Source organism: Galleria mellonella, unplaced genomic scaffold (assembly GCF_026898425.1).
Source record: "Galleria mellonella isolate WM207_F2 unplaced genomic scaffold, CSIRO_AGI_GalMel_v1 utg213, whole genome shotgun sequence".
Lineage (NCBI taxonomy): Eukaryota > Metazoa > Arthropoda > Insecta > Lepidoptera > Pyralidae > Galleria > Galleria mellonella.
Window position 1 is genome coordinate 1,725,242 of NW_026442039.1, and position 72,089 is coordinate 1,797,330.

General features: G+C 29.9%; 1 protein-coding gene across 2 annotated transcripts; it reads right to left on the reverse strand.

The window, feature by feature from the left end:
• Nucleotides 1-8,968: 8,968 nt before the first annotated feature.
• On the reverse strand, nucleotides 8,969-60,268 carry LOC113511826 (uncharacterized). 2 transcript variants are annotated; one of them, XM_026895546.3, is made up of 5 exons: nucleotides 60,107-60,268; nucleotides 14,211-14,280; nucleotides 12,007-12,191; nucleotides 11,153-11,549; nucleotides 8,969-10,718 (listed from the first exon to the last, which is right to left on the reverse strand). In XM_026895546.3, exons 2-5 carry the CDS (start codon nucleotides 14,232-14,234, stop codon nucleotides 10,662-10,664), a joined length of 663 nt encoding a protein of 220 aa, XP_026751347.1. In that variant the 5' UTR covers nucleotides 14,235-14,280; nucleotides 60,107-60,268; the 3' UTR covers nucleotides 8,969-10,661. The 2 variants fall into 2 exon arrangements, with proteins under 2 accessions (XP_026751347.1, XP_026751346.1); XM_026895545.3 differs by having other exon boundaries at nucleotides 8,969-10,721; nucleotides 60,107-60,267.
• Nucleotides 60,269-72,089: the final 11,821 nt, after the last annotated feature.

Consider the following 72,089-nt stretch of genomic DNA (forward strand, 5'->3'; position numbering starts at 1 on the left):
AAACAGATATACTCATATGTTTGTATTGTGCAGGAGTCGAACTCGCGACCACTGCAAAATAAAGCAAAGTATTAAATCGCTACACTACAATCGTCTTCCATATGAATAGAAAATTTTACGCTACACGATTAGAAAGTAGTACAGTAGGTAATACGGTTTTAAAAGTTCACTGTCACTTTCGTTAAACACAGAGAGAGTGACGTCAATAGCATCATTGTATTGAGGCAGGTCATGGACTCACTTGCACTTTCAATGAAAGTGAATAAATGAAAGTGAGTGTGCGAAAGTATAGTAAAAATTTGGCTACGTCAAACGCAGCGTTTCGGTGCCGCGTCATAGCGCGTCATACTCATATAACGTTGCATGACGTAAAATGGTGTACATTTAAAATGATTTTTTTTTTATACAACTTAGAATGGCAAACAAGCTGACGGCCCATCTGATGGAAAGTGGTAACCGTCGCCTATAGACATGAACAGTACCATGGACAACGCATAGTATAGCATAGTATACTGTTTCGCCCATGATACCCCTCATGCGTTGCCATTCCTGAGAACTCAGGTGTTATTCCTCTGTACCCTGTAAATTCACGCTATATCCCACCCTTCAAATCGAAATACAGTCATGCAAATACAGCTACTTCACTCGTACATGTGGTTTTCAAAAATAGGAAAACCAATAACTGAACTAACTAACTTCAAACTGAAACACAGCCATGCAAATACAACTGCTTCACGGTAGAAACACGAATAGGACAGAGGTACCCAAGCAATCGAATTTTGTACAAAGTCTCCCTCTGGACTATTGTACAAAGTCTCGCAACAAGCATTATTTCTATATATTTTTTCATTAATATAATTTATTAGTAATTTTTTATTAATTATTACAGCTGTTTAAATTACTATTAAAGTTTTGATTAAAAAAAATGTTATGTTCCATTCTATAACAAACCTACTTCAAAAGTTTTTTTCTTTTTATATATATACTAAATAATAACTGCCATTCAATTCGAAAATATTTGCATCAATAAAATTAGTCAATGTTTACAAAATATTCATTAGCGCATAATAACGGACCTATGCATGAATGGAAAATTTCCTTTATTGCGTAGAGACGACAAAATACAACATACATTAGTATTGATTTACGATCATTTGCTGATCAAATTAAATATAAATTTTGTGTTATGTTTACAAAATGTATTCAATTTATCACTTCATTTTGCCAATTGTCACGCTTAGCAAACGTTTTGGAAACCGCGTTTAGTCTGTTAGTGATGTTTTAAAAGGGACACTACTGCCCATCCTTTTACCACTAAGTTTCTTTATTTCCCACACATCCACAGAAAAGGAAGAGGTGGCCTATTCTATGTCGGGACCACACGGGCAGAAGAAAAGTACATGCTTAACTTATATTGCGGTTTATTTATGTACATTTAAAACAAGGACGCTCAAACTAAAACATGTAAACAGTAACAATAAAGGAAGGAATCTCTCATGATAGAGTACATCTAAAATATTGTACATTAAATCAAACTTGTATATTAAACCGTAATAAACATGTTATATTTAAATTAATTTAAATATATATTTCACCTAAAACTATTAATAAAATTAACGTGGCCGTATCAAAACTTATTATTCTATAATGCTTTCTTAATCAATACATTAACTACATTTAGTTGTCTATGAATATATTTTAATATTTATAAGCGATCAATCAATCTACCGACTGTTGATACAGTTCATATAAAACGTGGAACTACTATTTATTAACAACTACCAATAATGAGTCATAGGATTATTTTTTCAATGAATGGAATAAACACGCCTACGTTAAAAATAAATTACGTAGCTTCCACTAAATAATCGTAGATACATTATTTGGTGATAATTATGATTGATTCAATTTTGTAATATAATAAAAGTCATATGGCGTTATGATTTTAATTTATGTGACCTTAAATGGGCTATATAAATTAAAATAATGGCGCTAGTGTTATAATGTTTCTTTTTTATTAATTTTAATATTTTTAATCAAAGAATTTTCAATTGGTCTGATAAAAAATTTACCGAAATTATGGAATTTTAAATATTTTAAATAATATATTGTAATGATCGTATGAGTATCGAAAAAATAGCATTAATGGTAGCAATATGTTTTCTCAAATAAGAAGATATATTGCATTAGTGCTATTTTTTAATGAATGAAATACAATGGTAAGCCCACCTGTGCGATGCGATAGTTTCTAGGACACCTGTATGGAAGTTTGACCTAATGAACTCTATCTAAAATTTTATAAATGAGTCTAATAAATTAATATCGTACCACCCGCTATAATCTATAATCCGAATCCTGCAGTACATTTAAAAAAAATGACGAATTAAAAGCGTTTGTAAAAAAAAAATAAGTCTGTTTGAATAAACATGGTTTGAATTTAAACTTATGTTTTAACCCGATCATCGAAACAAGTGGTGGTTTCCCATACTACGTTTCTCTAGGTACTTTCTTTCATGAAACTATTACATTATAGAACTTACTTCCAGCAGCAATATTTTCGAATAAATATAATAGTAAAATTTGGAAGCTTAATAAATAAAATTAATTTTGTCTCACAGAAAAAACGACTTGAATTGTGACAAGAAACCAGTTATTTTGATCTAAATACTTAACCACTGAACTGATTTTGATAAAATTTCTGTAAGTATGTATATTCTTCCAGTTAAAAAAATAATTATCTAAATTGGTTTAAAACTAAGCATGTTACGAAATAAAAAAATATAACCGAATCGAAAACCTCCTTCTTTTTTAAATCGGTTGAAATCTACCTAAAAAACCATCAATACACTTGCAATTGTATTCCTAGTGTTACATATAAGTAGCAGTATATGAGATGAACATGGGTTCGTTTGCCTCTTCTGTTAATAAAAAAAATCTCAACAATATTAACTAAGTGTAAAACATATTTTCACATAATTATAAAATTATGAAGAATGTCTTGATTAACAACGGAAAATGTAGGCCAATTATACACTAGCTTGTTTGGTGTTTAATAGCAAAAAGTTACCATAAAACGCGATGGACACTCCCAGATAACTTTGTAACATTTGTTCAAAAGCCTTAAATTCTTCATCTGTAAGTGAGTAATATATCTTGCAGAAATGTGGAGCTTATAACCCGTAATAACTGGCCGTAGAACACTAATGAAGAAACTTTAATGAGCATTTTGTTCTTAATCGTCGTTCCCCAAGTAAATCGCATTAAAGGTAATAAAGGCCTACAATTTATTGAGAGATAAGGATCGGACAGTATTCTTGGATTTCTTGAATAATAGTTTGTAAATACTAATATAACTTTAAAGTAATATTTGTAACTATACACTAGTTACAAATATTATTTTTAGCAAGCGAAAATTACCACTGCTCCATACATTAATACACACAAACATAGGTATGGGTAGATATGAACACAGAATATAAATATGTAATTAGGCAAAAATAATATCAGGGATGGGTAGCAGTGTCTCTCTTAAAATATCTCTAAAACTTTTTTTTTTTTTTAACGTTTGGAAAATGCTTTTTGCAGACCCATATCTGGCGTGTTCACCCTACCACTCGGGGGACGCGCCGGTATATTAGCATATCCCCCAGGACCATTGAGACAATACCTTCCCACAGGTATCACCCCGGCCCCAGTGGGGAAGAAGGAGGGGCGGAACTGGGCGATTGACGGTGCGAGAGCGGCACTCTCCTGCTCCCTTTCCGCCGCTTCCTTCTGCGAAAACATCTCTAAAACTCGACTGCGATTGCCAACCCACCTGCCAAGCGCGGCAACTACTAGCAAAAACCCCCAAGGGGGAGGTTTATGTTCAGCAGTAGACGGTTAAAGGCTGATATGATGATGATGATGTTGATGAGATAGGAACAAATTGTTATTTTTCCATTGCATCTTTAATTTATCCCAGTTTCTATTTTTTATACTGTAATATTCTAGTGTCATTAATTAAAAATATATACAAAATACTTCCTACTTTTGAGCTTAAATGTCGTAGGTTGCTTAAGCACGAAAATATTATGTTAAATTATTTTTGCCATTATGAACAGATTTATTATAAAACGAGATTAACATTCGCCATTGATGACATAAATGGGTTCTCATTTTTATAGTAGTGCCTCTTGTTGCATAAATGTGTGTCGAATGCTTCAAATCTGTTCGACTTTTTCATAATTTGTTATGGCAAATTATTATCTCAATACAACAGGAAAATTAATTTATATTATAAAATTCAATGTTGTTAAAACCGTGTGGTATTATGGGAGATGAAGTAGCGCCCTCGAGTATCAAGATTTTCTAAGTAGCCTTGATCTTATACGAAAGCCTTTGACGTATTGCGTATATGTATACACATATAGACATTTCAAACTTTTTTTTTTGCAGAAACGCCAATGTAAAATAATAGTATAATATAAATAAAAACATTTAATTGATAAAATCGTAAATGATTATTATAGATTTAGGTACGTTTTATCAATATTGTACGAGGCAACTTTTAATATTTTTACATTAAAAGTAATAATTATTAAAAGCATAAAACAATATATACTATTCATTGTATTGCAGTATAATTCACAAGTTATAGGTAGTAAGTCCTTAATTGTTTGTGATGATAAATAAATAAATAGATAAAAAAGAAACTGTTTTAAATAAAATATGGTAATCAGAATTACTATCTAATTGAAAGTGTTGACAAGTTACCACATAAAAATATATGTGATAATAACAAATGTCAGATGTACTTATGAATCAAGGTTGCAATTTAATCCACGTAGGATAAATTACTTTTATTTGTCGACTAAATGTCATCTTATTATGAATAATACACTTATTCATTACTTATTATTTCAGAAGCAATTTCAAGGTAACTGTAATGACATATTTATAATATTAGTAGGTAACTAGCGATCTGGTTCGGCTTTGTACGGATTGATAAAATTTTCGTAAATAATATTACTTACGAAAATTCTATTAGTTATATATATATACACTATGTTTTTTTTTTATGTATGATAATGGAATGGTAACCCCACCCGCGCTAACGGTATACACCGGCGGGGCACCAGTGAAGGATGATAGGTGAGGATGAAGCAGGTCAGTTAGCCCATCGTAACGAATTCAACAAAAATTGTTCACGATAGTTTCCAGGGGGAACCACGTGGAGGTCGACCTAATATATACACTATGTTACTTGCTGATAATGTAGTTGAGTAGTTTATGAGTTTATTCATTACAAACAAACAATCAAATTTTCCTCTTTATAATATTAGTATAGATAATGAACATTATTATGAATAAATTTTTTTTTATATGAAAACATCATAAAGGTTATAAACTCAAATATACTGACTGACCCATACACAAGATGGACATTTTATCCGCATACAAATTTTCCTTTTATATAAGCTAATTTTGCATAAAACTCTAATATATATAATAAATAGTAAATAAAAAAAATGCATGCGTACAACCCATGCATTTTTTTGATGCTCTGAATGAGATGAAATGAAGATGCTCTGATAGTAAGTGATTACAGCCGCCCATAAGCACTCGCAACGTTACTGAAATTGCAGGTGAGTTACCGGCCTTTTAGGAACTATTTTGCTCATTTCTTGATGGTTTCAATGTCGTATTTGTTCGGAAATACTGCTGCTGGGAGTTGGTTCCATATTTTGGTTGCGCGTAGAAGAAAGTGTCTACAGAAACTCATCCTAATCATAATTTAATCATGATGATCGGACTAGAACTTTAGCTTGCGGTGGGTTTTTTTTTTAATGGATCACAATGTAATGGTAACCCAGGATGCGCTAATAGTTTACGCTGGCAGGGTACCAGTGAGGGATGATAGGTTAGAATGAACAGACAGGTCAGTAGCCAATCGTGATGAATACGTTTAGAGTTCAGCACGATGGTTTCCAGGGGGAGCCATTGGAGGTCTATCTGATCCCATTACTCGCAATGGGACTGGTAGTTCGCATTATAAAAAATCACTCCCCCCTGCTTGTCGCAGATTGTACGGTGATGGAATTTAGCATTCGCTATGTCTCTAGGCAATGACAGTAGAGTTAATACCAATTGTAAGCAGTTTAACATGACCGGATTAAAAAAGACCGAGGATTGTCTCTCTTTATACTTAAAAGCGTGAGAAAAGGCAATTATATAGGATTGTTGTTTGTAAACGCAGCCACCCTCGTCTACGCACATTACAATAAATTTATAATTAATAAATATCGGCAACGCGTCGCTGGTATTGCAGGCGTTCATAGGGGGCTTACCATCATCTTCACCAGTGGTATAAAAAAAAAAAAAAAAAAAATTAATAAATATTTAAAGTAGATTAAAAATTCACTTAATCATGGACAAAAAAGGAATAACATCTAATAATGTTCAGCGATAGCAACGTATAAGGTATAATATGCCATTAACCTGATCTGTGGAGTTCGTAGGTCTTTTTATATAGATAGACGATATATTACTATTACTGGGTTCATCCTTTTAGTATTTTATATATTTAAATTATAAAGGAAAGCCATCCAGTTCTTTAAACCGACAGAAGAGACAAACAACAACCAAATAATGGCTCATCTGATGGAATTTGAATTAATTAGACATCAATAATAGATATCATAGAATAGACTATATCATCTACGGGACTTCTCGTGTGTTATATTTATTGTAAATTTAGACATGGATATCTTAACCGGTTTTATACTAATACGTTTGTTTTTATTATTAAATTCTAGAATAACAAGTGTCACGATACATATTTTATTTCCAGTGGCGGCACTATACTATCTGAGGCCCATAACAAATTTATCGGATATGATTCCCATATTAAAAAAAAAATTCAAAGAAATTTCTATGAACAGAATAGCCAAGTTGCTTAGCTTTTATCTTAATAATGTATTTGTATAAACAGTATTTGTTTTTGCGTTAATTCTGGAATTCTTGAAGTGAATAAATATTTTTTTACTAATTTATCTATAAAAAAATATTAGATTTATCCTATGCTCACGATTTCTCGGACCAGGGGCTCCATCAGGTCGGAGGCCCGTGGCATTTTGCACGCTCTGCTACGCTATTGTTTCGCCACTATTTATTTCGCACGTTCAGTATTCAAAAACAAAATTAACTAAATTTATTCAAATTATTACCACATTTAGTCCAGTTCAACGCTGCGTTTTTTTGTACGAGGTCGCCACTTGTGAATCATTTTTCGCAATCAGTTATCGGTTCTTCGTGATATATAGATGTCGTACTCCTATATATATATATATATATATATATATATATATATATATATATATATATATATATATATATATATATATATATATATATATATATATATATATATATATATATATTACTGGTAGTTAATAAATGCAGGTATCGTTATTTATGATAATCATTGGAAAAGGCCTACATTCAACAGTGAATTAATAGCTATTACTATAGCTCGTGTGTGTGTAAATTTTTATTGAAAAATTCGTATCTTAGTTTCGATGTACAGGAATGCCTTTGACATGACTTACAGGACAGCAACTTTACAAGCCCCCCGTAGTACGAAGAGTGACTATCAACAATATAACTTGTAGTTTAAAAAATGAATTAAAACTGCATTCACTAGGCTTGTGATTTGTAATATACTTTTAAAATTTGTAATAATGAAATATGCACGCTGCTGTTATGGTGGTTAATTGAAAACCATTCTGTAAGTCACTTACGCCATTTAATGCTTGCAATATCTGTAGGTACAGAACTAGTATAAACATAATTAAATACTACATTTAAACCATCGAAACAAACCATATCGCATTTTAAATTGTCAGTGACGACATCTAGTATATAAGATATACATTATATAGAAATGAGACTGAACAGAAATGTTACAATTTAATATTTTTTTATACAATTGTAGACATAACTACCCTATAATTCAATCAATTAAAACAATTTCGGACAATAAGGAAATATTAATGCATTTAAACACAGCTGTTATTTTCAACGCATTATTTCACTTGTGAGTTGATTGACATATAAATAATATTTTAAACTAATATTTTATCTTACAAATATAATAAAATTGTAACTAGATGATGTCTGAATATGGTATATATTTAAAAAAAAAAATATGAAATGTCTAAAAAAAAAAAATATAAAAACAATAATTTTTAGATATTTTTTTCTATTTGTCTGTCTGTATGTTTGTTTTAATATCACACGAAAACTACTGCACCGAATTAAATGCGTTTTTTACAGTTATATTCTTAAAGGTTTAGCTGTAAACCTTGTTTGTGTTTTATCTTGATATCTTTTATTTATTTTATATATATATATCAAGTTAATTTGAAACTTACTTTCAAATCATGTTTAACATCCTTTGTGTTTATTTTATAGGAATACTACTTAAGAAATACCCAACAACCTAATTATACAAATGACTACTAACATTGTTTTTATGTTGTAATTGTATAAACATGCAAGCCTTCTATGTGCATGTTAATATATGTAATACCTGCTTTTAAATTACTAGAGGAATCGTAATGCTTATAAAAACTGGCGTATGGAAAATTTTCTTTGTTTCTTTATCGTCTCGCTAGTATTATTCTGATTTTCTAATCAGATCATAGTATCATCAGCATCATAGAAATATGAAAGTTTAAATCTTATTTTTTTAAAAACTCGTATTAATTCCGCTAGTTTAAATAAATATATTATTTTTTTAAGTCGGGTATCAATTTTAATAATATTGTTTTAACGTTAACCATGACTGCAACAGTTGACAGATGCCTTTGGATCTTTCATTAGAGTTTATAGTCGTGAGCATCGTTATATATCGACAAGGTATTACCATCAACATTAGATTTGTAATATGTTTTGGGAACGTTAGATGAGAACAACAAAAGACATATTAATTATAAATTTTATTTATTTTACATATTTACAAGCATTAAACTAATATATAAACAACGTTGTACGACTACCAAATTTGTAGAGAACAATATATAAAACAATATAAACGTTCATATTATGATAATATTTATACAGAGTACTGTAATAATATTAATGTCAAGCAATCATTTTTCACTTTGTGTTTGTTATCAATCGTAATTCATAATTAAAAAAAAATACTACCTAACAATACTTAATACTGTAATTATATCAATCAACATTAATACCAAACAACTAGGATCACCTAGAGATATTTATAGCAAAACCTAGTTGAAGAAGAAAAAGTAATTCAAGTAAATTACGCTACATATCAGTTTAATCATGTATGTATATAAATTTACTAATTACTTATCAAGTATATAAATTGTTAATATTGCATATAATGAACGAGATCTCTTTCCTATAATTTTTTTTCGCTCATAATATTTTATAAACCTCCTATTTCCTCCTGTTTCAAAAAACTTCTATAACTTCAGATATCTACTTAGAGAAAATGAACAAAAACAGGAAAATTCAGTTACAGTATTTGAACAATGAGAAGACACAATTCGTTATTTTATAACCGTTCAAAAAGCTATTAACATAATGACTCTCTCTATACATTTTGCTAGACGAAACGATTGCTTGACTAATGACAGAAAAATATACAGAATAACTCAAAATAACCGAACAATAGACTTATATAATATGATATTAGGGACGCCATGTCTTTAGATCCGTATCATGACATAACAAGTATATTTTCTAATCACAAAGTGTGATAATATCAATTTTATAAATATTTAGAATTCGAAAGGAACTAAATGTTCTTAATTTAATTATATATAAAGTGTCGTATTCGAAAATATGGATATCGTGTCATTTTATTTCATTTTAATGCAACAGTACAATGAATACGTTTAATAAATTTTCAGTCTGTTAATTTTGGGCCTAAGTTTTGTGTAGTCGAAAATATATATTTAAATTTATAACATATTTATCATGTGGCACTTTTAACTTATTCTACGCTACTACCTAATGACATCACAATTATAATTATCTTATAAGTTTTGTATTTTATGTATACATAATGTATGTGATGTTAATTGAATGGTATGCGTTTTATTATTCCTAAAAACATCTGGGAGTCTACTTTGAAAACTTATTTATGAAAACCTAAAATATGTAGTAAATGATTTTGTAATCTACTAAAAATATTCGAAGTAAATATACATATATATACTGTGTAATACAGAATGGTAAAGCTGACAGTCCACTTGATGAAAAAGTGGTAATCCATCATCTATAGACATGAACAGTGCATACTGTATATAACAGAGTATACTGTATATCACCCACGATACTCTTCATACGTTGTCATTCCAGAGGACTAAAGTGTTATGAAAAAAGTGTTTAAAGATAAAGGTTTTGACTGTCTGATGAATTTAAATCACAAATACGTAGGTTTGAATCCCTTAGGCAGCCCCAAGATTAATTATCAGCCATTTATTAATATATATTAATAAAATAATAATTTATTAGGAAAGGTTAAGATTTTACGTTTTCATAAATAAGTTGTAATTTTCATATATCAAGGTGCTCTACGAAGTTATTGACAGGCTCACTTTTAAGTATAATAAATCGCTACCAGTCTAAAATACATCTGTAGATAACTATTGGTAATGATGTCGAGGTACATAGATGGACCACGAATGTACTGGTACACCCGACTGCTGGAAGAAAATAAAAAATCATATAAGTACAAAAATTTAAGGTAATTGGGATTTTAAATTTTATCTTTTTAATAAAAGTCATGCAAATTTATACATATGAGACACAAAAATTTGTATTTTGATTAAAGAAACTAGGTATAGTATCAGTCAATAAAGTTCTTAATAATAATAAAAGTTAATAATCTTCACACCAGATCCTTTACGGAGTTGCAATAAAAATTGAACGTTAAAGACCTCTGCTTTTAGAAATTATCTCATGCTTCATTATATCTAATTAATTCGTCTTAATTATAAATGCCTGTTCCGGAAACTCCTATCATGTAATGTAATGGAACTCTAGCCTTTTATTTAAGTAATTTTGAATATAGAATTTGATTACTATTGTATACTACAGTATTTATTATATTTGTCCAATGAAAAATTATACTTACTTCTTGTGTAGTCCTAGCAACCCGTTTGGCTGCATCCTTCTCATATTTCCACTGTAGATCGCTAGGACCATCTGTATTTTCATCATTAACGTTATTACTGGCTACGTGATTGTACTGAGCATCCTCTTTAATTTTATTATTCTCTTGTGCATCTTTCGCGTAAACAGGCACGAAGTATCTTAACCCGAAACCAGGCAAACTCTGAGAACTAAGAACTTGAGATGGGGTGAAGTAGTTGCGTACTGGTTGAACTTGCACCGGTTGAGGTGCTGGCGATTGTGTTGGTAGGTACGAGTTAGCGAATCTTTGAGCATTGTTCAGAGGTATAGGCGCGGGTAGTTGAGGGTTGAACACTATATTTGTGTATCTCGGCTGTGGTATGAAGAACTGCGGTCTCCTATTGAAAAAAAAAAAACATGAAAACAGTAAATTATCCTAATAAAGTTTACATACATATATTTTGAATAGGTTCTAATTTAATTAACAAGTTTTTATATTATTTGATTTTAAGAGACATTAAATATTCATTAATAAAAAGGTAGCACATTAATATAATATTATTTACAAATAATTAAATTGTTTTGTAAAAAAATATAACAAAATCATCAAGGTGAGCAATGATGATTCAATAATAATTATCAACCTATTGATATTACAAACTCTCACAGTTTCAAAATAAAGATCATTACTGATAATTTATTAGTAAAGTATATACATTAGTATATTATTATTTTTTAGTACTTGAAATAAAGAAGAATATAGGCTATACTTTTTATCTCGGTCAATCAATATACGCCATGGAAGAAATCACTAATAAAACCTGGTTCTAAATATATGAATAAGTAAGTGATTACCATTGAGCATTAGGGTCGGGTGAGTCATTAGATCGTTCCTCCCATACCGGCGCGGGGACCCGATAAGGCTGCTGCGGGGGCAGCACGGGCTCCGGTGTCGGCGGCACTATGGGACCTCCACTCGTGCCGTACTTGACCATGATTGCGTGTGCGCATGGTGCGTACACCATCAGGCAAGCCAGCAACTGCAAGTATTAAATAAACATATTGGAGGCTTAGCTTAATCTTATTAGAATTAGAATAATAATTATAAATATTTTTATGCAAATCAAATTAATAACTTCGTTTTCAACCTGTATAGTTCACAGTTAGTATTTTACATTAGTTAGAAAATATGGAACTGAACGAAACCTACACAATGTAGGATCATAGATAAATAGGTGTATTAATATGGCTAAAAAACAAACTGCATAATATATTTTTCATAATTATGGTCGCCATATTTGTTTTATACTGTCATATTGCTCATAGTACTAACTACCATAATTAAGATAGATGTAACCCATCCCTTATTTGATAGGAGTGTGTTTAATCACAAACAAACAAATATTACCTCTATTAAAAAAGTAATACGTATTAGCTGATGATAATTTTAATTATAGCTTATATCCAAGGTCAATGTTAGGATTTATTATTCCGGGAAAATGCCAGGGTCCCTTAACTTGAAACCTACGCAAATAAAGTCATAAACTCGCGTAGGCCTCAGATTACGACAGTCAGTTATTAATATTAATATGCATTATGCAAGGTTCACATTTTTAAAGAATATTTTGTTTCGATCATCAACAAATCATTAAAACAAATTGTTCACGGCCGCTGAACCTAAAATATTTACATATTGCGTACTATAAAATGATATAATTACTATGTTTGAGATACAAATTCCCCTTGAAATATTTAATTCCCATATAAAAACATCCGCTTTCCGCCGAGCGATTTCAACTTGATTTACATTCAATCAAGACGACGCATCTCCATCTCACGGCCTTGACTGAATTCTTTATTTTATTCTTTTATTTCCCATGTGAACTTACACTAAGTAATTTATCACAAACAAGTGCCACTATTCTGTGTAAAACTTATCTAATAAGTGGCTTGCAAATTGCGCAGTATTAGCACAGAGCACCTAAGTACAGAGTGCAAATTTTTGCAAGTTTCTGCAAAGAATCTGGGACCTAATTGTCCGCTATATACTTGACAAACACGAACAAACAGAGTGATTTGGTGTTGACCAGTACATTGTTTCTGTTACCTTTTAATATTTATAGACGACGCTTACCGAATTTCAAATTGACCACAGTTTAAAAAGCTTATACTCTGTACATAGTTACTCTGTAGTACTGATCTCCATTGTTTATGTGAAGTTAGCACATCTGCTTTTGTAACGACTCTATAGCTACGAATTCGTTTGACTCAACCCGTTATCAGTTGATCTTGATGATTTTATTTAGCATGTCTAGGTATTCAAAATTGCTTCAGTCGAATTAATGTAGCATAATTCATTGTGTGGTAATTCAATTTAATTTTTATTAGACATCATTAATTTGTTTGTACATTATTATTTTTGAAGGATTCCTCGGTACGATAAGCTCTATAGGCACTTGTCGCACTGGTGAGGAATAGCGAATCGAATAAATAAAGTGTTGATAGTTAATAGTAAATAGAAAAATCGAATACTGTAAAGAAACAATTATTGTTTAAAAATAAATAAGTCAACTAAAAATTATTTATTGTAATTGAAATAATAACAAAAAAAAATCATATATGTATTTACTTCTTCGATTCTAATTTTACGTGGCTATAAAAGAAAAGAGATAATGTTCATTAAGTGTACGTAGGTAAGTATCTATGTAAATCTGAATATTTAGATGCATTAAGTACAATATTTTAGGATGGACATATATAAATAACGTGAGAATGACCATTAAAATTGAATACTAGAAAAATATTTACTAAAGTTTCAACTTCAATCCTATCATGATATTCCCACGATACAATGTACGTCGAGACGTCGCCAATAAAATTTACTATTTACATCAATCACATCATATTATGTTCCGAAAATATATTTAAACATTAATTGTAGTGTCTTGTTGCGTCCACTTGTAAAGCCAGTATCTGTCATTATATACTGGTATTACCACAATTTAAAAAGTGCACTTCTCATTTGCTTACGGTACTGAAAAAGGAACAACCCATTTTACCTGTAATCCAGCCGAAGATCTCATGTTGACTTATATGTTTGTTGATTACTCTATCATTGAGTGCAAATATCTGTAACAATACAATAAAATATATGATATAAATTTATTAGGTATGCCTATTGTTCAATTACAGGTGAGATAATTGTTATATTATATTATTTAATTTTAAGTTAAAACACGTGCTTTATATTATCTCTTCGTTGTATTCAATTACCTTTCGATTTATTTTTAAAATTAAGGTTTAATAATATATTTATATAATTTGCTGTATGATATCGGCATAGAATATGCTATCCCTTTCTTTCCCGTGGGTGTCTTAAGAGGCGACTAAGGGAACATAATGGTCAAGGAACGGGCAGTAGTGTTTATCTTAAAACATCGCCAAAAGCTGTAAAGGCCACTCACGGCCAACAGCAAACACATTCAGAAAAAAAAAACCTAACTGCAGTTGCCAATTCGCCTGTCAAGCGTAGCTACTACTGACAAAGCCCCCTAAATTTTTACCAGTGTATAAATAACGCCTAATGTAATAATAAAAAATAAAATATTTAAATGTCTAATTATTTAAGATACATTTATCCATTACTTTAAATGTAAAAATACTGTAAGCACTTCATTTCCTTTAAGTGCATTATCATGATAAGATAAATGCGCTGTTACTCAAATAGATACCATGTACGAGGTCTGTCCGGAAAGTTCGTATAAAAGTGTTCTGGAATGCGAGAAAGAGGAGTGGGGAGGCCAGGTAAGCGCAGGACCCCTTCCTTATGTCCCTAACAATGCTTCAGTTCTGGTCTGACCGCCGTGCGGGGCGAACTGGCTTGTCACGCCATCTGTGAAGTTACCTCTTAACGAAACCCCGTCGGCATGGAGCCCGCTTCCGTTGAAGAGCAGCGCGGCGTAATCAAGTTTCTCTCGAAACTCGGCAAGTAGGGCCGGGAAAGCAAAGAGTGGAAGACATCCGGGGAACCACGAACAAAAAAATCAAGAAAATCCCGCTCAAATGTCAAGACAATGTTGATTGTTTTTTTCGATGTTCGGGGGATTGTCCATCAAGAATTCGTCCCTTCAGGCCAGACAGTTGATGGAAAATTCTACGTCGATGTGCTCAGACGCCTCAAAGCTCGTGTGGCACGAGTTCGTCCATGGCGCCGTTGGATTCTTCACCACGACAATTCCCCTGCCCAAACCTCTCTTGTTGTCCGTGAGTTTTTGAGTAAAAATTCCAATACGGTGACCGAACACCCCCCTATTCGCCGGATTTGGCCCCGTGTGACTTCTTCTTGTTCCCAAAAACCAAATTGGTACTTCGGGGGCGGCATTTGGGGGACATAAATGAGATAAAAAAAGCTACGACGGGATGAGAAACCTACAACCAGAGGACTTTCAAGGAGCCTTTCACAGTGGAAACGGCGTTGGCACAAGTGCATTATGTCACAGGGGGAGTACTTTGAAGGGGATAAAATTGATTTACCTGAATAATTGTAAAATAAAATTTTTAAAAAAAAGACAAACCTCGTACATTCTAAATTATAAAAGAACATTGCTTAAAATTCAAATAAGAAATGTACATTTCTCATTTGATAAGAGGTTTAATAATTTGCATTTTTAATACATTTATTGTAGTCATTATAATACATTATATTTTTGAAAGGTAGTAGCAAAAATTTTTTGAAGTGTAGAAACAATGTGAACATTTGAACATATACGTGTATTATAGAGCTTTATTTTTTTAGAAACTAAATTCATTTTACATTGAGAATTTTGCAAAAATTGTTGCCAATTACTTTCTTACTAATTTAACCGCCATAATTATTTTAACGTCCTTTTTATTTTAAATTACATCACTTTATTTTGCTTACTTTAATATAAGTTAATTAGATTTAGAATATGTCGTTAGGAGACGAGTTGTGAAAGAGTTGATGAAAGGTAAGGTAAACGAGTTAGCAATCTGTGCACGCATCACAATAGTAAGTAAATAGAGCTTGACATTTTATTACAACAAACGCTACTTGTATGTGATAACATAGCTTGTTTCGCGGACCATTTTGTAACACATAATTACATTGGAGATGACATGGCTGGTAAGGAGATCAATTGAACTGATAGCATACAGGTTGGCGCTCCAAAAATATCTACTAAAAATAAATATTTTCACGAATATAATCCCTGGCGGGGTAGTCACTGACGTTTGCTGATTTTTACTTTTGTGGTAAACATAATAAACAAACATTTATATATACACACACACACACACACACACACACACACACATATATATATATATATATATATATATAATACAATCGTCAGGGGGAAAGGGATTGTTAAAAATGGGTGTTATACCTGATTACTAGCAATATGTTATCAGATTATTTCACGTGGTTCTCATCCATCGTGATTAATTGAATAATGACTCGTAATTAATAAAAATAATGAGGCATTTTAATTTAATAGCAAAAAAATATACTAAATATCAGGTAGTTTTAATCATGTCAGTCATGTATAAAACCATTATCACCCATTAAAAAAATACAATCGTCATCATCATCATCATCGTATCAGCCGTTAACTGTCCTCTGCTGAACATAAGTTTCACTCACAAGAGGTTGACAATCACAGTTAGGATTTTGGTGATGTTTTAAAAGGGACGCTGCTATAAATCTCAGTTCTCTTAATCGCCTCTTACGATACCCACGGGAAAGGAACGGGGGAGCTTATTCTATGCCGGGACTACACAATGATATATTTAATAATAGTACTATATAGTATGTACAGTATATTTAATAATAGTAGTAATAATAGCACGGTAATATAATTTGTATAATGTTAATTTTATGTATTGTATGTATCCTTCATTTAATCTCTGCTAGTGACAAAGTTCATTAAAATTTATAAATATCTTCGATCTCTTAATACTCCATCAGTGTAAATTGATAATATCACCGCAGTTAAGAACTGTCAACATTCTTGAATGCAATTAAAAATAAATTATAAGAACAGCATTCTTTTATTTTAAAGAAAACGTTCAACTTGTTAAAAGAAAATAATACTTATTAAAATGGCATACAATTTATTTTAGTGACACTAATTATTTCGATCAAGAATTACACTCATAAATCAGCTATCAGAAAATTATTACTATCAGTGTAAAAAGATCCCATAAATAGAAATAATATTTATAGTGTAAAACGTCAATCTTAAAGGTTGAGTAACTTTATTTCAATCTTTAAAATTACTTGATATTTATGTCAATTAACTGCTTTTGTTACTTAAGTTAAAAAAAGAGTATGTTCGAATATTTAGCTTAATATATCACATTTAGTATTACATTAGCTAAATTAAATTAAATTAGTGTAACATTTGAATTAGTAACTTAAGTTTCATTTTATATAATTCCGCTTTTTTTAATCAATGAAGTTAATGTAAAATTTTAACTACCTATATTATTTTAACCATATTTATATTTTTTTTAACATGTAATGAGCATCACTTTTCAGTATATAGTAAGAAAAAATTGATAATATATTTCATTATTGTTTTGTATAAAGACAACCAGAATTCTAGAATTGAAAAGCTTTGGAATCTCATATGAAAATTTCTCAAATATTAATATTGTATTCTATTTCAAATAAAAAAAGCAAAAAATATAAATGGCTGATTTTTTCATTAGACTTTCAAACTACACACACCAACAAATACAATAACCTGTTATATGATGATACATTATATTATGACAAATCAGATAATCAACCTTTAGGTTATATTACAGTGTCCAACTATAGACAATTTACAAATAATCATTTCTTAGATGACCGAGAATTCATTCTTGTACTTATTTACTTTCTTAAATATATTGTAAATCCATATCGGTCACTATAATAACGAGTATAACCTGTTACTAGATACTGTGAACCAGCGTCCCAAATTTCTATATTTATTATTCTGCAACTACGAAGTAATGCTCTAAAAATCATCTAAAGATCTTTGATCTAAAAGTATTTAAGTTGCTATATACAAGGAGATTTAGCAAATATTTTTATAAAAATTTAAAACTGTTATCAAACTAAACTAATTCTTATTACGGTCTATAAATAACTCTGTCGTAAAAAAAGAAATTACAACATGATGACCATAAAAAATTACTCTCGTAAAAAACTGTTTCGGGTCGTTGGTCTATCAAATACGCAGCGCCTATTAACAAATCAAAACAGCTATGAAATTTGAACTGACAGTTTTAATAAAAACCTACTACTCGTATGTATAGGAAAATATGGATTTTCGCAAACAAAGGGTCATATTGTAATGCATTATACATTATGACGTTGCTTTTTAGTTGCGAAAACTTTTTTTTACACATGAAACGCATTTTTAATTCATCACTACGACATATCGAATTATAGTAACCATAGAGGTTCCATTTAATGTTGCTATTACTATAAAATTATTATATAAAATATCTATCATTTATGACTTTTTTAAATAACTTCAAAAGCCTCTTATTTCTCTTTTAATTATCAATACGGTTGTATTTTTTATGTATGTTTACGAAATACTTTTAACAATTGTAAATGGATTTTTAACATTATTTTTAAAAAATATTTATCATTATTATATCTTGCATATATATTTCATTGTGTTTCAATTGACTAAATTTAATTAAACTACTTTCTTTTTAGTGAAACAAAATTTTTAATAATTTCTATTCTTCAAAGAAACAGGACGGACTACAAACTTGTTTAGGCAATCATAGCGTGGAATTATATTCTAGAGGAAATGATAATAGACCTACCTTCGTCTATATTTTTAATAATTTTTAAAAAAGAAGAAGATTTTCGATTCGGTTGTATGTTTTTTTGTTTTTGCGGTTGTATGTTTGTTACCTCATAACTCAGTTGTAAACTGTTATAATTTTTTTTTATCTGAAAGGATATACGTACTTATAGATTAGTTCCATAGAAATTTTATCAAACACAGTTTTTAAATCGAAATAACAGATTGAACCACAAACGAAGTCGGTCTTTTATGGATCATAATTAACTTATAGTAAACATTAAGTTAGTCGAGGCATTTGACTACGGCACGCAGAGACGCTGTTTACCATCCCTCGACTATTAAGTTCTGTTAGTCGTCTCTTACGACAATCACGGTAAAGGAAGGAGCCATTCTAAGCCGGGACAATACGGCAATTGTGTTCATATATTATAATAATTATGTTAATTTTAATTGTATACTATGTAATGTACCATAACACTTGATTCGCTGGTATTCATCGGTCTTGTGCGGCAAATTATAGTCAGGTCATTAAAATTTATGTCCACTGCACCTAATTTCAAGAATTTAGTATCAACATTGAGCTCAATTTGCGCTCAGTTACTTTGCTATTTGATGTCAGATGTCATTCGTGCAACAAGATGTAATAAATTAAATTAACCGTCTAAATACGGTGGTTTCTTTCCAAACTGGATGTATTATAGCCGAATGCGTGCTGTGAGAATTTGTAGCTCGACGCATGTTTGTATGCGCGGCGTCTCTGGGTGGTAATTCAGGAATTCCACGTTGTAAAGACGGTTGCGGAATCCTTTTTTGCTGCCAACCTGTTGCATACATCACTGCATATGTTTAGTGTTTGATGCTTATCCTACAAAGGTTATCCTTAGTACACTTTATAAAAAGGTGTGTCGTTCCTATATGAGAACGCATAAGGGAGTGAATGAGTTATAATAAAACTAGATAAATAAGTAAATCATATTCTAAATTGAAACTTTTCATTTCAAAGCATGCGGGCAGAGCCTTGGAATATAGTTAGCATGTAATATATTCCATATCTAACTAAGATATGTCTAACATGTGTAGGTCTGCAATAATATCACCTAGATTTACAATAATAAAATATTTGGAATTTGAAAGTATTATATTATTGTCTCATACTATTGTAGTATGAGACTATTATTAAAACAATTATGAAAATCGATCGCAATTATTTCAAAGGTATCATGAAACTTATAAAATATACAGTCGAATTGAGAACTCTTCATTTTAGAAATCGATTTAATAACATTGGTAACCTTATATCTGTCAATTGAACTAATAACAAAGACAGATCATAATTGTACTAGCCATACTCGCAATACGACCATAATTACAATGTATTTTTCCACTATGACTTACCTAATATAACGTTTCGTTACATCACGTAACTTTTCATTCTTAAAGGCGCAATTAAATTTAATTTGACTAAATCTTCCACTTCATAACACAGCGCAGTGCAATTATCGATATGCACAACAAATAGATTGTTTCTATTATACTCTCGGTATTTTTTAACTATAAAGTATTTTTCCTAAGTTATAATCTTATATCTAGGAAGTAAGTAAGTCATATTATTATATCTAGAAAGGACATTAAAAGCAGTCAGCTAAAAAAGGAAAACGAATATTTGTTTCCTTTATTCAGTTATCTCGTTATATATTCATGAGAGACGATAAAATTTGTTAATTTTCAAAACATCATCCTTTCAGCCGTAAACTATCCATTACTGAACGTAAACCTTCCCCATACCCCTTATGGGTATTAAGTTTTGCATGTAGTTGCCATGCTTGGTTGGCGGGTATGTAACCGCAGTTAGGTTTTTAGAGATGTTTTAAGAGAGACGCTACTCATGCGCATGCCTATCCCTCTGTCATTAGGTTCCTTAGTCGCCTTCTGCGATAGCTATAGAAAAGGATGGTGAATTTTCAAATATTGTAGTCGATTAAAATCATCGTATTGGTTTTTAAACGCCTTACGTTGAAGTCGCCTAAGTCACACACCCACACACGATGTGTTTATGGTGACTTACGCGACATGACACGAGTATCGTTACGCATTCTGAACCAATTTTGATAAAGATCTGTTATCTAACTTTAGCCATTATGAACGTACCGAATTGAATAACAATATTTTTTTAATATCAATAAATTCAATGCTAAAATCGTTTCGCGGTGAGTTCAACTACTTGTTATTTTGCGTTTTTGTTACAATATAAAAAAACCTACGTAGGTACAGACAGTATGGTGACACTCTACGCAGTATATGAATAACTATGTTTCCATTTAAGTCTAGTTTTGATTAATAGAGCATCAGAAATATTATCCCGGTCTGTTTTACAATGTAAGGTTGACATATTAGTTCATTTGTAAGCGGGTAAAGTAACAATAAACTGAAACTGACTGAGTGACAAAAAGTGATTAACTATATATATATACACATATATATAAAACGGTAATTTTCTTAAGAACAATTATAGAATGGTAAACTCGCCTGTGCTAACGGTATGCGATGGCGGGGCATCAGTAAAGAATAATAAGTAAGACTGAATGGGCAGGTCAGTTAGCCCATCGTGATGAATACACCTACAATTCAGCACGATGGTTTCCAAAGGGACCACAGGGTAGTCGACCTGATAGAGTATATTGTTAGCAATGGGATTAGTAGTCCTCATTACTTACCCCGAACAGACATATTTTACTTAAAATCAATGACGTCTGTCATTAACCTGTACCTCCCTTTATGACTATTCCGATGATTTATTGTTACTTTATAATATAATCAAGTATTTTATTATTGATAAATTATACATTAAAGTACTAATTAAACATGTTAATTACCATACTAAAGATAGATTTATATAATAAATCATTGCTGGGAACGGCTATTCTAATAGAAGGAATATATTAATAATCACGCTGACCGAGAGGACTAAAGATAGGTTACGAGTATACTTTAACTAAATTAACTAAAGGAAAGATACTTTGACTGAAAGAACCAAATTTTATAATGCGTCTTCTCCTGCAAGTACATATTAATTCAGGATAATAAGATTTATATAAAAATATTAAAAATATGTTCTATTACCTAGAAAGAGTTATTAATAATAAAAATAACTATAATTCCTAATGGTATGATTAAATACTTTAAGTCAACTATTTCCATTGTAATAACATAGTTACGATTTACCTATATACCAAATTTTATCCGTTCACCTGTAAATGCCAAACATCTATGCAGCTTTAGATCCTTTTTATGCACATCATTATATAAACTGTTAACTATCCACTGCTAAACATAAGCCTCCCTCATAAGGGGGGTTTTGCCAGCAATTATCACGCTTGGCAGGAGGGTTAGCAACCGCAGTTAAGTTTCGATAATGTTTTAAGAAAAACACTGCTGCTAATTCCTCGACCATTTAGGTCCTTTAGTCACTTCTTACGATATCCATGGGAATGGAAGGGGTGGCTCATTCTATGCACAATATTAATGAAATTATAAATATTACAACTGCAGAAATCTTATAGACTTTATATACCAACCATACGAATGCATTAGCGCGAGGAAGCCTATATTAATTGGCGTGTCGTGGTCGCCTTGGCTCGCCGCCTTGACAATGTGTCAAGCAACAAAGAGCTTGAAAGATCTAGCATTACTCAGAACAGGTAATGTAAATGGGTCCTACCCACTTGCGGCTTACCCAAGAAGACTAACCGCAGTTGCATTATAATAGAATTTAAATAATCACATAAACTAGTCATGATTTCATGATATAAGAAAAAGGGTCATTGTATGTATATGAATCCATTTCTAAGAATGTAAACATAGCTTACTCATTCCATGTATTTTTTACCTGTTACTGTTAGTAAAAATCTTATTGAAATGTATGAAAATATAAAGTAATATATATATAAATATAAAATATAAAGTAATACATATATTCAATGTGTCACTAGATCTTTTTTCTACCACCAGGATATTATATAAAATAACTAAGGGAACAACAAGGAAATCAAACGTACCTCTATACCAAGCTTTATGGATAGAATATATTTATAACGTTTTACACTTTTCTTATAGAAAAAGGACTGTGATGTCACAATATGTGCTGAGAAATAAAAATCAAATTGTTATTCTGAAATTTTAAAATTCGAATTTATATGTGACCACCAAGGAGTTACCATTATAGGTGCAATTTGCGCTACATATCTTTGGATTAACAGTAATGTACCAACTAGCAAATTTATTTTATTAACTACAAATAAAGGTCATGTATACAAATATCTTATGTTTATTATTAGACTGGATGTCCAATAAAACGTTTAAGAGTAGCACTTGAACGACATAAACTGTATATTTAATAACATTGAATATAAAATTAATTTGTATTTGCGTTTGAAATTATTATTATTTTAAATAATTATATTAGAGATAAATTAATAGAAAGATATGTTTACTTGGTTTAAATGCGAATACTTACTATTATAAATGTAAAAGTTTGTAAAAAATATTTTGACATTTTATATATATATATATTTCCAATTCCGGCATAGAAATTGCAATTTTGTTGATTTTATATTACATACTCGTATCTAATCTCTTATTTTAAAAGTTACTCTAAATTCCTAATCTGTTAGTAAAAGTAATCGTGTCCGTTAATGGTTTATGACTATACATAAGCTGTACAGCAATGAATATTGCTACTTAATCAAATAACAGTAAGTCTCTATTGCAGTGAAATGCGTAACATACTCAAGCATATGTACCAAATATATGCGACACATACGTAACCCAGCGTAATCGACAGGTTGCACCAGGAAGGGCAGACTGTCTATCCGATATACGCCCTTTCTCTGTCCCCATTTCAACTTTCGTAATAGTAATATGACTTATAGATCTTACATTAATCATAGAGCAGATCATCGTGTATTGCATAAAATGTAAAGGAAGATCCGGGAGTGTTTTGTAGTACTCGAATCGACAGAGACTCGGCGCTAATTTAAAATATATGTTTATAACCTATGAACTAACAAGTTGGTACATTTTGCTCTACAACTTTAATTAAAATATATTAAAATATATCGTTGTAAAACGAGATATTATATTAGATTTAAAATGTTTAAATTTATAACGCGAAATCATGTCTAAAGATTCGATAAACGTTTAAAAAAGATTTTACTTCTCAACAAACAAAATTTTGGTCTATGGAGTTAAAAGGTAGCTTAAATCATTACAAAATTATTATAAAATCAACACGGAAGGAAACCCTATCGATTGTAACAGAATTATCTAAATCGGTTCAAAATCGGCTAAAATATGGACATAACAACGATAAGACAATTAACTCTATAAAAAATACAAACGAACTGAGAATTTAAGAGCATTATGTTAAAGTTTTTTAAGGGAGTAATACAGACCTCTCAAACAAGTGGCAAACGAAATATCTTTATGGTATTTTATGCTGTATTCAAAATGTGATGAAAAAACTCCCAAACTTTTTACAGTAACTGACGAGACGATGAAACTTTAAATATTTTATGAACAAAATATCTCAGTATATTGTTCAAATTTAAACTGTAGGTATATTATGCTGATGTACGTAAGATAATAAGATAGCAATATTTTATATTTTTCTTTCTTATACGCATAGAAATGAAAATGTACTCATATTGACTGACAGATACATTTGCCATTTGTTTACAGAGACATGACACTTGAAACAGTGTCGAAATATCTCGCATATAGCTTACAAATATCAGATGTAAATATATATCTAATTATTGGTAATATCATATTCGTCAAATGTTTAAGTTGTAAACAACGGTGATGTAATTTTTAGACAAAGGTAACAAGATTCCACGTTCAACGTTATATTCGTAATAAGTGAAGCACCTGAAGTACATGATAATGTCAATGTGCGGGTCATTGACATACTCGTATGTAAGTCGATTGGCCAATGCACAGCATTGAGGTAATTTTGGGTTAAAAATACATCACGCATGAATTTGATTGTGATACGATCCCTGCTTCCTTTCAACTCAAAAAGATGAGAATTTATTTTTTTGAAGAAATTTCTTGTTGTCACCAGTAATTGGATAATTCTCTATTTGAGCGAATATATTTTAAATACATAGGCGCCTACTTAACGAAATATTCTTATTTGAAAATTTTTAATACTCGTAATATTAAGAAATAAACATTTGATAAACATCCAAGTGTTGTTACTGAATCATACTAAAATGACTTAATGTATTTAAATAATATTTGATATAATCATAGACAATATAGAATACTTTTTTCCTAACTCACAAGGGCAGCGCTACAGGATATAACTAGTATTGCACGAAAATAAAGTTTTCACTCTATAAAGGTAAAATGAACCAAACTATAATGGCAAACTCGAGCTAGATTTCATATACCTAATATCCATAATCTTTAATGATCTTTGTCCAACAAAGCTTGCAAGTAGGTAGGCAAATTGATTTAATCTTCACTTAACCGTAATTACTTTATCTATTAAAATGACCAAGTTTTATAAGCAATAAATGTTTATAATCTTGAAATTGGTACTTAATATTGAGTGTTTTGTGAAAATAATTTGACCATCAGTGAAAACTGAATATAAATAACTAGGTCAGCTTATTAAGAATTTATACTGAAATTGTACTGCCTCTTCTATTTTATTTAACATAAAAAAGACACGTATAATATTATTCGAATGTATGTACCGAAGATATACATACTTGCATGTATGAATATCTATTTTTAACACAATTTGTGGTCAAAAGGATTTGACGGATGTCAATAAATACGAATGTAGTGGTATTAAATAAGTATTGTATATAAGAAGTACTGATAGTTCATAATAAATATTGCAGCCATAAAATCCTAAAATTTTCGGACAGATTTTTGTAATAATTTCACATCCATTTATTTTTAAGTTTATGTAAATTTTATATCAAATTAGCTGGCTCGATAGACTTTTTCTTGCCCCAAAAACCTTAATTAATTAATTACGAACATTTAAAAATGTAGTTAAATTGATCCAGTCGTTATCAAGTAATGCATATGTATTAGCAACAAATAGAATTTAATATATATTCATGTAGTTGTGGATGCGTTTGACCACAATCTCACCTGATGTTAAGTGACAATGTGGTCTAAGGTATTAACCACAAAAAAAAAGGAAAATCCAATTATAATATTTGTAAGTTTGGTTGCGTAAGTTTTTATTACAAATAACACAACTTAAAACCCTAGAAAAGTTCTCAAGTTGACTCTGAGATCAATATAGTTCTTATATACATACTATGACTTGATAGAGTGTTTTGAATCCAATCTTAACATTAGAATATTGATGTTTTTGAAAGGTTTCAATTTAGGTTTATGACTTTTATCTAAGATTATCATTAGAAATGAGAACCCACATGAAACCCAGAAATTATCGATTATTACTTATCCAATGAACGACCGCTAATAATGTTGAGTTAAGCTGCGCGTTCTCCAAAACATAAAATTACATAATCTCATTAGAATTTTTGAATAAATTTCAATAAAAAAGGAAATGCTATGTTGACAGTAAAAAACGACTTTGCTTCTATTAAATATTACTCGATATGATGGGTTCCTACCACGGTTTTTTTTTATTTGAGCATGCCGATATTTCGATCCTGTTGCAAGAGTCATGGTCATAATGTAACGGATGAAATGCGAGTATGACTTAATATTTAATATGTATAACTCGTCAGTTAAACATATGCAATATTATAACCGCAAAAATCTAAAAAGTTTTGTTACTCATACAAGTACAATGCAGTTTTAGAGGTTTTTCCTCCTACGAACATTAAGGATTTGGAATGAATTTCCTACTGAGGTTTTCCTAGAGACTAAAGCATAGGATTCTTAAAAAAAGGCGTAATATTTTTTTTATATTGGCACCATGCATGTTCATAGACAACAACGGTAGCCGTTTGCCATTAGACGAGCCGTATGCTTTTGTGCCACCACAATAGTATAAAAAACTCAGTGTTAAGAAAATAAATTGATTCTTATAATTCGTTTTGAGCTACTTTTGCCTTTTCATAAAATACAAATTCATACTTTGTATATTTTAATATAGTTTATGTTATACCTTGCTTACATTTTAACAGTAACTATCATAATTTCAAACAGGTCTTTAGCTGCTATTAAATACTGTGCAAGTATAGTGTCAGATAATTGATATAATACCTAACGCCTGTAATTTTATTTTATGTAATACCCGTGGCATATCAAACCAAATATGATTCTATTACCTAACACAAACAGGTTGTTTTAGATGAAAAGGGATTGACGTAGCGTTGGTTTTGAATCAACATATTCGGTCTATCAAATGACATCATAAAATTCATAGGACAAGGTTGGTTTATTTATATTCTATATTACATAAGCCTCAAGCAGATGGTAAATTAAAACAAAAATAAACTGGTTGAAGCTTATGTAATTAATGAGCTCTTAATCGTAATATGTTATAGTTTTGTGCACATCATTTTTATGACAGTTAACTTACTGAACTTGAATTATTCATATTTTTGGTTTAAGGTCACTCACACTTTGATTGCTGGTTGCTACAAAGATAAATATAATAATATAAAACGATGTACAGCCCTTGTAAAAATATATTTTACATAATATTTCTATGACCCTTTGTATATGTCACCGTAAGATTGTAAATACCGTTAGATTACAATTTATCTCGCAAGATTGTAAACTGTCGAAAGATTGTGAACCGTCGCATACTGCTTACAAAATATAATATACAAAATAATTACAAAATAAAAAATAATACGTCAAATTGTAAGCAGTATGCGACGGTTCACAATCTTTCGACAGTTTACAATCTAACGAGATAGATTGTAATCTAACAGTATTTACTATCTTACGGTGACATATATATTAGGTATATAACTTATGAGTCAACTATTTACCTATAACCATTTTCAATATTTTTCATCGCATAATTACAATTCTGTTCTTCTAAAGGATAACTGGGAGAGAATGCTATATAGTATTAAATTCGCTTCTTGCACTAAAAAATTGTTTTAATAATGTGATCAATAAGAAATAAATATTTGAATACATAAATACATAAATAGATGTCTCTTTTCACAAATTCGTCCACGTGTTCAAATAAAAAGTAGCCTAACTCCTTCATTATAGCAAATACTGTGTGTACTAAATAAAAAAATACTATAAATTATGGCGATAAGACGTAGGGAGATAACAAAGCCATTTTCACTTTTACTGTAATACTCATGAGAAAGTATACACAATAGTTATTTTTAACTCATATAATGGACAACAATTATCATATTTACTTTGTAAAGTAGAACAGTTACCGTACCGATGTCATTACTTCATATGCGTTGAACTAGTCACTAACGACTTGGCGCCGTTGTATGTGGGTTGGTCTCAATTTAAATCATACGCTGTGCATATAATTCATCGATATAACAAAACAAGTGGAAATATAATTAAAATATGAAAATCATATTCCAGCAGAATAATTGAACAAATTCGAAGTGGGCAAGTTTTTGGGTGCAGAAAGACAAAGGCTATTTTTTATCTTGACAAATCAATATATCCCGGTCATGCAAAGATATTATTATAATTATACATACGCATAATATTTCCACTATGTATATGTATAATTTTATGTTATTAAGACTACATGAGACAACAAACAAATCCAATTTATCTCATTTCATATTGGCATAAAAATAACTTCACCACGTAATAATAAGAAGTTATTTGTACTGTTACATTAATAAAATTGAATATATCTTGCAATAAAGTTCAGATCTCTTATTACTTACTGTCTATAGATATATTCTAATAATAGTATCAACATTCCATAAGAAATAGAACCTTATTTAAAGCTGAATACACATTAATATTTAACATCTCCATTTGAACGTAATCTCGTATGTTGCTGTTTTTCCTTATTCTCTTCACTGTCTTTCCAATTATGGACAGAACTGAATCCTAACATAATTTTCAAATGTCCCATTCAAAATTATTTTACTTTATAAGGATAATTTGAATTATGTATTTATGAATTTTTTTACTGAATGAATTCTAAATGTGTTTACTCTGTTAAACAGCAATCACAAGTATATTTTAGAATAATATAATAATCAATCAGCATATTAGAAATGATAGTATTTTTAACACGAAAACTCATATTGTCATCTTAGTTGGATAGTAGGATCCTAATAAGGAATCATAATTAACTCATTATTATAATTAAGTTCAGTTGCTCCTTCCTTTCCAGTAAGTGTCGAAACAGGCGATTAAGGGAAATTAATGGTCGAGGGATGAGCAACAACGTACCTTCTAAAACATCATCAAATCCTAACTGCGGTTGCCAACCCACCACCAAGCGTGGCACTACTAGCAAAACCCCTTATGGGGGAGGCTTATATTCGGCAGTGGACAGATAACGGTTGATATAATGATACAAAAGTTAGTTGAAACAAAAATGTTTTTATTTCTGTTCTTAAAATATAAATCTGCTAAATTCACATTTAACTTTTTATATTACTATTTATGTATTACTATTTACGTATTACTAAATTATAAATTCGCGACTTTAACAACTCATGATATACATAAATTTGTCGATTGTTACTGTTATACTTAATTTTATTTTGCTAAAAATAGCTTTTGGATTAAAATCAGCTTCGATATTTTTGCCACTAAGTTCCTTATTTTCATATGTTCATACGAAACTTCATATTTGAGAGTGTAAATATTTACGCATTTTTAAGATTCCATAACGTAATAGACAATTTTTTTTATAAAAGTAACTGATAACGTTATATATAAACGGATGATTATCATATGTACGTTATTTTTAAATTATTTTATTATTGTTTTTCTGTTTACTGGTTCATCATGTTGCACCGTCAATTATATTTTCTGACATTCCTGTCTACGGTCGATTGGTATATAACACCGTATGGTATTAAGTCCGCCATTTATTCTATCTAGGTCTATTAATGTTTAATAAATAAATAAATATTATTTTCAACCAGTAATCCTTAATTGTATTTTTATGTGTATACTGTATTTTTCAAATTCTCAACAGATTGATATTTTTTTTAATATAAAGAATTTAAACCTGTGTTAATTCCATACAAATTTTTCCATCACATAGCAATCGGATTTTCTTTAGAAAAAAGTATCTTATATATTTAAGGTATTTTTTTCTTGTTATAACTTGAGCTCCAGAAACATTTACATACAAAGTCACTGGAATAGCTAGTATCAAATATATCACTGATTGTATTGAGATTTTATTGTTATTTGCAGAAATTACTTTCCATATTTGGTAGTAGAATCATGATGTGACTATTTAAAGTGCTTGTAAAGAAGTATACTTATACTTAATAATGATTATGGGGTACCAAACATGGAAAATATAATTTCGTAATGTTAACTTTAATTATGTCATTAAATAATAAAATGTTAATTAAAAATTTGAACTTTATAATCAGACATATCTCACCTTATGAAACGTTTACAATTTTTTTTATAAACGTTCCGTAAGGAGGAAGGTACATTTATACTTACATTTATAATTTTTTAAAGTTATTTATTTAGCCATTCTTGAAATATTAATTCGTACTGAATCGTTATTACATAATTACAAAATTAAAAGAGCGGTTGAGGAACGGTACAGATTTACCGTATAATAAAAATTTTATATATCATTTTTATATATTATTTTCTATAATATAACCTAATAAGCCACTTAGATTAATTTTATTAGAATTAATTTTTTTTATGAAACGCGCAAATGATCGATCGATCGATTGTATCAATGACGGAAGAACATAATTTTGCACAATACTTTTTGTTAACATTATTAACATTTTGCGAATATTAGATCTGACCTTCAATGTTTCCTTTATTGCTCTAATTGTGTTGACTTAATGAATGTAAACAATTGGCGTAATAATGTAAATGTAAAATTACATAAAAAAAATTGAATCGCAATGTTTGTTACCAATTTGTTTTCACTTCGCTAATACAAATTAATATACGTGAATAAGGCATAAAATGCTTATAGTCCATTAATTCATGCAATAATTCTGTAATCCAAGAAAATCATGTAAGATATTGTTTCAACCAATAATGTGGTGGGATATAACATGAATTTAGAGGGTACAGAGGAATAACAAGTCCTCAGGAATGGCAACGCATGGGGGGTATCATATATTGTCCTATATATACGGTTACCACTTTCCATCAGGTATTAAGGTGGGCCGTCAGCTTGTTTACCATTCTAATTATATTTATAAATTTTTATTGTTATAATATTTTTATTTTTTAAAATCAAAATATAGAGTAAAATTAAATTTATTATCATTCTTTTAACTTTATTACAAATAAATATGAGTCTAAATACGGCCAAAAATTTAAATTTTCCCATATTAACTTTAGTTGGACGCACCGTGTTCATATCCAACTTTTACACTATACATACAGATATGTAGCTCCCAATATTTTTGGCCTATTTCAGTTCTATCCAATAAACAATGAATCCCTTTCAAGCTATGTAAATTATAATCAATTTCCGCCATTTTTTAACTATTTGTATTTAACTATAACACCTACAAAATTGTATATATGCTAAAATTCATGAAAACTAGGACGTTGTTAAAGGTGCAAAGAAGTAACAATCTAAGAAAGTCACTAACACAATTATATATATTAGGATTACTTACCTAAGTTTAATGGCACAGATAAGTACATTTCTTTTTGCACAACTATGATAGATCTTGTTGCTTTTTAACATTCTACGAATATCTTTGCAAAAAAATACGTCTCCGTCAATCCGGTTATTATTTTTGCAATAAAATATCTTTGCAAAAGTTTGAATGACTACGCGTACACTTCATATCAGGAATGCGTTACTAATTACCGGCTACTGATCTAGGTATAACAAACAATACATTCCAAATAAAAAATATCATTCCTAAATTAATAATAATAATGGTGATATCAACAAATACAATTGAATCGTTATTGTTTTTCTAACAAGCTATTGTATATGGACTCATAAAAACAACAAGGAAACAATTACGCTCTATGGTCATCACATAAGAGTTTGTCTTCCTGCGGATTATACCTAAACGATTCGTTTTAATTGTATTCAACATGCTAACCATATATTAAGATGGTAGATAGTGTCAATCAGATTTTTAATGAATGGAAACTAGGGCCGTTTTGGTTCAGTAATATTTGCCAAGTTACAAACAAAGCTACATTTGTATTTGTACTGTATCTTTACTTATACGTATCTTTTATACAATTATTTATAAATGTATTATTTAACAAAGGAATTCATCGGTTTATATTATATTTATTATTTATATTTATAAAAACTGACAAACATGCTTGATGTGCTTTTATTTCAACCGATCATTAATTCCGCATTTGGGATGGAGTAGCATATAAGCTTCTTTAATGCAATCTTACAAAAAAAAGTTGCTGTCATAGCTAGTCTACCGGTAAATAAAAAATAATAAGATATTTTTTAGTGAGTTTTACTAAAAAAATATCTCTCAAGTTTTAGTAATAATGCGCTCTTAACATTCAAATGTATTTACAAACTTTCACATTTATATATTATTAGTAGGTTTAATAAGTTTATCAGGATAGTTATGATTATAGCGAGTGTAGGCGTGTAATAGAGAATATTGCTTTTATTATATAAATAATAAGTGAAGTAAGTTACATTATTTAATTTTCTATTATTGATTATTTTTCATATGAACAATATGAATTTTAGAATAAATTTTCACTCATGATAACAATTCAAGCAACGGGTACCTACGTTTTTTGTTATAAGTGTGCCTATTACAAAAATCGATTAGTTTAATATTCCTTTTACCTGTCAGGACATAAGAATTCGTCTTTTATTAATTCTAGTAAATAAATTAATTAAAGATCCTATGTAGTATTTTGTAAATATAATTAAGTTTAAAATATAAAACATTATGCGTAACGAAAATATTGATTAAGCTATATTCTTATAAAATAATATTTTCAAACATTAATTACTTTATTACAAATTACTTAATTAATTGTTATAAAACTGATAAATATATAATTTTTAATTAATAAAATTGACAGAATGAAAGTTACAGCATGGATAATATATTTACAATTAATTTTAATACATACTAATTTGTTTAATTATATAAATTTTGTTTGTTATAAAATTACATCGGAACAACTACGGGAAGGCAATTTATTAACAGGCCGCTAACATGCGCCGAGTTCACGGTCAAACCGCTCTTGCGTAACTTGTTCTACGTTTGAGAGAAAACATGATGTTAGCTATATAATCTTTTTTTATACTTGGAATACAGAGTCTTGGCATATCTTTTCGTAGAAATAATAGTAATAAACATTAATTCATTTTTAATTACCAGGACAGTACAAAAGTTATTTTTCTCTGTCCCATTTGTCTTTCACCGTGATGTACTTGTATCTACATGAATGTGTTTTGGTTTAAAGGATGGGATATGGCGGTGAAATTACGCGGTACAGATGCATAAAACCTTAATCCTCAGGAATAGCAACGCATGAGGGGTGTTACAATCAACACAGTATACCCTGTTATGTCCATGGTACTGTCCATTAGCTTATTTGAATTTGTGTTATTTGTTTATAAATAAATTTATTTCCTAGTACATCTTATTTTTAAATAGTTATTTTAAATTTGAATCCAAAATTACTATATTATTTACTACATTATTATTACTAAAATGTAAAGTAAAAGTTATTTAATTAAATTTACTAAAATATTAAATTCATATTTTATACAAATATATGAAAAAGAGATATATTTAAATATATATAAAGTAATATAATAAAATATAAAGTATACTATTGTAATCTTTTGGAGGAAACAATAAAGAATATTCATCTATTTATCAGTACTAAATACAACGAGGACATATGACGTGTACGCCCATATAGTAAATCTATGTATGACTTTGAAACTATTTCAATGTCAATTTGCATTAAACTCGGTAGAATAGCCATGAAAACAAAAACAGATGGACTGGAACAGGCCGACTTGATGTTATCTAAGAAAGACTAGTCTTGCTTAGATAATATCAAGTAAGTACATAATGTTTAGGTATTAAAAAAGTTAATGAAATTAAATATCGAATTTTTGTGCCAATGATTATAAAACCATGCGGTAGTAATAAGTTGTTTAATTCGAATGTCATAATAAATCTATAGTTATTAAATATTTTAGTATTCTTATATAAAAGATATGAAAATGAAATTATCATCTTAAACGTATTTATTGCTGCTTAACATCTGATTAAGTTAAAATATTCAATTATTAAAATTGTTTAACGTTTTACAAGCATTATTCTTTTTAATATTCCCAGTTTTGCTGATAAAATACTACCTTAAAAGGATATTAATAACTTTAATAATATAAAAAATAATAATATTATTTATTATCTCTTTTAAATATATTTTTTCCTGACAGAGCTAGCTGAAGCAATTAATATAATACTAGGTATATAAAAACTATCAGTTTTTTGCTATTATATAAAACATTTATATACTGTGTCCATGGCTGTCATGGGAATATCCTTCTTATAGTGAACATATTACACAACAATAATAAAGGTCAAAAGTATATGTTACGTGGCTCGCGGTCACGAATGTTTATTATTAAACCTGTGACAAGTAAGCACGTACAATACCTAATTACGGCGCGTCGGCTCATCTCATTTCACTGACCATAATTAGACGAGGGTTACTGAGCGCATACGTTGGGCAAGCAGTTTGTGTAATAAATAAGCCGTGTGAATTCCTATGTCCGTAATTAATGCTGTTAAAGTTTTACTTGATGATTAAAGGAAAGTTCTATTAGGGGAACTGAATATTGTTTCCCAAAAAACACAGGTGGTAAAGTAACTATTATAGGTTTAAGCCTCAATAGTTGCTTTTTATCTGTTACAATTAAACTAGATAACAGAATGCGTATTATAAATATGGAAAGTTTAAAGATTTTACTTAAAAATTTTAACATAACATAGGAATATTAGAAATAGAAAGTCACATAACATATTTTGCCATTTATGAGATACTTTAATTATAGAATAAATGTTGTTTATTTATTTAGTAAAATCAATTTATCGACCAAAAGACAATGTAATACAAAAGAGTATGCCATGTGTATTGTGATATGCTAAAAATAAATGTAATACGAGATATGAGAGAAATTTTGTACAGAAGTTGTTTGCTTGGGTACTTCTGTCCCATTCGTGTTTCTACTGTGAAGCAGTTGTGTTTGCACAACTGTGTTTTAGTTTGAAGGGTAAGGTATGGCATTGAATTTACAGGGTACAGAGGAATAACACCTGAGTCCTCAGCAATGAGAACGCATGGGAGGTATCATGGTTGAGTTATATCCATTGTACTGCTCATGTCTATAGGCGACGTTTACTACTTTCCATCAGGTGGGCCGTCAGCTTGTTGGCCATTCTACGTTGCATAAAAAAAATATGAATTGAATTCAAATACTTGGTTGTTTATTATTTAAGCATATACTCATGAACAATAATTATATTCGAATTTCCAACGATTACAAAATATTTTGTTTATATAACGGGGATGTGGTCCCGGCATAGAATAGTCTATCCCTTTCTATCCTGTGGGTATCGTAAGAGACAACTAAGGGAACTTAATGGTAGATGGATGGCTAAAAGCCTAACTGCGGTTACTAATCCGCCTGCCTAGCGTAGCAACTTCTAGCAAAACTCCTCTTATGGGGAAGGCAATGTTTCAACAGTGAACCGTTAACACCTAAAATGAAAAAAGATAAAATATTTTGTTTTCTGTAAAGTAACTTAAGTACAATTAAAGCTTAAGCAGACATAGACAAAAGCTATATAGAAATTCCTACATTTTGAAATAACATATAATTACACTTTAATGCTTGATGGTAAAGTTTTGCAATTTGAAATGAAACGAAAGATTTCGAAATACAATAAAATGTTCTAAGGGTAACCAGTTCCTGTACTTAAATGACATTATATAACAAACCACAGCTCATCTCGAATCTATTTCGCGTTGTATTACCAAAACAAGAATGTGCGAAACCGCGAACCTAAATTGCGTTATTATATTATATTAAGCGTACTTTCACATCGTGTTACAATAGGTTCGTTAATCCTGAACAATATTAAATTTTTAAATAAGGAACCGAAGTATTCTTTATACAAAAAGGTTCACGTATTACAAGCGTAACGAATTTTAGCATGCACCCCTCGTCCATTTGTCATTTTAGCTCTTGCTCAACTACGTCTTTTGTAAGCATGTTCTCGATTTTGGTAAGACCGCACAAGTTTTATTCTTTAGCCTATGACATTATGCTTTATTGATGCAATAATTTTCAAACTAAGTGCACGCGACACGAAAGCTCACAAGTTACGCAAATCTGTAGTAACATCGCCAATTGTTCCTTGTAACTCTAGTTCTGACACAATATTGTTATCAACATTTGAGTGGCCAATTATTGTAATGCCGGAAACGACTTTTTCATTTTTGGCTGCATTGCGTTGCAAAGCGAAGCTGCAGTGCATTTTTTTTACTTTCTAACATTGCAATTTTATAGGTCTCTCAATTAGCATATAATGAGTATGCGAACACAATGCGCAACGTTAGAATTTAGAACAAGCAAAATATAACTCGTTAAGTAATTCACTGTTACTTAAATTCCAACTCTGTCACGTCATGACTTACGAGTTGCACTTACGTGCTTAAAAAATTAATAGGGGTTTTATAACCGTTTATCATAAAGATATTAGCTGTCAACATCAATTTTAATCATAATATTTTACATAAATAACACGTGTAAATACAATTATAATTTAACATATAATAATTTGCCTGCAGGCAATTTCTTGATAGTAGTAATAATAACTTCTTAATATCACCCCAGTTAGCGACTTCCGAAAGAGGTTGTAACAATTTTGATTCGTTTTTTGCAATTGTTAATTTATACTTATGTTGGTTCCATATTAATTTTAAAATAAATTTCAAATTATAATTAAATTTTTTTCATAGAATATAATCTTAAATTGCTAAAAACTCAAAATTCTTTAATAATCTTATTCATAATTCTGATCATCCTGACTCGTGAATTATTTGCTAAACAAAACCAATATCAGCAACTACATCTTGCACGTTGCAATATACCTTTATTTAGATATTTATTAGTTGATGAATCATTTAGTTAAATGATTGTAATTATACAGTAAATATTAACACATCAATAAAATGTATGAGGTACTCACATAAAAATAATATTTATTCTCACTGTACTCAAAGAGGATCGTTACAAAATAATACATCTCTTCAAATAAGTTGCAAAAAATAATAATCTAGCTAGAGCATTACAAGTCATCATGGCGTCTGCCGAGTCACAGATCCAATTATGATAAACACCCAAACTACATAATAATAATGACACTGTGAATTTAAATCGCACCTCGGAAACGTTGTAGTATTATGTGCTATTATGTCGGCAACGAGAACGCCTATTAGTACAGACAAACGTGTATGTAATTATTGTATCCTCAATCTTGTATTCTTGATAACTAGGTGTATTTATACTGATTTTACTAAACGGTTGATTCTATGAACTACTAGTCACGAACAACCTGGAGCGATGTATAGTTTTATAGTATTCACCTATTTCTATTTTGTAAATGACATTAATGTCAAGTTTCTTGGAACGCATTGATTTCGCCTTCTAAATTCCAATTGTATCATTATAATGTAAGCTGGTGTTATCTAGGTGTGCAATATCTATCATTATCATGACAATTTCAACTAATCTTTCCTGGTGCCAAGTTACATTTTTCACAATGTTGATCAAAGAATAAATATTAAAATATTCTTACTATAAAAGTATATTGCATCAATTTAATTAATTTCTATACAAATTAATTAAAACTAACTGATAAAAATTCAGACAATATCCTACTATTGTTGTCGATATCTATTTAAATTTGACGATAAGTTTAATACAATATTAATTATATAAATCATAATAAAATATATAACTTATTTATACTATATAAACTTATATATATGTACATAATACATGCTTGTAAAAATTTCTTGATAAATATTGTAAAATAACGATTATTAAAAATGAATACAACAAGTATTCAAAAATATTCATAAATTGATAATAATTTAAGACAAAAAATATATAAAACTATAATAATAACGGACAAAATTGATAGACATTTTTCTATACAAACGCTAGATGAGGTTACTGGTTATTTGATTAAAATTATTTTATTTAATTCCGATTTGATTAAAATATATTTATTTAATAAACATTACTATGTGTGCGTCTACCAATATTCGAAGATTGACTGCTATTATGATTACCAAAAGTTCTACAACCTTCCATATTATTGATAGCTAATCAATCTGCGAGTGCTATTTCGTCCAAGCATTGCCACACGTATTTTACCTCTATACGAGGCATCTTCAGACAAATTTTAAAATTTCTAGTTCAATAAAAAATGTGGTTTTCTTAAAACGTAACCATGAACTAAATGAATATCTTTGAAATTCATTTAGAAGGTCCTACTTTGTAACTATTAGAATGTTGCAGATGTTAAATCTGCCATATATGTTTATTTCCTTAATAGGTATCACAATGTGCATACAACGCACATAAAAAAGTCTAAACGGATTTGAGTGCCATTGAATACACAGAAGAACCATGAACTAGAATTTAATTTTTTCCCATTCGTGTTTCAACCGTGAAGCAGTTGTGTTTGTATGGCTGTGTTTCGGTTTGAAGGGTGGGATATGGCGTGAATTTACAGGGTACAGAGGAGTAACACCTGAGTCCTAAGGAATGGCAACGCATGCGGGGTATCATGGGCGAAACAGTATACTCTGTTATGTCCATGGTACTGCTTATGTCTATAGGCGACGGTTACCACTTTCCATCAGGTGGGCCGTCAGATTGTTTATTATAAGTTGTATAAAAAAAATGCCACATGGAATATTCATTTATCTTAATGAATCTAAAAAATACGAGTACAATTTTCATTAATCCTATATCCTATAACTTTACAGGCACTAAGTCTCTTATAGGTGTAAATATTAAATTCAAATCGATTATAACAGTAACTCTATACTTATTGATTCATTTTATAAAGAGAGATTATAAAGTTAACAAGTTGCAATCATCAATAAATAATGCGGAAATGTAAAAGTATGACAGATTGTAAATCAAAAATAATCAGTGACACATTGTCAGGACGCACTTTGTCTTTCTTAGTTTAGAATTAAATTTTAATTATAATGGCTACTGAATACTATTCAGATCATATGAAATATTATCTCTATTAATTATAATCAAGGAAATAAAGACAATTAATGCAGTGATACTTGATTAGAAATTTTAATAAATAGTTCAGAACGGACATATCACGAGGCACAATCTAATAGCAAAGCGAGTAGAGCTTGTATACTTGATTTTTAGCAAGACCTATTTTTGTCTAACTTCAGTGAACCTATTTAGTTTCAAGTCCTTAAAAAAATTGATGATCTCAGAAAGCATTTCATAAATCGGTTCCTTTTATATTTTGGGGACATCTATAATATTAGTAAGGTACTGTAAAGTGCACTTGCACATTTATAATATTACTAAGGATGAATATCTCAAGTTTGTTTTATGATTTATTGGATAATTAATATGAAATAACCATAAATTGTCGGGTCTTTAGGCAATATTGGCATATTGGGTTATGGCAATTATGAATATAGATTTGTAAAGTTATTTGTACAGTTAGATGTTTATTATTCAGTTTCATATAAACGGCTGAACAAATATAAATGAAATTTGAGATTCAGACGGATTGTAAACTAAATAGGATACTTTTATGGTAATGCAATTTTGGTTCATATAAACAGAATTGTATGATACAGTTATTTATCTTGATGTTTGTACATTATATTTTATGAATTAATATGAAAAAAAAAATACGCTAGAATATACAATTCAATTAGACAATAAATCAAATAAAATCTAAGCGAGACGTACCGCAAAAAATATGATGTTATAATTACGAATTACCCAGTTTAATGTAGGTTCCTTAATGAGAATTTAAAAATTAATTACGACGTGTAAACAACTACACATTAATATTAACAACACGAAAATAATATGTTATGTACATTCTTTACGAAATAAACATGTCGGTATATTTGACATAGTTGATGTAACAAAATCTTATTTTATTTTTGTAACATGTATTCCTTATTCATCCGAGCAAAACGATTCATAGAAAATTTTAAGGATTTTATAAGAGTATAGACAATTACCATAGACATTGTAATAAACATAAATGCTAATGCATAGGTATGAGAGCGATGGTCCGCCATATTTGTATTGTTTGAAAAACATTGTATTTCATCGGACATTGTCATTCGTTACTATAATCCTTCAAATGTTTTCAACGTGAATGTTTGTTCTTTAGATATTTGTTACTTACAGATACACCGAAATAGGTTTCGCCAAGTCGGTCCAATTGTTTAAATATATTTAAATTTCATTTATATAAAAGAACTATATAATCTAAGAAAAAAACCTAATATTCTTTGACTAGACATTTAAACGATAAATACCATATTGAATTTCAAATGAGTAAAAATTAAAATTGCACATATAAAACTTTAAAAAAAAATTACACAATACTGCACAATTAAAATGTACTTGTATAATGTATTTATTGACTAGTATAAAATACTATAAAAAGATTTAATTAAAACTGTCATGAGTCTATAAATAATGCCTTCATGTAATAACTATACCCTTGCTCTTTTTTCCTTATACTGCTATTGTACTTACATATCTAAAATTGCTTGAATATTGTCGGAATGTGTATTATTACCAACACAGTGTACAATTTATGCAATAGTATTCTGTGGAAGGATACAGTCATTAGAAGAAACTCAAACACATCTATCGTTTATTTATATAAATAACTTTATTGCCCAAATAAAAATGTGATACAAAAGACGGTCTTAATCTTAATGCCATTATTCCTAACAAATCAACTATCTTCAATAAAAAGATCAAACCGAAATATCGAACTGTGTCATAATTTAATGTTTGCTTACTAATTAGTCGTTCACAGTAAAATTTTTAGTTCGAAGTTCTCGGGACGATATACTGACCTAGTACGTAGTAGTATAAGATGAGACTTATTTTATACAGAAAATAAAGTACCTACTGGAGAATGGACGGGGCGTTTAGGAGAACTGAGTGTTGATTTATTTAAATAACTTTCTTGACCTATTAAAAACATGGTACAAAAAGCAAACCTAAAGCTAGTAACACGAACGCGGTATTTATTTTATTATTAGAATAGAAAATGATAATAACAGGTCTATTTTATAAATGTAATATAAAAAACTTATTACATAAAATGGATGAAGACGTACATATGTACGTATGTACGTTATAGCTTGAAATAAAGATTGACATGTATATTATCGATCTTGGTCGAAAAATATAATGGAGAAAAAGAAATATTCGTGGTTTATATATTTGAGCTAAGAAGGGCGATAATTAATAATAGCGTCTAGTAGCCTCAACTCTACACGCATTTCCTTGGAAATCTTCATAGTTGATTCCTGGAGAAATAGTCACAATAAGCCAACTAGCCTTACTTCATCCTTATCTGTCTTCCCTCATCATAAGTATAAACTAACATACAGCCTGGGGAACCATTTCATTTACACGCATATACAAAAGTTATTAAATAATTTCAAAGTTAAGATACACAACTGCCAAGTAATGGAGCAAATTTAATGGGTATGATTATGATTTATATTAATAGGCATTTGAGAGAACCTAGTTTAAAAAAAGATTCTCCATTAGTATACGATACCCTAATCTCTGCGCTTTCCCTAACTTACTTCCTATTGCTCTGGGATTCCCAGTACTATTGTCCTACTTGTTGTACGTGACAAACATATCACGTCATTTACATGCAGCTAGAAACAACATATAATACTTGACAGTATTTCACTATTGAGCTACGAGAAAAGTTGAAAGTATGTCGAAATATCTAACAATAGCAATATATAATACAAAATGTAAATAAAATCTAAGTCTATTAATTATTCAAGTTTTAAAATACAGGTATATACAAACATTGGTTCGTATTAAAAAACTAAAGTAGGAAGACTTGCAATAATTAGTATTGTTGTGATAGGTATTGGTGTAAGACATGTCATTAGCATATTCTTGGCCTTATCCTATAATTAGGAACCGACACAATACGAGTGTGTACTCGTATAGATGACCCCTGCGGAATTAATGCAATGCGTTCACCATTGCTATTGGCAAATTGCTAAAATCTTAAATTAGCTATATATGATAATTATGAGATAACAAAACAAGTTTGATTATGTTTTGGATTATCATACAAACTTTCATAACTCTATTTACTTCAGTGACATTTATTAACAATATACCAGTTCATATTAATAGTGTATAACACAAAAGTTTTTTAGTTACCTCTAGGTTATTAATAATTTGTTTTAATTTTGATGAAATGATGAACTAGTGGTTTAATCCGCTCTCCGTTCCGTTAAAGTATGTATAATACTACCTATACAATAGTCATGACAAAACACCGATGAGCAACAAGACGATTTGTAGACACATTAGATACAGGATTCCGTGTTTTAAATGTCAATATTTAATTCTATTTATCGTATATCTATTAAATTATATTTATTTACAATAAGCATTTTTCAAATCTTCAAAAAAGCAACAGATTTTAATAGTCACAAAATTAATATGATACCAAGGTCAGAGGAAATAATTAATTTTCGAGTTACATAGCCACAAAAAAATTAAGACGAATAGTTCTTAAAAATAATAGAATTAAAATCATAAAAATGTTATATAATTTTTAAAACTTATGTTCATTTTTAATGATGTATATATATATATATATATATATATATATATATATATATATATATATATATATATATATATATATATATATATATATATATATATATATATATATATATATATATATATACTTCCGGATGAAGTCAAATCAATTGCCGGCAATGACAAATATAATAAGTTTATAAAATTCTCATTATACAAGTATTTTCGAACAGATATGATATCACAACCTTCAAGAAAAGAGCATATTCCTTTTTAAAAGGCCGGCAGAATACCTGCAATGACTCTGGTGTTGCGAGTAACCACGGGCAGCGGTAGCCACTTACCATCAGGTGAGCCGCATGCTCATTTGCTCACTGTGTTATAAAAAAAAATTTACATTATAGCTAATATAATATTTATACAAAATCTATCCATTCATATTGCATTTGTATTTCATGTTATTCAAATCACGTAATAACTGCATAATTACTCTTAATATCTTTTTTCCTGTTGAATATATTAAAGTATGGGAAGATATAAACTATAATATAATAATAGTAATGATACAATAATTTATCGTAGGTACACAAACAAGCAAAAGGATCGTGCAGATCCAAATCACATTTAGAAACCTGCTAACTTAAAGTATTCGCGTTTGAAACAAACTCAGATATTCACTGATCAACAATTTACGATTTAATATACAATATTTAATATCTTCATAAATCTTTACTGAATGAAAAGGTACTATTTAATATATCTACATTCCTATTTATATTTACAATGCGCTCTTATTTATACTAATATCCTCAAGGAAAAATATTTAATTGTTTATAATGAATAAACTCAAAAACAACTGATTTTAAAAAATCTTTCACCTATATTAAGCTATATTAATATATAAGCGCCTATATTAATATAAAGCTATATTATCAGCGAATAGCATAGACTTTATTTAAAAAAAAGTTACTTTTACTAGTATAGTATTATATTATCTGTGGTATTACATAAAGTTATTCATATTATATATTCGGGTTCAGCGACCCCAAATAATTGAGATAAGAGCATGTAGGTGATGATATTTATATTATTTTTTAACCGTTAACTGTCCACTGCTGAACATAAGCCTTCCCCATAAGGGGAGTTTTGCCAGTAGTTGCCACGCTTGGCAGGCGGGTTGGCAACCGCAGTTAGGCTTTAAGAGATATTTTAAGAGTTACGCTGCTGCCTATCCCTCGCCGTCCCTTAGTCGACTTTTAAGACACCCATGGGACAGTAAGGGGTGCCCTATTCTATGCCGGGATCACACAGCGTACAAAACTTCCATAAAAACATTAGTGTTCGTTTCCTAAGTTATATAATAATAATAAAACAAATGTAAACAATAAATAAGATTTTTTTCAGATACATAAATATTTAAAATATATACTCCTGCTATATTAAAAAAAATATATGATTAATATGAAAGAATGACTGATATTAATCATAATAATATAATAGTTATAATCTATAACTAGCGATCCGGTCTGCTCCGCGCAGGTAAAATTTATTTTCGCAAATAATATATAACCAATGTTACTCGCATATAAAGTAGCTTTCTATGGGTGGAAGTATTTACAAGATCGATAGAATATTTATTGATTTTTTTTTTTATTTATTCATTACAAACACACTAACGATCAAATATTTCCTTTTAATAATATTAGTATAGATTATTCTGATTCATATATTTATTAGGTTTCAAAGGTTACTTTATTATTGCATAATAATACGTTTAGTTGATTTAAAGTTTTAAGTTACGGTTCATTATACATTGACAGTTGACATTCAGATAATTGGTCTTATTGTAGAGAGAGAGGTGTACAATTGTATTTATGTTAATACAAAAAAAAACAATAGACTAAAGAGTACATGATTAATTTTCAATACTGGAAATTACGGTATGATTTGGGTATATATAGGATATAGTAAAATACATGATGAAGTAATAGATTTAATTGTATAATAAATTAGAATGCATTTTCGTTTTGAATACTAGGTATGTCATTGCTCGTTAACTTTTTTTGTGTGGTACTTATAAAAAGTTAAAGACATTTGTTGATTTGCCCTGTAATCTTGCTGAAACGGAGATTAAACAATGTTAAGAGATTGGTCATATTATTTGAATGTCTATATAAGTATATATGTATATATAAGTTATACGAGAACATTCCAATTTAGTAGAACCAATACTGGAATAAATTAGATTTTTTCAATTTGACTTTATCTCATAGCTCATGAAATAAAGTCAAATTGAAAATTTCACCTTTAATACTTTTTAATACATTGAAAAGTTTATTCTTTTATTTTATGTATATTGTTTAATCACGCTCGTATAAAAAAGATTCAAATTTATCAGAATTATTCATAGAATATTTCTTTATCGATAGATCAAGGAACTGGATATTATGCTCATGGTTTAATTTAATATAATATATATTTTTTAACGTTTTCCAGTCATATTTATAATGACGTATCTACTTTTTTTTTTGTATCGAGAAAGTTAAGGAAATTTTCTTAATATAATTAATAGAAATTATTACAACACATACCTATTCGTTGCGCCTTCGATTTGTACAGCATCTCGTCTTTTAATTTAACAAGCGTGAACGATCAAGTTACGCCAAATAATAAAGAGGTTAATTTTATTCAACGGTTACATTTCAGAATACGAAACTATTTCGTACATTTACACTGTGGTCATTCCGAGCAATATATAAATAAGATTATTATTTTTAGAATTTGGTAAAACTTGCATAAATATAATAATAATTGGAACAAATACGTCATATATAAAATATTTTTATTTATTTTTACTCTGTAATGTCAGTTTGTATAGAATTACTGTGAAATATTAAATTAATTATACGAATAATATATTATGAAATATTACATATATAAGTATACATTAAAATTGGCAACTTATTTCGAAGTCATTATTTAAATTTAGCAACTAATTATTTCATATGTTATATTCGTAAACTTACATCATTTTCTATTCAAATTAAGCAGATAACACAAATATTTAACATGTTTTTTTCTAAACTATTTTAATGCTGGCGCTATGTGATTGTCTTTTACAATTTTTACACCACATAAGTCACAGTAACCGACAGAAGAAACAGAAGGAAACTTTATAGTTTTAAGAGTAATGACATAGCATGGCAGGTATATCTGTCACCAAGCAGTAAAGCTTGCAAAGCGGTGGTCCGGTTTAAAAAGCAAGATCCAGCAGTGAAATTACTGTAACACAAGATTACTGTAACCCGACGCGTGCGTTGCTGACCCTTGTGCAATGAAGATCTTGTTTATTTATTTAATAGATACTTTATTGCACAAATATTATATAAATTATTGAGTGATATTAGACATACAAGATGCTGAGCAATCTTTTTAACATAACCTTAGTGTTCTAGCGCATGGTTTTTAGTTTTTTTTAACGGATGATAATGTAATGGTCGCCCCGCCTGCGTTATCGGGATACGCTGACGTGGCACCAGTAAGGTATGACACGTGAGGATGAAGCAGGTCAGTTGGCCCATCGTGATGAATTCATCAAAAATTAACCACGATGGTTTCCAAAAGAAACCACGTGAAGGTCGACCTGTTAAGGTAAATTGCCAGTAATGGGCCTGTTGGATCTCACTGCTAACAATCCCTGTCCCCCCTATGGTTTACAGTTAGAAGAATCGTATGCATGTTTTGCTAAATTTACTGGGTACAGAGGAATAACACCTGAGTCCTCAGGAATGGCAACGCATGGGGGGTATCATGGGCGAAACAGTATACTCTGTTATGTCCATGGTACTGCTCATGTCTATAGGCGACGGTTATCACTTTCCATCAGGTGGACCGTCAGCTTGTTTGACATTTTAAGTTGTATAAAAAAAAATTGAACAAGTACATGGCCCCTCAGATTATTGATCAAATTACCGAAATAAAAACTAAATAAAATGACACATTCAATCTATATGACTAAGTCATCGAAATCATCATTAAATTTGTAAATAATATATTTTTTAATAGTGAACATTTCCAAAATATTCCAATTTTATATTATTTTTACTATTTTTAATATTATAAATTATAATATTATAAATGTGAAAGTGAGATTCTTTGTTTGATGTAAGGTTTTTTCTATATAAACATATACTATATAATATGGAGAAGGATATAGGCTACTTTTTATGCCGATGAGTAAAAATATCCCGGTCCACGGACGAAGTCGCGGGTGAAAGCTAACAATTCGTTACGTTTACCCATATTACCAGAATGAACATGGAATTCTGAAATAAATTTTTTTATAACTATATCTAAATAATGTCATTCTATTACCTTATCTCTATTTACGTAAATAGGTACTTTCAATAAGTTGTTCATTTATAAACTACTCTCATATTTACTTCATATGTGACATGCCAGATTATAACTATAAACAGTATGAGGAAATGATCCAAGATGGGAGACCGAAGCCAGATATAAGATATAGGTAGGACAAAGGTTTGTGCAACATTATTGAATTCAAATCTCCACACTGTTTCGTCAGAAATGCTCTCAGTAATAGCAAACACTGGAATCTTCGGACGCAATCTTCCTTAACAAATTGCAGTTTATGCCGTACCGGACTCTCGCAAAATTGTTCATAATTTGTAACAGTCTACCCTGATAGGCATTAATGTTTCATTAAAGCATAATTTACCTGAGCTTATTACAAATATAGATTTGGTGGTTTCGATACATATTACTACATGCCTACACGCATTTGAATAAGTTATCGGAACTATCGCGAATTGATGTAATCATAAAGTTTTTTATGCAACTTGGAATAGCAAACAAGTTGTCAGTTCACCTTACGGAAAATTTTATCATTTGCCTAAAGGCATAAGCAGCACTGTGGGCGTCACAGAAAATATTGTAACACCTAAACGCTTTACCATTCCAGAGGAATCTTGATTATAATAATAAATAGAAGACTTATATAAAACCAGAAACATAATTATTAGTACACCCATGTATAAAATAATATTAATGTACTTGCTACAATAATTATTATTAGTTCAAACAATTGCTACATTACATTGCATTACTAAAATTACTAAGTTCTCAAACTGAGATATCCTTATAAAAATATAAATATCCTATACTAAGTAAAAGGCATACAGCGGCTATTGTCTGCTAACTTTAGAGAGGCATGAATGAGGCAGATTAATTAGGATAAACTGAGTAAGATTGTCCCACCGCCATTCCCTCCGAAGTTTCAGTAGAACGCGAAATCGAACGCCTGATCCCGATACTACTTCGAAGAGACATAACCCCGTTTGAATGTATTATAAACTAAATAAATTTCGAAAATGTACGTTACAAAAACAAAACTCATACAATAAATACCTTTTTATTTATCTCATTTTCATTTTATAATGCAAATAATCCCTTACACGGTATGACGACTTTATAAAGAACTTTTTGGACGGAATAATAAAAGATAGAAGAACAAAGAAAAGACCAAAAAAAACTAGACAAATCAATTAAAACAAAACCTAGGAGTTATGTTGTACAGAGGTCTACAATATATTCTGGGCTAGAAGCCTATTGAAGAAGAATATACAATTTTGTTATATAATAGAAAATAGAAGAAGTAACTCTTAACTACGAAGAGAAAAACACAAATTATAGAGAACAGTGTCTTTTAAAATCTAAATTACTAGAAAATAACTGGGAATATAGATTTTAATTTACACACCTAATATGTGATATTACCTGCCTATTCGATTACTATAAACATAAACTCGATACTTCTAAGGGAAAACTCCCTTGGAAGTATCGAATTTATAGTAATTTTATACTTTATGAGATGTTTATATGCATTCCTTTACTTCTAGGGACAGACTTTTGACATTTCAACTAACAGTTTACTTTACCTGTGCCAAATATTGCAGTTCTAAGTGCTTGAGTGAAATCATTAGCTCTTTAATAACTCTACGAACGGCCCAAGCATTCACATTAATTAAAAAAAGAAACCTTTTTTAGCGATTATTTCTAATACAAACCGACACCTGTACAAGACACATGGTTGGTGAGGATTAATTCAGTCACCTACTTTGTAGTTTTTACCACAGCACCAGTGAATAGGCCACATGAATATCACAAATGGCAGCTAACAATGTAATGGATTGGATTATAGAGCGTGTAAATGTATACGCGCCTAGATATGTCATCTGTACAACATTTGTTATAAGTTATGGTGGCAGATTCGTATAAAAATGCTTTTTTTTTTTAATTGTTTATTTATTTGTAATTATTATTTATGTGTGCTTTACTAACGTTTTAAATTTGGGAATATTATTTATTTATTATTTTTTTTAATTCCACTGAAATATTGATAAAACACATTGTTAGAGTGGAAGGAAATAGGTACAGAGGAAAGTTTTAATTTGTGTGTGTGGCCTATGTGATTGAAGATTAGAGTCTCCAAAACGTGTGTGTGTATAAAACGATATATGAAAACGGATGTACAATAATAAGAAATACAATTATGTAAGGAACAAGGCCTTTAGCACTTGGTTTTCTCTGACTGACCACTCAATAGATTTGACATATGACTCATGTCAAGAGTTTCTAAACCACCTAATGATTCTTCTTTTGTAGAGTCAAAAACAGTCTAATTATAGACTGTTTTTGGTCTAAATATTAATTTAGACCAAAACTACTACTAGCAAGGCACTGTCGGTCGCTTCGTTAAGGACCTCGTACATACGTATATAAGAAGTGCATAAATCTACATGTTTAGTCAATCTATGCCTTGCCTAATCATAAAATAAATAGATATTATTTATTTATTTATTCTTTATTGCACAATAAAACTTTATAGAAGTGACGAACTTAATACCATATGGCATTTTCTACCAGCTAACCATTATTATTTTTTAATCCTTCTTAAACCTTTTTTCCTAACTGTCTGTCTAAACACTGTCTACTATCTGTTATTCTTCTCATCTTTGACAAAGGTTTGCCAGTAAAATAATTAATTTTGTCTTACTCAAGTAAGAAATTCGAAAAAAGAAATATAAACCATACCAAATAACGTGTGGTTATATTATTAAACAAAAAAAATGTTACAATAAAATATACCTCAGTGCACCAAAAATTAATTACAATTATTTAAGACTAGCGTCCCGTCCCGGCGTCGCACGGGTGGACATTTTTAACATTTCCCTTTACTACTCTGCTCCTATTGATCGTAACGTGATGAAAAGTATACTATAACCTGCCCAGGAGTATGAAGAATAATTGTACCAAGTTTCGTTAAAATCTGTCGAGTAGTTTTTGTTTCTATAACGAACATACAGACAGACAGACAAAAATTTTACTGATTGCATTTTTGGCATCAGTATCGATCACTAATCACCCCCTGATAGTTATTTTGGAAATATATTTCATGTACAGAATTGACCTCTACAGATTTATTATAAGTATAGATTGTATTCTATAAAAAAAACTGAATTCAGACTAATATGAAAGTATATTTAAAAAAAAAAACGAGTTTTCCAGACGTTTTCGAATATTCAATTAACATATATAAAAAATAAAGAAATAAAGATTCCGATGAATTGAATACCATCTTCTTTTTTGAAGTCGGATAAAAATGAAACGACATTTCGTTGGTCTTGAACTTGCCCGATTATATGTATTTGGAGTTAATTAATACAAACAAAATACTAAAAAACCGGTCAATTTATTTGCGGATCGTACGGTGTTATGTTTATGTCTCTGTAATATTATCAAAAATACATTTTATTTCGGTTGTTTTTTGTATCTTTCCTTCTGCGTTATCGTTAAATTATAAATGACATATTGTTTTCTGAATTTACAAAGGCATTTTTTTTTAATCTCACTGCCTTTTTATTATATTATTTTAGTTATTCCATACATAGGTTTATTATTATTACATTAGTTAATAACCAATTGAGGAAATAAATGAACCACAAACTTAATATATTCCAAAAACAAAACACGGTGCTTACGTAAAATTACGTATTATACACAAATGCAAGTAACAATGTAACGTAAGCGTAAGTACTATTAGTAAATACGCACAAATACACAAACCAAAAAAATAAACAGAAAAGCAATTGGACTCTTTTTTATGTATACTTTATCCAAATGATTCTTATCTATACCCATTTTAAAGTCAATTTATAGTGGCATTACATTAGGGTGGTACCTGCTTTCCGAGCGACAACTTTGACAAACACGTGTGTCAATTTGACATTTTGCGAATATGTCAACATTTACCAGCATTTACCGTAGATTTATATCGACATTGATTGACACGTGTTTGACAAAAGACAGTTTATAGACCGTTTATGTGTAATTAAAACAAAATTGAAAACATCATACATATATTCATGATTACCCCCTTTGTTAGATAGCAATGTACCCATTTCAATAGAGGTCGGCTTAAAGGTCTATTCATATTACAACAGATGGCGAACGGGCGGACACTGTGAGCGCAATGTGATATAATCTTAATTTCACACCAATTCATGTAATGCATAGATTACTTTCTACAATGTAATACTAGCCTAACGTTGGGTTATTTTTTTTTTTATAATATCATGCCATGTAACCACCTGTATGAATACATGGACAATATTGTCCATAAATGCGAACAAGAGACTTTTTTACTCTCGATGAAAAACCGTACAATACTGGCTCACAAAGTGCTTTTTTCAGCAACGTTGGGAGTATCCGAGGTTATTCAACGAAGAAAATACGTCTCGGGATATGATATATTTGTTAAATCATAAAATTGGCCAACATTTATTTAACCAATAAGGTCGTTAGCCTATCATCGTCTGCTCAGCCATTATCCGTTTACTGCTGATCATAGGCCTCCCCCATGGACTGCCATAAGGAATAATCCTGAGCCACCTGTATCCACTGACTTCCTGCAATAGCATTATGTTAGCATAGCTTCTAAATTGATCAATCGGTCTATCAGTTAATTAGATCAAGTTTTTGTAATCTATGTAGAAAAAATATAACTGATCACTAGATTACACAGTTGCAAGTATAAAAATAAATATTATACACTTATTTATTTTATCTTGATTTTTCAATTTTTATATGAATGTCTAATTATTTAAATAAAATACAGTTATTTAAAGTAAAATTATGTGGTTAGATATTTTTAACATTTATACACAACACATGACATTGAGTAATTAATATTAATGGAATAAATTTCAATGAGAACATAAATAAATTTAATAATGTCATCGATCACATCAATCTGCCAAAGAATTTATAATAAACTTATTTTATTCATATTTAATTTATTTTTGTTTGTCTACCATCCAAATTTATATTCATCAAATTAAATTAAAGTAACAAATTATATTGTAATATATACTATAGATATATACTTATTTGGCACATCAGGGGTATAAAAAATACTTAAAATAAAAATATTTTATTTATAATTTTACTCTGAATTAACACGTATATAAAAAAATAAAAACATAAATTACATGTATGTTTTGTAAAAAAAACTGGTGCTAAAAATTTCAGTGTTGTGTAAATAATTTATAAAAAGCTCACATAATAAAAACTTGATCACTTTGAGATAGGTAGAAAATAAACTAATTTTGTATTCCTGATTAGTCTTTAACTTTTACAGTTTTAAAATGTTTCCACTCCATCCATACATAAATATTACCAAACGTTTTGTAAGATTGACATTTTTTCATAATTATAATGAAGAACGAATCGATTTATTGTAAAGTTTTTAATTTAATTTAATAATTTAAAATCTTTTAATTTTATCAAGTAATAATTATTTTTTTCGTGCTATGATAAGAAAGAAAAAACTGTGCTGTAGCATGAAGACACCTTTAATTTTCCTATATCTTGTACAGATGTGTACGTTGACGAAATATACGAGTCTTCATACAATTACATACAAGTACATTTTGCATCCTGATGAGTGCTTTTGTTATTTACCATAATGCAGCATAATGTGTGATTTATCCTCATAACATAATCGAAGAGTAAAATATGCAACTTTGTAAAGATGCTTTTAAATTCCCGAGCACTAAATTTATTATAAAACTAGCGACCCGTCCTGGAGTCGCACGGGTGTACATTTTTACATTTTAAAAAGTGGCCATTAAGGCTGCATACGCGACGGAAGCTTAAAAATGGAGTAACTTCTCCCTTTTTCCTAAAATTTCCCTTCACTGGTTTGCTCCTATTGATGGTAGCGTGATGAAAAGTATACTATAACCTGCCCACGAGTATAAAGAATAATTGTACCAAGTTTCGTTAAAATCCGTCGAGTAGTTTTTGTTTCTATAACGAACATACAGACAGTCAGACAAAAATTTTACTAATTGCATTAATAAAATTTTTGTCTATATAATATCGATCACTAATCACCCCCTGATAGTTATTTTGGAAATATATTTCATGTACAGAATTGACCTCTCTACAGATTTATTATAAGTATAGATTAATATTTTATTATTAAATTATTATTTATTGTTTCCAATTTCTTATTTTATTTACTGTCCTAGTATATATTTAATTAATTTGACATATTATAATACAATGCCCATCTGCATATATCTTTGTATATCTAATTTATGAATTCATTAATTACATATGAATTTATTCATAAATCTATAAACAAGCCAATTGCAATAACATTCCACAACCTACATTTATGTATGTACTTACCATAATTATCGACTCTTTAAATAAGTATTAAAAAAATACATAAAAATACATCGTGACCTAGACATTTTTTTTTCGATACCGAACATTAGATGTCCGTAATTATTATAATGTTGGTTTAAAAAATTACCATATTTAATAGCATCTATAATATATATAATCATAATATGACTTCATTCGTGACAAAATTAGTACGCTTTAACTTGTTAATGTTGGTCCCATTAATTACTTCAATAAAAAAATAATCATAAAAATCGTTTAAAAATCTGCGAAAATATACACTAATTAATATAATCGGATTGTAAACCTTCTTCTTTTCAGAGTAAATTTTTTTTTATTTTATTTCTCAACTAATGGTTTTTAATATTAATCAATTCTCTTCATGTCCTACAAACAATCATAAATCTGTGTTGTCACTACATAATCACATTTGTGTTTTTTTTTTATGGATGATAATGGAATGGTAGCCCCACCTGCGCTATTAGTACGAGGTCTGTCCGGAAAGTTCGTATAAAAGTGTTCTGGAATGCGAGAAAGAGGAGTGGGGAGGCCAGGTAAGCGCAGGACCCCTTCCTTATGTCCCTAACAATGCTTCAGTTCTGGTCTGACCGCCGTGCGGTGCGAACTGGCTTGTCACGCCATCTGTGAAGTTACCTCTTAACGAAACCCCGTCGGCATGGAGCCCGCTTCCGTTGAAGAGCAGCGCGTCGTAATCAAGTTTCTCTCGAAACTCGGCAAGAATGGCCGTGAAATTTTTGCCGATCTCAGAACAGTTTATGGGGATGATGCTGTGAAGGAACCAACCGTCCACAAGTGGCTAAAAAGATTCAGAGAGGGCCGAGACAATGTTGATTGTTTTTTTCGATGTTCGGGGGATTGTCCATCAAGAATTCGTCCCTCCAGGCCAGACAGTTGATGGAAAATTCTACGTCGATGTGCTCAGACGCCTCAAAGCTCGTGTGGCACGAGTTCGTCCAGAATTGGCGCGAGAGGGGCGTTGGATTCTTCACCACGACAATGCCCCTGCCCACACCTCTCTTGTTGTCCGTGAGTTTTTGAGTAAAAATTCCATTACGGTGACCGAACACCCCCTATTCGCCGGATTTGGCCCCGTGTGACTTCTTCTTGTTCCCAAAAACCAAATTGGTACTTCGGGGGCGGCATTTGGGGGACATAAATGAGATAAAAAAAGCTACGACGGGGCAGCTGAGAAACCTACAACCAGAGGACTTTCAAGGAGCCTTCTCACAGTGGAAACGGCGTTGGCACAAGTGCATTATGTCACAGGGGGAGTACTTTGAAGGGGATAAAATTGATTTACCTGAATAATTGTAAAATAAAATTTTTAAAAAACTTTTATACGTACTTTCCGGACAAACCTCGTATACACCGGCGGGGCACCAGTGAAGGATCATAGGTGAGGATGAAGTAGGTCAGTTAGCCCATCGTGACGAATTCAATAAGAATTGTTCACCATGGTTTCCAGGGGGAACTACATGGAGGTCGACGTAATAAGGCATATTGTTAGCAATGGGGCTGTCAAACTCCATTGCTAACAATCCCTTTCCCCCCTCACATTTGTGTTAGAATATAGTATATTGCACATGCACTGTTTACACACAAGCATATGTTACATTGTTTTTATAAAATTAAATTGATATTATTTAATCAATTAATTTATTTCTTTGTTCACTGGATTATTATTACCACGAATTACCTAAATCATAAATAATAATGAATATTTTGTATTTATCACCAGTAAGTAAAAATGGTGATAGGAAATAAAAATTGAAAACAATTATTAATATATCATTGTTTTCTAGTGTTAGTAAATAAGCAATAAAGAAAAAAAAAGAACGTAAATTAAACAATTATAACGTTTCATTCTTGAATGCACGCTAAAGAAAATCCGGTAGAACTATAATAGTAAACGAGCTGCGACCTTGCACCGTTGAATTTTCATTGTCTTTGAAAACACTGGCATAATTTTATGAAAGTATTCTAATAGAAAACCTGAAATTATTTTACTTTTTTTTATACAACTTAGAATGGCAAACAAGCTGACGGCCCACCTGATGGAAAGTGGTAACCGTCGCCTATAGACGTGAGCAGTACCATGGACATAACAGAGTATACTGTTATGCTCATGATACCCCCTTTTTTTACTAACTTGTGACTTCATCCGCGTGACTGGAATATATTGACTAACCGGGATAAAGTCTTTCTTCTTTCTCATTTTATGTAGTACGTGTATAGCAAATTTTACAGTGATTGATTTAGCCGTTAAGGCACTGAGAGCTAATAAACGAAGAAACCTACTTTTTTATTTATAATATTAGGAAGGCTGCCAGGATATCAATTTTTATGGATTTATTAACCAAAATAAAAGGTGGACAAATACCTACTTTTTCCATCCAAATATACGTGTATACCAAATTTGGTCATCGACTAATGAGTTACTAATGTGTTTAGTTGTTATGGTATCAGAAACTTATAAGCGAACAAACTTACTTTAAGCATTTAAGTACAGACTTTAAGTAATATCTATGTATAAGAATTGGTGGTATTGAACAAAAAATTTAAAGCTGCCATATTAACATAACGCGTTTAGCTTGTCTAACTATTAAATGAGATATTTCCAATTTTTTTACTCTTGTTTCATTGATAAAAATGTTTATTTTCTAGTAAAATTAGTGTTTCGTAGTATAAAACATTGATCTTAAAAGATACTGATAGCTTAAATATAGATATGGTTCGAAAAAATATAAACAAATTAAAACGCATCAAATACAAAATAGCATCAAAGATCTTTCTACTATTATTAAAAATAAAAATTTGTCACTAGATATGAATGGATATTTGTTACTCTCTCATGCAAAAACTAGTACACGGTTTTAAATGAAATTTGTTACATGAATAATTTATTTCTAACATAACATTTAAGATACTTTTACTGATTCGCGAGGACGAAGTCGCGGGGTATATCTAGTATATTGTAATTGTTAATAGTAAATTGTATGCCAATTTAATCATATTAGGCAGTTATTAGATAATATCACGCTGTCCGGTGGCGCCACGCATCGGTAGCCATGGCTCTGTCTTTACAAGCGGTTAGATGATTTAATAATCGTTCGTATTTTTTGCTATCATCCGATATATGTCATATACAATTTATATGTCCTTCCAAATCATAATATTGTTTTCAATACTAAGCAAAATTTTATATTAAAAAGAACTAATTTCTCATATGATACTCGTATTTACACCAATATGAAATAGTAAGGGTAAAAAAGTTTTTAAATTTTTTTGCGAATATTAGTTGAAGAGGCCTAAAATCAATAAAAATCTTCGTATGTTTGTCGTATCATCACGAAAAAATAACTGAACGGATTACAAAAAAAAATATATAATCGATCAGATATTAGTGCAATTGAAAAGCTGGTGTATGTTCTATCTGAATTTGACAAACAAAATATGAGATTACTCCACTAGTGTACAATCTTGGTAGGTTATTGGTTATGTTTATAAAAAATCCCCTAGATGGTGTTACGTACATATGTATCTATTACGCTTGTCTCTCATTAGGTCAGGTAGAAACAATGCGTTCGAACATAATTCCTTTTTCTTTGAACTTAAACTTAACAATATATATAATATATTATTCGTATTTATAAGAATTACCTTTAACTACTACACAGAAGATATCGCGGGTACAACTAGTATCTATCACATACGATTATCCTGTATTTATAAGTAATTAGTAGCTTTAATTAATCGTTCGTAGTTTTTGCTATCGTCAGGTATGTAATGTTGCGCACAGTTTAATTATCCTTCAGACTAATAATAATATTTTCTATTAAATAAGTCATTTTGTTTTGCAAAAGAAATAACATTGTATTCAACACAAATAATAATAAATTATATTTAACTATATAATATAATATATTTAGCTAACATTAATATCCATTAATGGTAGCTCATTGCCATACATCAGAGCAAAATAACATATTAAAATATTAAATTGTATAAAATCTAGATAAAAATAAATGTTAATAGAGAGAAATAACTGGATGAAAAATCTGGTCTAATTTTAATTACGACTAATCACCTGACCTTCTCTAATATATCTTGTTAAGATATAAATGAAATGTCACATGTCAGGAATTTGTCTGATTCTCATTTTTAATTATGCCAATGATATAAAATCACTGATTTATGTTTAAAATATTATCATTTTAATATTATATCTTCTATTAAACTGCCTGCATCTTTATATTCATACAATATAGAATACTAAACAAAACAACGACCTACCTTATGGTTAACCTATCTACCTACTAACCTACTGGTAACCCGGTATATTTTAGTACACTGTGACGCGTAAATGGCCCCTAAGACTAAGATGTTATGTCTTTATATCCTGTTATTTCATTGCTATATATATCTCATCCTTGATATTAAAACACTGGTATACGGATACAGCTACTTCGCGCTATAACACTACAGTACAATAAAAGTACAATATGAACATGTTACCAATTTATTAATTACATTTATTAATTATTTAATTCATTAATATTTATTAACAATTTATTAATTATTATATTCCAAATTTAATTTGATTTTAATCCCCTTTTATTATTATTATTGAAAGACGACCTTTCCATGCTCTTTTGTGCTCGCCCTTTTTAAAGTTCTCTGCTAATCAATGATAAGAATTTTTAAATAATTTAATTCATTTTCCAAAGGAGATATATCGTTTATGTATAAGTGGGCTACAGCCACAAATTAAGTGTTGCGGCGTTTCCTGTTCATTATGACAGAATCTACAAATACTTTTTGGGCATAAGCCTATTTGGATCATTCTTCCCCTAAATATTACTTAATCATCTATTATAACACTAAAAAAATTGCCAAAGCAGTTCAGTCAAAATATGCTCAAATTATACACTTAACAGGAAACTCTACTTAATTTTATTTATATAGATAATATATACATATATGTATGTAAATACATTTGTTTATAATTGATTACACATTTATAATCGAATTCTAAAATTTAAGTGACAGTTTAACATTTATCTTATTGCATGATTCAAGTTGTAGATACAAGAGCACTTTTATAGTTGAGAAATATGTAAAATTGTTTATGTTTGAATTTTGACAAGTGATGTACAGAAATAAACACTCTTAGTATAAAATTTATAGAAGTGACAATAGGGTCAATTTGAGGCCTAATTCTTAAAACTAATATTTTTTTATACTCCTGAGTTGAGAACCAAACGTGTGTGTATGAACTGGAATATGAGAATCATTGCATGTGTATTGCCAAGTATAGAAAATTATTATTTGCTTTTTTAAAAAAAAACTACCTTCTAATCTTTTGAGAGAACCTCCTCAGGGAACTTATTAAACGACCTAAACCTCCACAAGAAAAGGATCCTCTGAAGCCGTGCTGTACGCAACCACCTAGATTTTAAGATATGGAGGTGAACGTCTTGTCAATAGCGAGCAGCGTGATGGTCGCTAAAGATATTAAATCAAGTAATCTCTCAGAACATACTTTATTATAGACACAAAAGGGGCTTTACAGCATTACTTATTATGTTATAACTCAGAAAAAAAAACTCAATTCTATTATAATTTACATTATTACACTGATTTTTAGAATAGTAATTTTACTGAAACTGAATTGTTTTACAAACAGAGATACAAAAATAATACTTCATTGGCCCCAATGTATCCGACTACAGCTCTATACAAATACATATGTAATATGTTTAAGTCCAATGTATACTCGATACACTTTATTTATAGCTACTTGGCAACTAATCCTACGTGTCCTATAATGAAATGTTAAATATTCAACAAATATGCAACGTACTATGATGTCTGAAAATTATTCTTCACGGACACCGGGTTTGCATTTGTCTTATTGTGCAGAGAAAGCATACCCTCGTGTAATTAATATAGTTATATAATTTTTGAACATTTAGCCGTCTAGCTAATCAAATTTCCATATGTACATTTTTTGTATGCCTAATAATGTTATGAAGCAAGATTGCATAAAATAGAATGTCGAAAAATTACAAACTGAAGAATAGCGTGACTGCTTACCCATTACACATTCGTGCAAAAAAAAAAATTGAATCATAATATTGAGCTATATCGTCTAAATAAAGTCATATACCTTAAACTAAGCTTACTTACTTAAACCGACATTATATCAATAACATTTAAACTTAAATATGTAAACATGTAAAACAAAACACAAACGCACCCTTTTTTAACCTCCGGGCTCCGTTAACTCCAGAGGCTTATCTTAATATTATGATTATGCACTCGCAATGTTTATCCACAATTCACAGTCGCGGCGCTAGCGTCTGCTAACGGATGTGCCCTCCTGACGACGCGCGAACATCTACTGTTCGTCTGCGCGCGCGCACCACCTAGAGTTGCCTGATAACAGGTACCACGGATAAGCTGATCGCACATCGCAATTGCGACTTTTTCGCAGCTTTTTCAAAGGTCAACCGAATTCAATTTGTAAAAAATAAGTTATTTACGACATAGGTTCTCGACAGTCTGTCACGTTATTTACGGCCTCACTAGCCTTTCCATTTCGTTAATTAATTTTTTAATTATGTATGCAAACATAGTATAATTAATGCTTAAATGTGAATTTGGACCCTTTGTTACAACATTGCTAGATAGATAGACGTTATAAGATATTTTTGTTCAAAATTAAAACAAATCTTAGGAGATTTCTTCAGAGTAAGGAACGCGCATTAAATATCCTTGGTATTGCAGGCGTTTATAGGCTACTGTAACCGTTTACCATCAAGTGAATCGTATGCTTTTTTGTTACATCAATGGTAACTATCACAAATAGACATAAACAGTTACTAATGTATAAGTAAAAAAATTATTTTGTTCTGTTAATTTTACATTCAATCAATTCAGACTTGATCTTAATTTAGGTTTGGCCTTAGATATATATTTTCTAATCAAAATATAGAGTACCTACACACCTAATCGCAACTATTCGCATGATGATAGTGCTCTAATATTAAAAGAGGGAGGGGGAGGGACGTTAACAGAAACATTATATAACATAAATAAATAAATCATTATTTACGAATTGCTTGTTTATATTTCTGTGAAGATTTAACTTCTTTTAAAGTTTTCTTTCCTTTGGAAAAATAGGACTAAGCCTGTCCTGCGCGAGACATTTAATTTTGGTTATAAGCTTCATAAAGATAATTTAATTTTAATGGCATATAAACTGGCAAATATTTATTTTAGAAGCGAATTCTTAATGACGTCTAATTATTTCTAAAATGTTTTCATAGAATCTCATAAATATTGAAATTTAATTTGTAATTTTCATAGTATATCACTCTAAATTATATACTGTGTCACAATTTTTTAGATCGTAGATGTCGGTGGGGACAGTTCTAGATGTATGTTTTTTTTCTAACACAGAGGGCAAACGAGCATGAGACTTACTAATAGTATGTGACTATCGCCGCCCATGAACACAACACCAGAAGAATTGTAAGCAAAAATAATTATGCTCTTTTCTTGTACGTCAACAAAATTGACGACAGTGATATGCTGAAGAAGGGCGAAATTAAAAGTACCCATAACTGGCAAGCATGTATGAATAGATTGATGAATGTAGAGGAAGTAAGCAATTTGTTTCAATTGCATATGATACATAAGTAAATTGTAAAAAATCCGTTGTGACGCTTTAATAACAGAACCAAAAATGACTGTTTTCCAGGTAATTTAAAGTTAGTAAGGAGACTTTGTACAAAAGTCGATTGCTTGGATACCTCTGTCCCATTCGTGTTTCAACCGTGAAGCAGTTGTGTTTGCATAGCTGTGTTTCGGTTTTAAGGGTGGGATATGGCGTGAATTTACTGGGTACAGAGGAATAACACTTGAGTCCTCAGGAATGGCAACGCATAGGGGGTATCATGGGTGAAACAATATATCTGTTATATCCATGGTATTGCTCATGTCTATAGGCGACGGTTACCACTTTCCATCAGGTGGGCCGTCAGCTTGTTTGCCATTCTAAGTTGTATAAATAAAAAAAATATTAAAAGTAAGATTGTATAGAAACTATTTAATATTAAAACTAATATCAGATAAGCATTTCTTAAATTGTTTTGAGATCCCATGTGAAGCAAAGTCTGACATTCTATATGTCCTTGTCTATCAAACATACTGATATTAAATGTTCTCTTCACTCAACCATTCACTCAATGACTGTTAATCTTTATTTTGTAAACAATATTTAGTAATTTTGCAAAATAAAAATATAAACAAATCTATTATTAGAAGACTAATAATTATGTACATATATTACTTAGAAAAATAAGATTGAGAAAATATCTATATGTGTAGCAATCACGTGCAGTCGTCGCGGCGCGTCACAAAAAAAAACATTGTCAGATCTCGGTCATCGGAATAAATAATAGCCGCGCTTAAACACCAGCTTCTTTATTCTTTTTTCTCTTTCATTATTTGTTGTTATACTCTATGGTTTTATTATTATTATTTAATACTTTATTGCACCAATATACAGGACTTGTTGAAGAATTTTCTATAAGTATAGTACAATACAAAAGGCGGTCTTATTGCTAAGCAATCTCTTCCAAACAACTTTTGGTTAGAATGAATAAAAGAATAAATAGATGGGTAATAAGGGCAGGTGGCACGTTAAAAATAGATCTAAACATCTGTAAATAAGCATAATTATATATTATTTACGGTTGTTATATTTTTGCGTTTCATCGAAGTTGGAAGCTAATATCCACAATGAAAACTTATAGGAGGCTTATGTAATTTTTAACCGATTTTAGAATAATAAAAGAAGTTCTCAATTCGATGGTATTTTTATGTTTGTTACGTTACAACTTCGACAGTTATAAATCGATATCGAAAATTCTCTTTTAAAGGATATACTTTCAAATTGATCCTACAAAAACTTTATCAAAATCGGTTGACTAGTTTAATTTTTAAACCAAAATAACAGATTTCATTACAATTGAAATCTTTTTTTTTTTTATTTGTAGAACACAATCTTCATTTATATTCATCATATTTATATAATACGAGTACTAATCGATCTGGCAATTATTGTTTTGTCTGTACTAACACTTACGAGATCCATTTTTCTCTATCGGAGATAAAACTATCCTACCTCTAATGTTGGAATAAACAATATACATTTATACAATTTCCTTAAAATCATTTGAGCTGTTTCAGAAACTAGTGAATCATCAGAGGATTTGTATATATTAGAACTATATATGATATCTTATAGTCCATATTAGTCGACACTTCATCCCTTGATTAAAAACTATATCTATAGTACAATAACTTTTTTTAAGTTATTGTTCCATTAAAAAAACTATTTCAATTGTGGCAAAACCAGTTATTTATTTAAAAACTTTACTATTAAATCGATTTAGATACAATTTCCATGGGATCGATATGTTAGTATTTTCTTTCCGATAAAAAAGAATTTTCCGAATCTGTTTAAAACTGATCGAGTTACAAGGTTACAAACATAAAAAATACATTCGAATTGAGAACCTCCTTCCTTTTGAAGTCGGTTAAAAAATGCCATCGTCATGAAGTTCATTGACGTCTCATTTGGGACGGGTTATATTTAAAAAGCTCCAAGTTATTATAGAACGTAACAAGATCTTGTTTACGGAAACATTTTTATGAAAATAAGAGCAAAGAAGGAATAATGATCTTGCATGTTTGTTCTCGTTTCGTTTTTGTCACAAATAAAGTGCTAAATGAATTATTTTTATCTTAAAAATTTCAGTAGCAAGTTCTAAATTGGGAAACAACCTTGAAAAAATGGCATAATTATTGTGAAGTAAATGATTGCAATAATTTTATCAGCTTTAAACTCAAGAAAAAAACAGATTATTAGTAAAGGAGCGTCCCCAGTCGCTAGTCGCAACGCATGGGGAATATCATAGGCGAAACAGTATACTCTGTTATGTCCATGGTACTGCTCATGTCTATAGACGACGGTTACCACTTTACATCAGATGGACCGTCAATTTGTTTGCCATTTTACGTAGTATAAAAAAATAGTCCCCATTGCTAAAAATGTAACCTGAGAGTAATTTTTTTTTTTATTTGTTTAAATTTTAATGCACAGTAAAATTCTATATACATTTGACGGACTTAATACCGGACGGTGTTCTCTACTAGTCAACCCTTGGGCAAACCGAGAAATGAGTAGGCGCTACATAATTTAGAGAAAATATATAGTAACACTTAATATATTGATGTAGTATAAATCTATACTTTTATATGTAGGTAAATATATTACATATATATATATTGAAATTCCAATAACCATTATATATAATTATCGGACATAATACTAACTGTAACTTCGCTCACATGAATATCTTATTTACCAAATTTCATTTAAATTTTTATAATAATTTTTGCGTTTTTTTTTTATATATATAACACAATAGACAATCTACCATGCAGCGCACCTGATGGTAAGTGACAAAGAAATAAATTGCGTAAAAAAGAAATAAAAATTTTATCCGTACATACTCACAAATTTTTGCTTTTATAATAGTAATAAAATTTGACTAAAAAAATCAATAAATCGATTGGTGATTTCTCTTTTTATTAATTCTTTCTATCTTAAACTGAAGGGTGGTTGAAATTTAACACCAAACGTTTGAAAAATAAAACAAAATTAATTTGCTATCAACAATGACACTGATAGATGATTCAAGATATACCTACATGTAATCATCGGACACTTTATTTAAATCGATTGTTAATGAATTCTAATCACATAAATTAATCTCCTGATTGATGTGGTACCTCGAGTACTGGTTTTGATATTGTGGCCTTGCGTTTGATTCCCAAGTCGAAAAATTATGTTCTTATTACCATATTACCCGCGACTTCGTCTGCGTGACCGAGATATGTTAATTAACGGGTATATATAGTACTCTATATCATCATCATCATCATGATCTAGCCATTATCTGTGGATTGCTGAACATAGACTTCCTCCAAAGACTGCCATAAGTGACAGTTCTGATACATCTGCATCCACTAACTCCCAATGCATTTAAAATCGTCACTCCGTCTAGTGAGGAGTTGTCCTACACTGCGTTTGCCCGTACAGGTCGCTACTTACAAAATTTTATGATAATTGATTAAACCGTTAAGGCACCAAGTGGTATTAAATAGATAAACAAATACTTTCACGCACATGTACAATGTTAATAAGGATACCTCGAATATTCAGCTGTATATTTTTTTCTAAACTCAATATCATCATTAGCCTATTCCAATCTACTGCTACATATAGGCTTCGCACACATAGCACTAATCTATGTGGCCCGCTGATTTTATTTTAATTTTACGAATATAATAAGTGTCACCAAGTAACACCAATTGCCAGACTCTCAAGGTAGGTTACCCTGTGTTATTTGTAATTTTCTTTCATTTTTTTTTAATTAGTTTAATCAAAAGAAATTTACAACACACGTTGTCGTTTACGTTTTACTACCTTTGTCTCGACGCTAGTAAATACAAACCGAGCATATATATATATATATATATATATATATATATATATATATATATATATATCGTTAAAATATCTATGAAGCTGAAAAGTCATTGTATCATAATTATATCCAAAGGTTATATTTACATAAGTGATAACTGAAATACAAAAAAATATTTCCAAATACATATATCTATCATACGTTAACTTGAATAAAAATGTCTTTAAAATATTATCATAGCTGTTATATCATAACAGTTAATACATATATTAAAGAAATGCAAATCGTTTAATTATAAAATATTAAATGTATGTATTATAAATTATATTATTTAATTATATTAAAAACCATTCGGTGTCACTGCGACAGAACGAATTTAGAAACTATTCAAGGATGAGAAGATGAATGCATTCAATAACTGAGCTCGTACGATATTATTGCAATTTTTACTTTTCACAAAAAAAAATCTCGATGCGTCTTCCGGGAAATTGTCACAAACTCGTGTAACGGGCACGATGTAATTGAATGCAAACCAAATCTGTTAAAGAATATTTATATTTAAAATAGCTAAAATGCGTTTAACGAAATTTTTTAGATTCTCACATTGAAAAACAAATACAAATCTATAATAATCTATACAACATAACGTACGAAAAAATTCGTGCATGTTTATATGTAACTTCTCCGTATTATACCTACTTAATCTTTTTTTTTTTCAGGCAAATAGTACTTGATTGTCCCATGTTTGCGTTTCTCTTATACTTAGTTCACACAGTAATTCCTCGTCACATTTTAGACCTGATGCCTAGAACTATAAACACCAAACGACCCCGACCGCAATTTCAGGAGCTAGGGCACATCAATCATTGTGGTCTTGTACTCGCTTGTATGGGCATTATTATTGACATTACTACTTACAGGTATAGTATAAATGTAAAAATAAATTCTTCATTGAAAGAAAAATAAGTTTTATATCTATTAAACTGAAGAATATTATTAACAATGTTATCAATACACTTAAAGATTCAAAAATGATAATATTTAGATTCATTTTATATACTATGGTAACTTCCGCCAAACTTTTGTACTCATATTTAGTTTTAACTTAGCTTCTACTGACGCGAACAAACGATTCTTTCTCGTTTCTTTCCGTTAATATTAAAATTTGAAATTAAAAAGAACCCATTAAAATTAAGATGATTTATTACACCATTGACGACCACCATAGGGAATTTCAACCGCCACAAGGGGTGTCAACGATATTCATAGCATTTATAAGATAGATTTTCTAAATGTTGTTAAAAATTTTTAAGCTTGTAACATGAACATAGGTTCATATAGCTCACTACACGTATTGGGAAACTGTAAGTGAAGTGAGCAATTTATTCTTAAATAAATAAATAAATTCCATAACCCATTTTAGAATTATAAACACTTTTTTTTCTATCTTCGATTTTTGAACAGTATATTTACTCGATATAGATCAAACTTTTTTTTCAATATAAAAACGAAATGAGCGCTATTTATGGTCGACAGACGTATTTCATCTTTCAGTTGTAGAATAGCTGCAGTGTCTTTTGTAGGTCAGAATAACTGGCACTCTCAGCCATATAATTTGAAGTAGTCGTGTCATCCGTTATATTCATTGGCAATAGAAATACTACGTCTAACACTAATAAATTCAATATAAATAACATAACCTTCCAAATTTTATAAATACAAGGAAATGCAGATTAAAATTTATTTAAATTTGCGGATAAAGTGGCACTATTTGAATTCATAATAATGAGAATATTAGACTAAAAAAATGTCCACTGACTATTAATATTTAAATAGAATTTTCTACACAACGATAGCTAATTGAATGCATTAAGTTTTAAAATTTAAAACGCCTCCATTAATCTAAATACCAGTTAATGACTTTAAAAAAATTCTGTAATAGATATTTAGATCGTTAAGAACGTTTTAACTGATTCAAAATAGAAGAAATAAATTCATGTTCGTCTTAATTATTGCTATTACTTACTACTTAAGTATCAACCACTATAATATATAAGGCAAGAAACTTTATTGTTTTAGTACCTGAAACTTTTAGCACTTGAAATCTTGAATAATGTGCAAATGCACAATTTGAAGAAGATTTCAAGATCCATAAAGTCTTACTATGGATTACTTTTACAAATTTCTTGATAAATAACTTCTGATTATTATCTGATAAAACGTATAAAAAAGTAACTGAAGTATCAATTATTTTTTTTATATTATGTAGTAGCAGTAGATAATATGTAGGTCATTAAATATATATATATATATATATATATATATATATATATATATATATATATATATATATATATATATATATATATATATATTCCTATATATGCATATTGACCTTATTAGATTAATATCTAGTAGTACATATAATAAATAGAACGAATATATTTTGAATTCCCCATGAATACTAAGAATTTTAGTTCATGTATGCCTCATTTTTCTTTATATATATTCCATATCAAGGAAAATGGGTATTAAATAGATAATACTGTATTAATAATATTAATAGGACTATCAATTATTAAAACTATTAATGTCAATAATATAATAATTAAATTAATAACATTAGAACAATTAAAAAAAATAATAAAAAATATAAAGACACTCGACAAATGTAATTTGCAATAAACAACATAATATTTAGTTTAACATTAAGAATGGCATTTACAAATAATAACGAACGTATTTCGTTCGACAGTTAAATAACAACGTTCATTCTCAAAAGATAGGGCGATGTAATTTGCAATAAACTACGAGCTTTCCTTGAAACTCAGCTGCTATATAAGAATACTATAATAATAATAATAAATAATTTATATTCAAGTAAACTTAATAATTTTAATTGTCTTTTTTATGAATCTACTTTCCAATTCGCAATACAATTCCAACTGAGAATAACAGCCAAAAAATACAGCTATTGCATTGTCCAAATAAAAGTTTACAACAAAAAAATGTGAATGGATAAAATGATTATCACAAATTTCGTATTAATAAAAATAAAATAAATAAAGAGCTTGTAACAGCTTGTAACAGTATTCTTGAACACAGTTACTAAAGGCGTTCGCGAGTATGACGAATGAACCAGCCTTCGTGGTGTTCAACCATATTATAGATAGCCAACGACCAACGACCCCGACCATCATGCATCAGATACATCAGCCGTTTTCTATCCATTGATGAACATAAGGGGGTTTTGCTAGTAGTTGCCGCCCTTGGGAGGAAACCGTAGACTTTGGTGATATTTTAAAAAGGACGTAGTTAACCATCCCTCAACCCTTAAATTCCCTTGGTTGTCTCTTACGACAGCCACGAGAAAGGACGAGGTAGTCTATTGTATGCTGGGACCACACGACGACCTTAGTAGTGGTAGATTTTTATTAACACGTGCATAACAAAAAACAATCTCCAGATTATTATTATGTCATTGTATTTCATTACCATCACATATAACTATATAAGTAGCGATGGGCTAACTATATGAACAAAAAAGTTAACAATTGATGACAAAGGAACCTCTCAATTGACGATCTCGTACAGACAAACGCAATATAGGGCTTCTCCCCAATAGTTAGAGACGTTTTAAACCTTATTGCAGAAATTTAACGCATGGACCATACCTTCTGTTCATCCCTTGACCATTAAGTTCTCTTAGTCGCCTCTTACGACACCTATGGGAATGAAAGGGGTAGCATATTTTATGCCAAGACGACAAGGCAAATTAAATATAATATTAAAACTAAAATCTGGGAATAAATCGATAGATAATCAAACACAACGACAAGATAAAATTTTGGTAGTGAGGGGCGCTGTTGCCTATTGCACGATCATAAGTTATCTCAGTTGCCTATTACAACACCCACGGGAAAACAAGGGCTGGCCTATTCTATGCCTGAACATAAATAAATCATAATATTAGATTAACACATTACTTTTAATCGCAGGTAAATCACGTCGGCAAAGCAGCGAATTACAGTTACTAATTAATAATTATGACAGCTACCTCACAAAATAGTGGCAAAATAGTTCACGAATATTTTTAGCTACATTTATATATGTAATAGTACCATACCGGAATTTCAATTAAGAATTACCTCATACAAATGCCATTACTTACCTATGATACGAAATCTTAATTAACTGTTGTTTTGATTAACATATTCGCTTCCTGAACTTAAGTAAATAGTAAAAGTAAGATCCTAAATATCATAATAGTGTGGAGTACTCATATATTATTTATAGTTTTTATATTATTATTTACCAAACTCGAAATTGTCACGTATATCTATATTGTTTCCATTTGTGTTCCTTTCACGGTCCTAGTATTCTGAGTTCCTTTCGCCAATATACATATATTGCCAATTTCTATTCCTGGTTTCCTTTGTCACCCACAGTAGGTAGTTCAATATATATATCTATTAAATATTATAAACTAGTTTACTACTCTATCTAATAAGATTTCTTAGAGCGTGCGTTCGAATCTAGTTATTAATTAGAATAAACATCGCGACTGATACGCCACTAATAATAAATCAAATTATTCCGGAAAATGTCCTCTTGATTCCTTGCTTCTTATTTTTTTTATAACATAATTATTCGTTAGTATTTAGATATAAATGTAACACGTATATGCCATGCTAAAATATATGATATATGATAGTAAACCAGGACTGTTCCTATTATAGTAATGTATGGGGAGGTTCTGTATTAAATTTATTGCACTTGACATCATATGAAGATAATAAATAATAGATACGTTTATGCTATATATATTATAGCATAAACGTATCTACTACTACTTTCTTAAGTTCAAGTAGATAAAAATAGAAAGTATGGACTGAAATTTATTTAGATTACTTTATTACATCTTAAGAACTTTATAATCCACAAAATTAAAAACATAGCTACTGAACGATACTAATATTATATGTATCGGATATGCTTTTTCCTGACTTACGCTGGGATTGAACTAAAATCTATTATACTGTTGAGTTAGGTAACTCAGTGTGTTGTTTGTTAACTCGGTATAACATATAAATGTTGAATTTTGCAAACCGCAATAAATTTTATGTTTTAATTTAATTATAATCGTAAAATTATGTACGCTTTGTTTGTTGTAGTATTTCGGATTTATGTTATGAACTTAAGAATAACAAAATGTTGTTATTCCACTCAATGCGTATTATATTACATACATACAATCCGGTTCGACTTCGTACGACTAGATACAATTTTCGAAAATAATATATGGTAGTATATAAATTATTTAAGGCGAACATGAAACTAGCGATACTCTCCGGTTTAGCACAGGTGAATGAATGAGATATATTTTTAATATCTCGAGTTACATTGTTATAATTTGCGTGGGTATTTCTATTTATATATTATATATATATATATATATATATATATATATATATATATATATATATATATATATATATATATATATATATATATATATATATATATATATAAAACAAATAGAAATACCCACGCAAATTATAACAATGTAACTCGAGATATTAAAAATATATCTCATTCATTCACCTGTGCTAAACCGGATATATATATATATATATATATATATATATATATGTATATATATAGCGTATGATACTCACTGATATTGTAACTTTCTATAATTGATTTTTTTTTAAATAGGTTGAGAAGTTTTTAAAGAAACAAACAATTTATTTATTCAAATAAACAATAAAATCTTTCCTCTTTATAATATTAGTATAAGGGTGTAAGAGTAAGTATAAAGAGTAAGTCGGGAAAATTATTGTTAATAATGAATGCTAGCTGCCACATTCTTAGCAAAATTATAAAGAAATACCTTAACTTTTACCAGAGGGAGACTTTGTACAAAAGTCGATTGCTTGGGTACCTCTGTCCCATTCGTGTTTTAACTGTGAAGCAGTTCTGTTTGCATAGCAGTGTTTCGGTTTGGAGGGTGGGATATGGCGTGAATTTACTGGGTACAGAGGAATAACACCTGAGTCCTCAGGAATGGCAACGCATGGGGGGTATCATGGGCGAAACAGTATACTCTGTTATGTCCATGGTACTGCTCATGGCACTGTCTATAGGCGACGGTTACCACTTTCCATCAGGTGGGCCGTCAGCTTGTTTGCCATTCTAAATTGTATAAAAAAAAAACGATAACTTTTCAATAGTCTGAACATATTTCTTCGCCAAATATTTTTTATTTTGTCACAACGATATTTTTGAAAGAACGTTTTGTCGTCATTGACAAACGTGATCTGTAGACTGTGCGCGTATTTTTGTAACTTCCTGATTCATTTGTTCACTACTTGCTCGTCTTGTACTGACTACTTATATAAACAAACCCGTTACTGTCTCATTACTCCAATGTACCGAATCGAAATTCTACAAATTCAAGGCAAATGTTATATATCTTACTTAGGAACTTTTATTTCCTTGTCTTTACATTGCCTTATTGTTTGTTTAGTCAAGAGGAAGACCCTCTTCAAAAGAATTTAGTAAACAATCGCTTATAATACCCGTGAAGGATTGCAAGCCTCTTATTTCCTTAGATCTAATCAATTTTCAAAGTTAAGAACAACTTGCTTATGAGTACTAATAAGAGAATATTTTTTT

Excerpts from the sequence above, each read along its gene's own strand:
- LOC113511826 (XM_026895545.3), bottom strand. The coding sequence starts at position 14,234 with ATGAGATCTTCGGCTGGATTACAG. Across the intron at positions 12,192-14,210 it reads GATCTTCGGCTGGATTACAG|TTGCTGGCTTGCCTGATGGT; the intron begins GTAAAATGGGTT and ends TAATACTTGCAG. Across the intron at positions 10,722-11,152 it reads TTGCTAGGACTACACAAGAA|CAGTCGGGTGTACCAGTACA; the intron begins GTAAGTATAATT and ends ATTTTCTTCCAG.